Below are 72089 nucleotides of genomic sequence, written 5' to 3' on the forward strand. Positions count from 1 at the left end.
GTTTTCGGTAGGGTTTATGCTGTAGTTTTTGTTTGGTTGAAGTGTCTTGTTCGATTTTAAGTAATGAACCTAAATTTCTCTAACTTATTATTTGTGTGAGATGTTGCATCCAACGAGAATTGGTGTGGCAGAATATTGTGTTTACCAGTGTTATCATAACCAGTTTGAACTAGGTGTTGTGTACCATTAAATTTGTCTCGTCTACCAAAGTTTTTGCCTATGCTAGGAAATAAATTCCGTTGGAGTTCCAACATACTCCAATAAGCTTATCTTTGCTTTTTTGTTTATTTAGTTTGAAATTAGAAGCAGCCGCCAATTTTCCCATGTGTCCTGCATGTGTATTTACCTTATCTTGCTAAGTTTTATGTTGCTAAGTTAGTCACTCATCGTTTACTTGATTTCCAATATTTTTGGCCTTATCACACCATTACAACCCCTCATCCTAAAGAAAACCATGTTACTCCAAATTTAATCATTTCTGCAGATTCTGCAAAAAGTATTTCCAATACCTAATTAGGATGTTACCACTGCCACACCCTCATCCATGTAGCCACAGAAAAACAACAATCAAGTCTTCCACATGAAAAAGCCTTTGTTACCAAATTTTCTTATAAATAATGACTGGAATAAAAAAATTCTTGTCATGGTAGACTTGTGTGACAGTTGATAAAAATAAACCAATAGATTATGCGGTATATACATTAACAAAATAACGATTTCCAACACGATAATTTACATTCAGAAAATCAAAGTTATTAGACAGAATACTAATCAAAGATGTCCACAAAAGTAAATATGTACATATAGACATGGCTACCGAAACACTATTACAAAACATTAGTGCACCATTAAAAACTTAAACAAATAAATTTGTCATGTTCTGTCCTACGATGATGGTGTTCTCTGGTTCACAGACGAGTCGGAAGAGTCAGACGGCGAATTTCTTCGATACCTCCTACTAGGTCCTGCCACTGCCCTCCTACTAGGTCCTGCCACTGCACCTCCCCCTGTTGATGGCGGTTGAACCTGCAATAATTTTGGAAAATTTATTATACATTAATGAATATAAAAAAGACTGTAAATTTACTTTCCTAAGTAAACGAGTTATTGTTACCTTGACTCCTGAGAACGCGGTGGTGAACCTTGTTGCCTCCGATGCTGCCGGCGTAATAACCTTTCGGTCTCGAACGCAGCCAGTTGTGCTTCTTTGTTGAAGTGTACCTTGCATCTGTCCGCCAGCCACTGTTTGATTTGGTCAGACAACACGTTGGAGGCATATATCTCATCAACGGCTCTGGGCTTTTCTTCCGAATGAGTATTGTCCCATGCAAGCATGTAGAAGATACCCCAACCTACGTAACTGAGTTCCACAATAAGCCGTGGAGTTGGTCGATAGAGAGATCTTCTGGAAGAACGAAAAGTTCCATACAATGTACTGTGGAAACCGTACATCTTCCTATAGTCACAGAAATAAAATTACATGTTAAACAGATGTTGAAAAAAATTAGATACATAAACGAAAAAAGAAGTAACGTCTGTAGCGTAGGACATAAACTTACATCTGTTGCGAATAGGTTTAAGACGAAAGTCTAGTCAGGGCATCTTCTTACGTTCCTTAAAGCATTCACGTAACTAGCCACCCCGAACCAAAAATTGAAAAGTTAGCAATGTTAAAAATAAGAAACCATGCAAGGACAGAACCGAAAATTGAGAAGTCATCAATGTTAAAAAGAACAAACCATGCAAAGATAGACAGTCGTGTGTGTGGAAAAAAAGTTGAACAAAAAGCAGATAATAGTTAGATGCTTACCGGAATTCTGGCTCCATCTTTGTTTGCTAAGATTAGTGACTAGTTACTGTAGTTGATAGGCGCGATGAGTGAATTAGAAAAGGGTTTAAAATGTTGTTGTCAAATGATTTTTTGGAGGAAGTCAAGTTTTACTTTTAAAGAGGGTAAAACTAAATGTCACACCGGTTGGAAATGAAGTTGAAGGGATATCTTGAAGCCATCCATTAGGATTCAAACCTCATCAGTAATCAAACCTTTTCGAAAATGTAAACTGAATAATAAATACATATAATAAACTCTCTTTGAATTGTATTACTCTTGTTTGGAAAAGGTAAATGTAGTTTAATAACCCTTCCTTGGTCTACGTATCACTAAATGAATAAACATAACGAAGGTTACACAAAATAAAATAAAAAATTATAATAAGTATAATCTTGTGTTTATATTTAGGTAAATTATTGAAATTATTTTTAGTTAATTGATTTACAAAATATCGAAAATAATTCAAACCATTTTTTATTAACATAACAAAATGCGGTGTTCTATTCAAAAATGGACTAAAATAGCCCATTAATTAAATATAAATACCAGAATCTCAGCTAAAAAACTTTTTTTTTATAAGAGGTTCGTGCCAACTAGTTCGATTTTGTTATAACCTAGTAGTTTTTTCTCAATTAATAAGTGCAACACAAAACATAAATCGAAAATTAATGTAAACTACTTCAACTAACATAATCATAATAAGTTATTGAAAACATTAAAGTATTAAAAGTCTAAGCAATGGACACAATTATTTGAATGTCTTAAGTATAAATAACTCAGAGCATATTTCCTATTCCCTTAACCAATCGCTCTTCCTTTTTAGCTATTTCGTTGTAGTATGTCTTTGCTGCCTCAAGGACTTCCTGGAATTTCAAATTGAACGGATTCATGACCAGATCAATAGCCAGCCGTAATCATGTGCTTTCATTTACCTAAGCGCAAAAAAATTCAGACGTCAGCATACGTTAGATTAACATTTTTAGATAATATAGGAAACCATGAAAGAAATTTTATTTTATAATTACCTTAATATTGTAGTTACTCCTCCATTGGCACTCCCTCATCCAGGTTGTCACCCAAACTCCACAATCATTTCTTGCATATTAAAAAAAGTTTATTGAAGTCTATAACCAACTTAATTTCTAAGGGTACATGATCATAGTAGATGGAATGAGACTGTAAAAAATATTATCTTCCTTAACCAAGGCTGGCAGGAAAAGCAGTGTATAGCACAATAACAACATCAATAAATATGTTAGCGGTCTCCTTTAGTTGTGCAAAAGGAAAAATTTTTCATCACACGTTAGCAAAATCATTGATGTCTCTCAGTAATTCAGAATTCAACAAGCAACGAAAACTTATACGGTTTCTTACGAGTCATCGTTTTGCTCGCCAATCTCTGCATGGTGTATTATAGGATATTCCGAAATTACTGGTCTGTGTGTTGTTTGGTTAGAATAGAAGGTCGAGTCATCAAGCATCTCCTCAATAAACAGTGCCTGTAATCAAAGTAAAATTTATTTCATGTGTCAAGTCTGCTGCATGTTCAAGCAATTTAGAAGTTATTTCCGCCTATTAGAAATTTTGAAATACTACTATTAGCTTGGCACAACGACGGCGCCTGGTTTTGCCTGAGACGCATGGTTTAGAATCTAGTAATATAAGGTGTCTTTTTTCAATGTCAATTACAAGTAGGTACCAGTGCATGTTATCCTCATTCATTGGAACAAAAATCTAACAAAAAAATACACAAATAAGTTATATTGGAATAAGCATTATTTACTGACATTAACATATATTGTGATACTTAAAGTAGAAACTTACCTTGCATAACGATTCAAACTCTCCCATGTATTTCTCAGCGTAATAACGTTTTAAAGTCTTTACGGAATGAGTCCAATTAAGGGCAAATTGTTGAAATTTGATTTTACGAGAACATGTATAAGATCAATGGAAACCATGAGATGGACAATCTGTTAATGGTTTTCACTCACCGAAAATGTAGTGGGTAAAAACCACAAGCAGGGAAAACTGGTGTCCTTGCGTGCATCACACATGAGCATGCTTGATGTGAGGTTTATGATCTGCTTTATCGTTCGTTGTTTGACGGCCAATAAGAACAAATATAAACATATATTCCCTTATTAAAAGTATTTTATATGTTTGGAATTTCATTTATGAAATTAACAAATGCTAATGACTGAAAAATTCATACCTCGTCCACCAATTGTTTGTTTGGCAGTAGAGTATACATGACTTTCTTATTAGCGTGCCATAAGTTTGTCTGTGAGATTATCTCCGAATTCAATTCTTCATCCTCCAGATCTGAACCAAAGACGTAGGTCACGACTGAAACTTCGTCCTTGCACAATGCCATATCAGCTGGGGGACTGAACAGAACAGGCCTTCCACTGATAAAACGAAAACTAACCTGTTAGTTATTAATAGTTAATTAGAACAACAAATCTTTAACACTTTCTTAATAGGAGATAACCCACCATAGGTATCTTTGCGGATTCCTTCGCTAGTGGCAACTTTCTGTCAGTCGGGTTGAAGTAGCTAACATATACAGCCTTGTCTAAGCTAGTCGGTATAACTAGTTTTGTATCTGTCTTCTTTCCAGTGCCATCATCTCTGAACAAACTGCGGCGAATAACATAATCATCTGGCAGTGTTTGTTCCTAATTCGGAGACATTGAACAACACTTTGTAGCTATATGCGATATTGAATCTGCGGCTTGATGAATGCTGGACATGTTGGATGTAATCTTCTTGGATGAATCTAGATTCCTCTCAAGAGTACCGGATGGCATGCTGAATCCGCTCATGATCACAGGCATTACTGTAGGGTTGAAGTTATCGGGCGGACCATTTCGAAGATTAATCGTTTGTGGCATTGTTCCAAACACAGGATAACACGGCTTGGTCTGGGAAGCAATCAGGTTTGAAAGTGTATTCATCATCGTCGACATTTGCGTTACCACTACTTTTAGGGAACCTTCTAGGACTGTAGTTTTACCGAAGTCCTCGCCAATCTTTTTGCCGGCTCCACCATTAAAATTTACATGTAGTCGCTGGTCATGCATGGTGCTTCCTCGGAGACTATGAAAAACAAAACTAAAAATATGAATACTTTATATTCGGAATCGGTTTAAAAGGACACTTACAGTTTGTCGAAGTATAATTTAATTCTAACCTGGATGACAGTTCTATCACTTCCTTGTCGACTACTTTTCTAGAGATTTTTCTACTTTGTTCCTTTTTGTCTTTGTCGTCTCTCTTTTCTATTTTTTGTGTTGAGCGTCACTTCCCTCTGGCAGCCATTGGGTGTTTAAGCTGTTTAAATTTTTTTAAAACAAAAAACATGAAAAATATTGCAACATGTACAGTTAATGAGTTGCACTCCACTAGCAAGCACAATTTTTTAAAAGAATAACAAACATGGTAGGTTGTCCCTACTATTCAAAGGAGTTTTGACAGCTAATTGATATTTGGTTGTAGACCTCTAATATAAGAGGCAGTTTTCGTATCCAGTTTATATTCCTAATGTTTTGCAAAAAATTAATTTACATAAAACTCTATTTTCTTATTGGTAAAAGAGAAGGCTCCAACCTCTTTTTTTTTTTACTCGAAGTCTCCATCTTTTGGAACTAATTGAAGTTATTCAACTCAATACATTTGTTTATTTACATTGTTGTAGTCAAAGCTAATAAAAAATTTCTTGTAACTGTCTATTTTTTTCATAAACAAATAGGTTACTTGAAGATTTATTTTAATTTTCGTAATGAATGCTTGTCTCCATGAAGTTTAATCAATTAATTCTTATAAAGTACTATGCTCATATAACAAAATTGTGTTTGTTGTTATCTCTCATTATCACACACCCGGTCAAAGATTTGGTCCACAACAAAATTTAATGCGATGGCTAAACACTCAAAAAGGTTAGTATGAAAATCATACACGTATTAGGTCAACAGCTCGAGAAAAGGGAATTTTTTTTTCCATTTCCTATGAGTTATATTCCTTTTCATTAACTATGTGTATTACATTACCTGTCTCCCACACACTTCTTTGATTTTTCGTTTGTCATGGACACTCATCGCAAAGCACTTCCTTCCCCGAAAGAAAATAATGAAACTTACAATTAACTATTAGTAATATGTTTGGAATTTTTTTAGTATAATTGGTAGTAGGATAACATTGAATCACTTTTGTAAATGTTAGGGATACAAACCATAAACCAGAAACCATAGGTACGAAACAATAAACCATAGGTACGAAACTAAACACTCTAAAACCAAATCACATAACCGAAATACGTAAACCCTATCCCGTATAACCTTGAACCTAAACGCCGGTCCGAGAACACTAAATCCTAGGCCGTAAACATGAAACAATATATTGTAAACCATGAACGCCAAAAAGAGTAAAACGGGAACCATTCACTCGAAGACCTTAGACCTAGTCACTAAACCATACACATTGAACCGTACGCATTGAACAGGAAATCGCCAAACCATAAACCATAAGCACGAAACCATTCAATCTAAAACCTAGTAACTAGTCCGTGAACACTAATCCGTACACATTGAACCGGAAACCGCCAAACCATAAACCATACGCACGAAACCATACACTCTAAGAACTAGTCACTAAACCGCGAACCGTAAACCACACATTGAACTGGAAACCACCAAACCATAAAGAATACATACGAAAGTATACACTCTAAGACTTAGTAACTAAACCGTGAACCCCAAACCGTATGCATTGAACTGGAAACCGCCAAACCATAAATCATATGCACGAAACCATTCACTCTAAGACCTACCGACCAAACCGTGAACCCTAAACCATACACATTGAACCGGAAACCACCAAACCATAAACCATAGGCACGAAACCATTCACTCTAAAACCTAGTCACTAAACTGTACACATTGAACCGGACGCATTGAACCAGAAACCGCCAAACCATAAACCATACACACGAAACCATTCACTCTAAGACCTAGTGACCAAACCGTGAACCCTAAACCATATACATCGAACTGAAACCGCCAAACCATAAACCATAGGCACGAAACCATTCACTCTAGGACCTAGTCACTAAACCGTACACATTGAACCGTACGTATTGAACCAGAAACTGCCAAACCATAAACCATACGAACGAAACCATTCACTCTAAGACCTAGAGACCAAACCGTGAGCCCTAAATCGTACACATTGAACCGGAAACCACCAAACCAAAAAACATATGCACGAAACCATTCACTCTAAAACCTAGTCACTAAACCGTACACATTCAACCGTACGCATTGAACCGGAAACGGCCAAACCATAATTCATACGCACGAAACCATTCACTCTAAGACCTAGCGACCAAATCGTGAACCCTAAACCGTACACATTGAACCAAAAACCGCCAAACCACAAACCATAGGCACGAAACCATTCACTCTAAGACCTAGTCACTAAACCGTACACATTGAATCGGAGACCGCCAAACCATAAACCATACGCACAGAACCATTCACTCTAAAGCCTAGCGACCAAACCGTGAACCCTAAACCGTACACATTGAACCAGAAACCGCCAAACCAAAAACCATATGCACAAAACCATTCACTCTAAAACCTAGTCACTAAACTATACACATTGAATAGTACGCATTGAATTGGAAACCGCCAAACCATAAACCATACGCACGAAACCATTCACTCTAAGGCCTAGCAACCAAACCGTGAACCCTAAACCGTACACATTGAACCAGAAACCGCCAAACCAAAAACCATAGGCACAAAACCATTCACTCTAAGACCTAGTCACTAAACTGTACCAATTGAACCGTACACATTGAACCGAAAACTGCCAAACCATAAACCATACGCACGAAACTATTCACTCTAAGGCCTAGCGACCGAACCGTGAACCCTAAAGCGTACACATTGAACCGGAAACCACCAAACCAAAAACCATATGCACGAAACCATTCACTCTAAGACCTAGTCACTAAACAATACACATTCAACCGGAAACCGCCAAACCATAAACCATACGCACGAAACGATTCACTCTAAGACCTAGCGACCAAACCGTGAACCCTAAACCATACACATTGAACCGAAAACCGCCAAACCAAAAACCATATGCGCGAAACCATTCACTCAAAAACCTAGTCACTAAACCGTACACATTGAACCGTACGCATTGAACCGAAAACCGCCAAACCATAAACCATACGCACGAAACCTTTCGCTCTAAGACCTAGCGACCAAACCGTGAACCCTAAACCGTACACATCAAACCGGAAACTACCAAACCATAGACAATATGCACGAAACCGTTTACTCTAAAACCTAGTCACTAAACCGTACACATTGAACCATACGCATTGAACCGGAAACCGCCAAACCATAAACCATACGCATAAAACCATTCACTCTAAAGCCAAGCCACCAAACCGTGAACACTAAACCGTAAATATTGAACCGTACGCATTGAATTAAAAACCGCCAAACCATAAACCATACGAACGAAACCATTCACTCTAAGGCCTAGCGACTAAACCGTGAACCCTATACTGTACACATTGAATCGAAAACCACCAAACAAAAACCATATGCACGAAATCATTCACTCTAAGACCGAGTCACTAAACCGTACACATTCATCAGGAAACCGCCAAACCATAAACTATACACACGAAACCATTCACTCTAAGACCTAGCAACCAAACCGTGAACCCTAAACTGTACACATTGAACCGAAAATTGCCAAACCAAAAATCATATGCACGAAACAATTCACTCTAAATCCTAGTCCCTAAACCGTACACATTGAACCGTACGCATTGAACCGAAAACCGCCAAATCATAAACCATACGCACAAAACCATTCACTCTAAGGACTAGCGACCAAACTGAGAACCCTAATCCGTACACATTGAACCGGAAACCGGCAAACCAAAAACCATATGCACAAAACCATTCACTCTAAAACCTAGTCACTAAACCGTACACATTGAACCGTACGTATTGAATCGGAAACTGCCAAACCATAAACCATACGCACGAAACCATTCACTCTAACACCTAGCGACCAAACCGTAAACCCTAAACGGTACACATTGAACTGGAAATCACCAAACCAAAAACCATCTGCACGAAACCATTCACTCTAAGATCTAATGACCAAACCGTGAATCCTAAACCATACACATTAAACCAGAAACCGCCAAACCAAAAACCATATGCACGAAACCATTCACTCTAAAACCTAATCACTAAACCATACACATTGAACCAGAAACTGCCAAACCAAAAACCATATGCACGAAACCATTCACTCTAAAACATAGTCACTAAACCGTACACATTGAATCGTACGTATTGAACCAAAAACTGCCAAACCATAAACCATACGCACAAAACCATTCACTCTAAAGCCGAGCAACCAAACCGTGAATCCTAAATCGTACACATTGAACCAGAAACCGCCAAACCAAAAACCATATGCAGGAAACCATTCACTCTAAAACCTAGTCACTAGACCGTATATATTGAACCGTACACATTAAACTGAAAACCTCCAAACCATAAATAATACGCACAAAACCATTCACTCTAAGACCTAGCGACCAAACCGTAAACCCTAAACCGTACACGTTGAACCAAAAACCGCTAAACCAAAAACCATATTCACGAAACCATTCACTTTAAAACATAGTCAATAAACCGTACACATTGAACCGGAAACCACCAAACCAAAAACTATATGCACGAAACCATTCACTCTAAAACCTAGTAACTAAATCGTACACCTTGAACCGTACGTATTGAACCGAAAACTGCCAAACCATAAACCATACGCACGAAACCATTCATTCTAAGACCTAGCGACCAAACTGTGAACCCTAAATCGTACACATTGAACCGGAAACTACCAAACCAAAAACCATAGGCACAAAACCATTCACTCTAAGACCTAGTCACTAAACCGTACACAGTGAACTTTACGCATTGAACCGAAAACCGCCAAACCATAAACCATACGTACAAAACCATTCACTCTAAGACCTAAAGACCAAACCATGAATCCTAAACTGTACACATTGAACCGAAAACCGCCAAACCAAAAATCATATACACGAAACCATTCACTCTAAAACCTAGTCACTAAATCGTACACATTGAACCGTACGCATTGAATCGGAAACCACCAAACTATAAACCATATGCACAAAACCATTTACTATGAGACCTAACGAGCAAACCATGAATCCTAAACCGTACACATTGAACCGGGAACCACCAAACCAAAAAACATATGCACCAACACATTGAATCGTACACATTGAACCATGAACCTTAAATCAAACACATCGATAACACTAAAACTCAGTGTTGGTATAAAGTTGCTTAAGCTAAATAACTTGGCATGATTCATAAAATACGGGAAGGTTTACCCAATTTAACTTCAATTTCTCCATATTTGATAAAGGTATCGCATGTTCTATTTCAAGAAGAAACTATAAACCGCACCTAGTGGTATCCATAATACCATATACCAGTATACCATGTAATTAAGGCCATTAATTAATATTCCAATATGTAGGTGATGATTAGTCTAGGACTACGAGCAATAATATGGTGCAATAAAGTGGAGACCATGCTGCATGCGTACAAGAAGGAGGCTACGAGTGGGTGGACTACGCATAAAAACTACAAACTATATGCTTACAAATTCTTCCCCATACAACATGGATTCCAGAAGGAAGCCCTCAAGCATGGCAGTCGAATGTTTGGAAATGTTCCATGGAATCGATCGAACTGCATTCAGGATGCTGACACAAGTCCTTCACCGTGAAGTTACATAGTCCTTGATGGTCATCGCATTTCTACTGTCAATGGAGACCATGGGACTGAGCGGTACTGTACAAATTGCCATAAAAAGGACGGCTGGTTTATGAACAGTCTTACCAAGGATTATGTCATCTGTTTGCAATGCCTACTATCTCCCGAGTTCTCAGGGGTTATGGATAAATCCAGAAAACTCGAAACCCTCGAACACACGTTGAAAACTGAGCTCACCTTATACCAGGTTCATAGGATGAGATCCATCCTCCTAACGATAATTTCCGATACCCTCTCAAACTTTTGCTCTAGAATTCTAGGTGACATAACAATGGATGGCGTGTGGTTGGAGTATCAGAGGAATCCTGTAAGACTATTGGGTTTCAACACACAAGACCAGTGCATATCAGTTGCACCAGAAGAATTGAGTAGACATAACAATGGCCGATGAATGCATATGCAACAAAGAGGAAGGCAAACTGAGCAAGAAAAGGGAAAGTAGAAGTACGTTTGCAAGGAGCTGGACGACGCGGAACGTCCAAAGACACTGACCGTATGCTTCGGTCGAGAGTCTATGCCCACTGTGGATGGCATTGCTGAGTTTTTCTGCAACTTGTTTGGTGATGTGGTTCAAAGGGTGACAGTCATGCCTCGGAGGGATAAAGACTCCGGTGATTTTACTTTCGTTCTTTTCAACGACGCATCAATCCCGCGCATTTTCATGGGGACAAAAATATTGTTCATCATACCATACAAGGCATGAAAAGTTGGATCAGATGGTGGACAAGAACATATTATCGCTGTGTGGATTAGTCTACAATACACGATCAAGGTTAGTGTCATTTTTTCAAATTAATTTAGTTACACCAAAATGTTTACTTGTTAAGGGAGCTGATTTATACGTTAGATAAAATTAAAACACCATGCGATATACCCCGAAAGCACAAATGTTCATTTTTTATATCCAATTTAAACTATTGTTCCATTATATTTTACCGGATTTTGTTCATAAAATCTTGATCAAACTGGTTCCTTATTCAACTGTGGTCATGAAGTTTAAATTGGAAATTAGAAACCCTATGATCAGTTATTAAGTTCATGTCGTTTAGAGTCCTTCACCATCCACCTCCTAAAGATAAGATATTATGATGTAGTTGAGCTTCTTGGGACTAACGTAGAGGACATACCAGGAATGTTTTTTGGAACTACACACGTTGAATATCACCTTTTTTAGTTTGACATTTTGAAATCGGCCTGGTGTATGTGGCTGCCTGGTTGTGTATAAATTTTTACTTTTTTTCACGGGCCCTAAAGCTAGCAAAAAAATAGAATCTTTCTGGACCATAAAGGGTTATACACTATGCCCAAAAATTCCAATTGAAATTTAAATGGGCCAGGGACAGTGTACTTGTTCGGAATTCCAATAAGTTTCATTTTTTAAAACCCAAAACTGGCAGAGTGCCCCAATTAACAAATAACAAAGTGAAGAAATCAAATAAACCCAATATTCATGAGGGTTACAATATTGTGACAATGATGTTGTTACGGCCACAAACAATTCTTGTACAAGAAAAACAACTAAACCTTTAAAATTCTTGTCATGGCCAAACTTATTGTTTAACAGTTAACATGTCATTCTTTTTTGTTAAATAAATAACCTAATCGAATATATTCCCGATAGATTATTGTTCACGTATGATATTTGCATTCAGTAGCATTGCATTTGCATTCAATAGCAGTCACTCTTAGGTCGATACACTACCTATAACTAAAATATAATCGTAATAAAATATAATGGAGGATATATGTACCATATATACAAACCAAAAAATATCACAAATATTCACCAAATGTCAAACACAGCACATCACAGACAAAATAACACATTCAGAATAACATTTTGATTAATTATACTAGACATAAACTTTTAAAGGTCTGCATAAATCTACTAGGTTGACCCCTGGTTGACGGACGAGTCAGGGGATGTTGTGGGTCGCTGCCGCTTACTAGGACTTGCCCCAGCCCCCCCACCTTGTGGGATGTTCACCCTGACTGCTGAGTATCCACATCATGCTGTTGTTGGCTCCGGCGGTGATTTCTAAGGAACATCTCGGTGTGGTAGACTCTTAGTTGGGCTTTTTTGTTGAAGTATAAACTGCACACCGATGACAAGCGTTGTATAATTTGTTCAGAAAAAACATTCGACGCTTACAGTTCGTCAATGACACATGGAGGTTCTTCTTTCCAATTAATGTCCCTGACGATCATGTAGAATACTCCCCAGCCAACATTCCTAAGCTCCACACTCAGCAAAGAATATCGTCTATACATGCGTCGTATCCTTCCTAAATCATCTCCCTTAATCCAGAACCTGTCACCGTCTCTCTTGGGTGTGATATGTAGGCAATTGTCTTGATCCGTCGTACTATACCACTTGAATAGACTCACGATATTAGGTGGAAATTCGATATCATCCTGTGGTGGAACAAGACAAAACCATGGCAAGTTAGTGTTCCAAAGGTTTTTTAACAGAAGCATAACAAAGAAACAAGGAAAAGTTGTGGATTAATCTACATCTGTTGCAAAGAGCCCGAAGACATAAAACTGGTTGTTCGATTGTTGTATGTTCCTTAATGCATTAACATACCTAACCGGCATGAAAAAACAATGTCAAATGAAAAACAGGGGAGTGAAACCTAAAAGAAGGGATGATTTATAGCCAAACATTTCGTGACTCTTTATTTACTGGTTCTCTGTATGCAGTTATGTAAACATGCTCGGTTTAATTCTTTACAAATACAGCTGTTAGCAAAGGAGGTAGTAGAAGATTGAAGAAGATGCTTACCGGAATCTAGGTTCCATTCTCATTTAATTACTGTGAAGATGGCTGTGGTTGATGGGAGGGAGATGCCAAGGAAGTGTTACAGACAAAGAATAGTTTATTAATGGGTGTTACTTTTTTCTTTTTTGCTTTGTTACTATGTTAGTTTAGAATTTGTTAAACTTTTTAATGTGAAATTAATCCAAACGTCGAATCAGTGGTAGTGGGTAGTTATTATTAGCCAATTCTTTATGTTATCCTAATGTTTGGAAAACGTAAAGTCCCCTTTAATTGATTATCAAAATATTTTAAAAATATCTCGTTTATAAATGTGCAGAGATCCCCTTTAATTGAGTCACAAATGTTTTCAAAATTGTTATCCCTTGCTAATACACGTTGTTGATAAGGAAAATGTTATAACTTATTTATTTTTAAATATGAATTGAATTGCAAACTAGTTTAATTGTTATACACTATTAGATATCAAGAAAGCAAGTTATCAAATGATTTCAAAATTTTACTTTACCCAGTAAAGTGTGTTTCAACCAAGAAAGATTTTTTAGTTTTAATTATGTTAATAACTAACATTGAAGAATTTAAATTTAAACACTAAATAGTTATCAAAATACGTAGTGATAGTCATAAAAAATTAATAAAAGATACCTAGTAATCAAATGATTTCAAAATTTTAATTTAAATATTAAAAAATAAAAAAGTTTGTTTCAACATTCAACCGGTTATATTTTAATTTAGCATTAATTGCACTAGTAACAAATAGGGAAGAATTTAATTTTAAAAGGAAATACTATTAGTTACGTAGAAACCCATTAATCACATTAATTCAAAATTTTTATTTAAGTAATAAAATGTGCTTCAACAACTTTGCTAACATTAATTGGGTTAATAGCAAACACTGAATTATTTAATTTTTCTAGGAATTTATTTTTTTTGTAAGGCATATTTAAATTTTTTTTTTAGGTTTTCATAAACCAGAGGCATTGATGGAGGGAGATTTACGGGGAGTTATTGGAAATAGAACGGAATATTTGTTGAAGATTATCCAAAAATGCCACGTTTTAATAGCTCATTTAAAATTTCAATTTTTTTTAAAACGCTGCGTTTTAATACCTCATTTTAAATTTAATTTTTTTCCTTCAAAAGCGTGCAACTTACGTATCCTTCACTTTTCACTTTCCATCTTTCTTTATAAAACACTCCTCCTTGTAACCCCAAACTAACACACTTTGCTGCTGAAGGTTTCAACTCCAAGAGCTTCTTCTCCGCGAAAATCTCGACCAAGGTAAAATTCTATCCTAACTCTTCTCCTGATAGCAATCGGTTATTATCATCATCTTCACGCAATGTCCATGTAATAAAAATTTAATCGTAGTAAAATCAATATTAGCCAGTTAAGGTATTTTAAATGAATGGGTGGCTGATTTGGATTTCTCATTTGTTCATCTAAAAAGGATTTTATGCATTTAGGTTTGATTAAGATTTTTCTGTTAAAGATTCAATAGTTCACGACATTCACCTTTTTCAACAAAATGAAGAAACACTATTTGTGAAAAAATTGAACCACTTTCTTTCTAATACCAAAAAACATGCATGTTTGTAGATTTTGAATCGTAAGTGTCACTTGTATGAGTTTTTTTACATGAAGTCTGATTTAGTTTGTTTTTCAACATGAACTCTGTGTTACACTTGCCATAGATGACGTCTTCGAAGGACAAGGGTAAGAGAAAGCTACCGATGGATCAGGGTACCACACAGAACTACAAGTTGAGATTTCTGAAGCCAGTAATAAGGCCATCAATGTTTAAACTGGTAAATCACCTCCATTGACTAAAGACCTTTGAATTTTCTAGTTTGTGCGATGCTATCAATGTTTTGACCCAACTTAACCTATGTGTAACAGTCATTACCTATAACTCCGGATGAGCTCCCAAACCGTATCCCGTACCTGGACCTGGTTGTGCCTGACGGAAGGAATAACCCCTTTCGGTGCTTTTGGTCGCCAGTCCAAAGTGGCAAAATTGTATTGACTCGTGGCTGGCAGGAGTTCTACCAGACATACAAAATCAATATGGACTCCATGCTCTATTTCACACACAAAGGAAACTCCAATTTCCAAGTCCGGATATTTGATTTTGGTGGCATTGAGAATTCATACCAACTCTGTGATCCTGAAGAACCACCATATGTAAGGACTGTTGACTATCAAATTGCAAAGTGTATCAACATCCCTCCTTCAACCAATGCTAAAGCCGTTGCTGCTAAGGTAAAAACCAAGTGGCCCTTTGTTGTGATGGACCTAACTGCTCGCATGATGTCGTCGCGATTTTTGGTAAGCGTTAACTTGTTGCAACCTGTTGTTTAAAATATTTTTTACTGAAGAAACATTAAATTAGCTTATACTTACTGAAATATCTTGTGTTTAAATCAGCCTAATGTCCTTCATCTCAGTCACTTCACTGGTCAGAGACACCCTATCATCCTTACACACGGCCACATAGAGGTCAAAGTTACATATACAAGGTACAGTGGAAAAAGTAACGGTAGCTTCGGCGTTATTTCTGGAGGATGGGAGAACTTTGCTTCATTGTACAACTTCAAGCCAGGTGGTATGGGGATCTTCGAGGTGATATCCACTGAGCCAGTGACGATCATCAAGGTTCGATGCAGATAGGATGCCTTAGGATGAGGAACAGATACGTAAATAATGAAGGTGTTTGACATGTTTGTCCATATATGATGATAAAATTTTTCCTGTAGTTTTAGGAATTATGAAACTAAATTTTATATTTCTTGGTTGTTGAACAGTTATATTGCCTTTTTTGTGTGTGATGAATTTGAAAACAAACTGGGTATTAACTAAATTAGAATCGCATTCGCAAATAATGTAGGTTTCTGTATGTTTTTAATTAAGTTTGTCATTTTAACTTGATGAGAAATTTTTTTTTCAAGTTCAAATGGCAGAATGACCTTTTTTGTGGAAATAATACCAGAATGAATTTATTCCTTTGGGGAAGAAACAATTTTTTTGTTTGTTGGTCTTTGACATACATTCAACTAATTTTTTTATATCAAAAATGTATTAACTATTCTTCGTTGGAAAACTAGTGTTTTTACCGAAATTTGGTTAACATGAGAATTTTTTTTGTAATTGCACAAACTTTTAAAAAAATATGGCCCAATCAGTGAGAAAGACAAGAGAACCGCGTGTTTTTGTTAATATAATTTTTTTTAGCTTAGTTTAATGAAAAATGTTTTTCTTTTTTGGTACTTGAACATAAGATTAAAAAATTAATCCGGCCCAATCAATCAATAAAATAGCCCAACCGCAGTTTTTTTTCTTAAGGTCCTTAAGCACATGTAATCAGAGGGTGATCCATAATCATAAACAAAGTAGGTTACCGCATACTTTTATATCATCATCCTATCTCCTCAGCCCTATCATGTTCGTGGTGGTGAGTACCTTTTGGGCGTTCAAGTGCATATCTTCATCGTAAGGTATAAGGATTAACATGTTTGACTTTGTACATTATAAGGTATAAGGATCTGTGGGTTTCTCATTTGCTTGATTTTTTTAATCAATTTGAAATCAGATGAACATCAGTTGAAATATTGGAAACACCACGGAGTAGGTTGTGTCCACTGGGAAAAGAAATTGATGAAGAACCTAAAACCCAAAGGCAACAGGGTAAGTAGCAGTTTGGTGGATCCTTTTTTTTAGGTTTACTGAATTAATTGATTTTTTGCTTCATCGATTGTGAATAGTTGTCGTGCTAAGTTTTCTAAATTGTTGTTTGTGCAATCATGATGCTACTGGGATCAAAGATCAGGCCAGGGGCTATTCGAAAAAATAAATACGGATGACTTAGCATAGAGAATAATAGTGACGATGACGGTTAATAACCTTTGGTGGTGCACGAAGAATCTATGAAGACCCATACTGGAACACAGGTAAGTTTAAGCAGCAGTTAATTTACATTATGCTATATTAATTTTGTTCATTAACTTGTTTGATGGAGCATATTATTAAACTCAAATTCATTGGTATTACCAACCGGAAATGAAATAAACGCAAAATATAGTAAGAAAGAAGAGGTTAGTGTTTGGTTGAATGAAGGTTTGGTATAGAGTTCTTGAGTTACAGAGCTTAAAGTCTGTGTATTTTGTGGTTTGTACATGTTACGGTAAATCCTAGTTTAAATTCGTTGTGATCCATTAGGGTGACTTTGAGGTTGATTATTCGAGTTTGAGAAGTTTTCATGACGATCACTGCTGTGTGGGAAATGATTTTCCGATTCGGACAATGGCAATCGTTACGAAAATTTCTCAAACTTGAATAATCAATCTCTGAAGTACTGATGAGCGGATAATTTATACGCTTTTTGGCATTGTTTTTAGGTAGTTTTTAGTAAGTTCAAGCTACTTTTAGGGATGTTTTCATTAGCTTTTATGCTAAATTCACATTTCTGGACTTTACTATGAGTTTGTGTGTTTTTCTGTGATTTCAGGTAAATTCTGACTGAAATTGAGGGACTTGAGCAAAACTCTGAAAAAGGCTGACAAAAGGACTGCTGATGCTGTTGGAATCTGACCTCCCTGCACTCGAAATGGATTTTCTAGAGCTACAGAACTCCAATTGGCGCGCTCTCAACGGCGTTGGAAAGTAGACATCCAGGGCTTTCCAGCAATATATAATAGTCCATACTTTATTCGGGAATTGATGACGTAACTTGGCGTTGAACACCAAGTTCATGCTGCTGTCTGGAGTTAAACGCTAGAAAAACGTCATGATCCGGAGTTGAACGCCCAAAACACGTCATAACTCGGAGTTCAACTCCAAGAGAAGCCTCATATCGTGGATAGATCAAGCTCAGCCCAAACATACACCAAGTGGGCCCCGGAAGTGGATTTATGCATCAAATGCTTACTCATGTAAACCCTAGTAGCTAGTCTAGTATAAATAGGATAAGTTACTATTGTATTAGACATCTTTGGTCTCAGTTTTGTTTTATTTTTCATCTTAGGAGACTATTGATCACATTCAGGGGGGCTGGCCATTCGGCCATGCCTGAACCTTTTACTTATGTATTTTCAACGGTGGAGTTTCTGCACACCATAGATTAAGGGTGTGGAGCTCTGCTGTACCTCAAGTATTAATGCAATTCTATTTTCTTTTATTCAAATTTCTCTTATTCTTATTCAAAGATATTCATTCGTACCCAAGAACATGATGAATGTGATGATTATGTGACGCTCATTATCATTCTCACTTATGAACGCACGTGATTGACAACCACTTCCGTTCTACATGCAACAGAGCTTGAATGTGTATCTCTTAGATTCCCCAACAGAATCTTCGTGGTATAAGCTAGATAGATGGTGACATTTATGAGGATCCGGAAAGTCTCATCTTGTCTGTGGTATTCCGAGTAGGATCCTGGGAATCCGGAAAGTCTAACCTTGTCTGTGGTATTCCGAGTAGGATTCCGGTAATGAATGACTGTGACGTGCTTCAGACTCGCAAGTGCTGGGCGTTAGTGACAGACGCAAAAGAATCAAGGGATTCTATTCCAGTAGGAGCGGGAACCAACCAGTGATTAGCCGTGCTGTGACAGAGCGCGTGAGCGTAGTTTTCACTGCGAGGATGGAATGTAGCCTTCGGCCAGGTGATGCCTCCAAACGATTAGTCATGCGAGTGACAGCCGCAGAGAATCATTTTCCCGAGAGGATTAAAAGTAGCCATCATCGAACGGTGAACCCCTATACATAGCTTGCCATGGAAAGGAATAAGAAGGATTGAGTTGAAGCAGTAGGAGAGCAGGCGTCCTTGAGCCATACAGTATCTCCATATGCTTGTCTGAAATTCCCACCAATGAATCTGCATAAGTATTCTATCCCTTTTATTTTCTTTTTATTATTAATATTCGAAAACCCATAAACCACTTTAATCTGCCTAACTGAGATTTACAAGGTGACTATAGCTTGCTTCATACCAACAATCTCTGTGGGATCGACCCTTACTCGCGTAAGGTTTATTACTTGGACGACCCAGTACACTTGCTGGTTAGTTGAACGGAGTTGTGATCACTCGTGCCAATTTCAAATTCCATAATTTTACAAGGAGCACAACTTAAAGAATATGGATCACAATTTCGTCCACCAAGTACTCGAACGAATCACCATGAATTTGAATTTGGATTAACTGCTACGCTTAGAAACCACAAAATATCCACGCTTTAATCTTAGCAACTCATCAATTCTGTGCCAACCTTCATTCAGCCAAACACTGATATCTTCTTTCATGCTCTATTTTCCTTTTATTTTATTTTCGGTTGGTAGTTCCAACGATATCGGATTTAACGGTTGTCCATGACCTTTGTTATAAATTAAAAAATAGAAACTAATTTTGTTATACTGCTAGTAGCTTAATATTAATTAACACAGAATGTCTTACTGGTAATTATTCTAACACATTTTCAACTACATTCATGAGGAGGAGCCGGAGTTGGACCAAACGCGTGTCTGATTGATGCTGCGACGCCTTCTCAAAAATCAGTTTGTATCGGAATGGATAAATTTTACGTATGTAGTTTATATCCACAAACGAATAATGGTTGGGTTTTCAAAATCGATAACAAACTTGTTAATATAAATTAAAACACTAGGTTGTTGTTGTAGTGTCCTTGTTAATTGACAGTATCTGATGCTTGTATAAGTGCTATATGAGATTCGTATGCTTAATATAAAATGATCACGACTTTAATTTTTTTTGCAAGATGCGATTGTGGGTTTTGGCCTTTCCTCCTCCTACATGTGTGAGTTGCATATTCAAATGACTGGATGAATCATGTAATTATAATCTTGCAGTCATGCTTTCTTGAACTATTTTCACATATACTTTTGTTACAGTGATTGTTTATTAATTTTTAATATCAGGTAATAATACTCTACAATCTTACGGATGCCAGATGAACACATTATGGAAACGTTGAGGCGGAAATCCAACAAAGCAAAACACTACCTATTAAAGTCTTGCTGTAGTCAAATAGCTGAAAGCAGAGAAAGATTCGCTAAGGCACAAGGAAATGTCCTTTGTGGTTTCAAACTGTTTTTGTTCCTAATGTTAAATTCTGTCAATATCTAACATCAACAACTTCAAAATGTTATTGTGCCTAATAATTGAAACTATGATATGGTCAAATATAAATGTGTGTATGTTTAAGTTTTTCGCTTTATATATAATAGATATCACATAACGAATCCCGTAAAAAGGTACAAGAAAAACTCGTTATATTTGAAACTGCTTTCATACCCAGGGAGCCATTTCTCCTCGAAAATATTTTCTATGACAATAGAAAATTCAAATTAACAAACGAGACTCACAACCTGAAAGTAACAAAAGAGAATAACAATAATCAATGAACAATTAAACCCTGGAGACTACGAAGTTAACCATTCAATCTAATAATTTGGTTGGTAAAATAAAATGCACTAAGTAGGAAAAAAAATCCATTAACACATGTGTAATTGATTGCATAATCACAAAAGTAGGAACTCCTCACCCCAAATTCAACCACAATTAACTGGAACTAAAATACAGCAGTCTAAGCAAAACACATACATATTATTGAACATAATTATCATCCTAATGGACATATTCACAGTTAACGTAAATATCTACAAATTAAAACTCCTCAATACCAAGCAACGGCAAATACATTGCGGTCATTTAATATGGATAAATCATGCTTATAGAACGAAATATTTGCAATGGAATAATTTCAGAAGACTAATTCTTCTAATTGTTCAAAGTGTCCTATGCATCGACGCAAACAATGCCATGTACGATCCTTGTTTGTTTCCACAATCCATTGAAGAGGAAAACGAATCTCGGACATCGTTCTGTACATGTGGTGTGTCACATTTTTCATCGATGACATCATTATAGCATTCATAGTTTGTGAGTGAATGTCCCATGTCATGCTTTGATTCCTTCACCTGGTTATCACATGATTATCTCCAATCAGAACCCATAATCATGAATAAAACGATAATGGTCATTCATCACAGAGTGGTTAAAAGGAGTTTTAGGCATCGCACCTGTGTTAACGAGTAGGTATTTTTGTTGAAAAATCCATTCATGGACGCGATATCAATGGATTCGCTGCTTTCATGAAGGCTCCGCTGTTTTATAATTTTTTTTTAAACAAGAAGAAGAACAGCTGCATTAATTTACCCAGTTCATGTCTTGGAAATTAGAGGTTTACAGTCACAAAAATAACCACATCAAACGTGTTGTCATTACCCTTTCGGTTCCTCATACCCGTCGTTGTAAATTTCCTTGTTCCACCCTTTTTAAAAGGTTGCGCAAGCAGAGCAATACATGCACATAGTTTAGTTGTTTTTAAAGGGACACCCACCGAAGAAATTTTCACAGCATGAACTTAGTACGAATAAAAAATTCGTACCTTGGTCTTAGGTCCTGAATGGTGTTCGAACTTAACTGAGAATGACCTCGAAGAATTAGGAAACCTTTCTAGACTAAAAGCTGAGTCCTTGGCTGATGCATTGGTCTCTGATCGATCGCAAGGGTTACCTTGCACACTATGCTACGTTAGATCTGGACAGCGCTTGTAGTAATGACCGTACTTGTGGCAATTAGAGCATGCTCTCTTCTTCCTCCAAGAAGACCTCTTCGAAGGGGCACCTTTGCTTTTGACAACAAAGGGATCGTTGATGCCTTCCACGTTAACATTAGGAGTTGACTTGCCTTGTTTGCATGACTGCAAGTGGATAACTAACTTCACAAGTTCAGACTGGACTTCATAAAAGTCTGCAAGATCCTTGCAAGCAATATCACATAGCTTGTTGTAATTTGATGCTAATGCACCAACTCGAAACTTTAACACCCTTTCGACGTCATCATTCACGGGCATTTCTGTGCTAATAAATTCGTTCTTTGCATTCTTTGTCCACCTTTTATAGATCAACGAATCTGGAAATTCAAGTATGTTTTCGAACTTTATGGCATAGAAAACATGACTACAGGGAATACCACGTGATTCAAACAGCTTGCACGAGCACGAGAACAGATTCTTACTTCTATCGACTTCCACCCGTCGATCTTTGGCCGGGTCTCCGAGAGCAGTCACACTGAACTCTATCTTGTCCAAGGTTGTGCTTAGTACCTTGATGTTCAAAGCCCTTGCCCTCTGAATCTCATTACGAATTTCCTTAAAAATGTTTCGAGTGAAATAACATGAGGCAGATCTTTCATATACCTCCAACGAGGTAATCATCACTGGCTCTGAGCACTGAGACTTAAATTCAGCTATTAATTCGTTGTTTCTATACTTCTTTAAGGCCCTATCCAGGTTGTGCATGAATTCAATGAGGGTGTTCTTGCGATTAACATAAAACCTGATGAGAGAATTTATACCTTCGTACTGTGACGTCATCCTTATGTAGTCGAAAAACTTATCCCGGAGGAAACAATGGGACCACATCGCACGAGTTTCGTATGTCTTTTCCATCCAAGTACTCCCAACAAGGTTGTATTTATCCAAAATTGCTACCCATCTCCGATCAAAGTCTCTGTGGTCGTTGTTGTCGTATATAAGACCCTTAAAATCGCGCAGGAAATTCGGATTCTTTATATTTTCACATGCATTTCTCTGCAGATGCCATCCGCATAACTGATGGGTCGCATCAGGAAGAACATTATTGATTGCATCTCGCATGCCAAGGTCTCCATCCATTACTACTGCTTTAGGACTTTTTCCACCCATCGCTTCAACAAAGGTTTCCAACAACCATTTATACGTCTCTGTGGTTTCGTCGGATAGTAGGCCAGAGCCGAAGATAACAGTCTACCCGTGATAATTGCATCCGGAGAAAATGACCAAAGGCTTGTTGTATTTATTCTTCTTGTAGGTTGAATCAAAAGCAACAATATCTCCAAAACAGTGATAATCGATAATTGACTGCCTATCTGCCCAAATAATATGTTCGAGCCTTTCGTCACTAGTGAACGTATACTTTCCAAAGAACAGCGGATCGTTGTTTGACTTGCCAATCAAATAGTTTATTGCCGCATTGGCATCCCCGTTTTTAAGTTTTGACCGACGATAACGATCAATGTGGTTGTACAAATCTTTGCGTGTGAAGCCAGTATTACGATATCCACCCTTCTGGAACGCAATATACCCCATAATATGGCAGGTCTTGACATCAAAATTATGAAGATTTTCCACTTGGACTTTATCAGTGACAGTGAGACGACGATTGGCCAGAACCAGATGTGCAAATTGTGGTGGCGTCAGATCGTGGTTGTGAGATTCCACAAAACATGATACCTTCCACTACCGCAGCCGTAGTCAAGCTTTACCCTAAGCCGAGCTGGACACTTGGTTCGCATTCGTGACCTTGCCTTCCTTGATCTATCATCCATATCAAGATACCTCATATTCCTCCAGCCCTCTTTGTTGCAAACAAGTTGCCTGCTAATGATTCTACCTTGATTATCCCTAACCGCATCGTCCTTCCTCATTACAAATCCATGCCAACAAGAATAAACGTTATAAAATTGGCAAGCTTCATCCTCTGTCCTAAATTCCAAGTTCTAAATATCCTCTACCATTAAATCCGCTATTCTTTTTACACCACAAACTTCTTTACTCTTGCTAGTAGAATCCAGCGAATCCACATCGTCTTCTTCAGCATCATCTTCTGCATTCGGTTGATAATCGAAATCATCACCCAAATCATTATCAGAATCATTCTTCACTTCATCCTCATTTCTTGACATAATTTTACCCCTGCCAAAATCCAGGTTGGTGAACCAAAATGTGAATAAACAGAACCAATGGCAGCAACTGCATAAAGCTAACTTAAACTCTTTAAAAAAACTACAATCACCGGAACCAAGGCTCTTAAGCTAAGCCAACTGTTTAAGAGTCCAGTATAACGTTTTAATTTCAATGCCCTAAACCTAGGCACATCATACAACTGGAAAATGTGAATTAAAATCCTAATTCCAGAACCAAACCCAACACCATAAACAAAGCAATGTTTAAAAGACAGATACTTCCATTAAAATTAAAATTAAACTAACCTCCATTATTAAAAAAATTGAAATGGAGATACCTTGATGACAACCAAAGTTTGAAATCCAATGAGTAAAGAACTGAACTTCTGGAGGGAGACAATGTTAATTAAGCACCCGTACGTGATTTGTAGCCGGCTGAGAAATGGGGATGGTAAACTCCTTCCACCTGCAACAGCTTGTTCGCGATCAGATATAAACCTACTAGGTACACAAAATTCACAACATGCAAGCACACAGAGGTCATCCTTCAGCGTCACCTAAGTCGACGCCGGAGCCCAGTCGATGAAAACAAGTTCCAATGATGGCTCCCGCAACCATAGATAACAGAATGAAACTGTGGTTGAAGTGAATAATAGAAAACGAAGAGGGTTGGGTCAATGGTTGTGTGCCTAGGTCCTGGGGTTGAATAACGTGTTGGAGAGTATAGAACGAAGGCCAAAAAATGAGGATTGTGTGACTAATGACTGTGTGTCTTCTTTTTCTCAGAAATACATGTTGAACTTGAGGAACAAAAGAAGGGTTTGAGAAACAAAAGAAGGATTTTTAGTATTAAAAAGTCAATTTAGATTGTAAAAATTTTAATTGAAAATTTCTCCCAATACATTATACAATATTAATATATAACAACTACTCATACATTACAATGTAGTATATTCATGCTATACATTTATTATGAGCTTTGACTTTTACAGTACATCAATTAATGAACCTTTAAAAAAAATTTTTGATCAATGGTTGTAATGATGACACATAAGCAAGGGTAACTTACCCACAAAATTAGCATGGGTTTAGAAGAAATCACCAAAGCTTAATTAGGATAATGATGATCAGATATATCATGATGTAGGCTAGTCAAATGATTATCTTTCTTAGCTTTTTATCCTTTTTTAAGGATACTTAATTAACAGAAATATTTAGTAACAAAAAAATTAATCAAAAATAACTATAATTTATCTTATTTAATATTCATTAATTGTTATGATAATTAATAAATATTAAATAAGACAAGTTCTGACTGTTTTTTTTGTCTCCCTAACATTATTACTTAATTAATTAGTCACTTGTTAACTCTTCTTTACATTGAAAGCCATTTACCAAAAATCTTATTATATTAGTAGTTGTTCTTGCCTGTGGAATAAGTTGACTCTCGTGACAGACAATTGCCGAGCTATCTCCTTGGAAACTGGATGATCTACCCTTCGAATCCGAGCTTTTCCTTTTGGTGAGACATGAGAGCAATGAACAAAGGGTAGTGTACCTGCAAAGGCACTCCAATGCTTAAGTCAGTATTGTGTATTTTGAACTTTCTGAAGAAAATACTTTACCTTACTTTTATATGGTGAACTTCTCGTCAGTTATGGTTTTAGCATTTACGTTGGCTTAGAGAGAATTGATAACGTATCTGATCATTGTATCGTTTGCTCAGCGGTTACAATTTGAAATGTTAATCGGCCGAGTTATAGCTCATAAAAGCTGAGTTGTAACATGCGATACCGAATTATAGACGAGCTGTAACATACGATCCGAATTATAAGTCATATTTGTAACTGCCATATCAGTAGTCATTAATCATTATTCCTCAATAAAAAAAAAAGTCTAGGGGCTAGCAGTTTTATTGAATTTTGGTTAACATGTAACCAGCAAAGAAATGTGAGCCATTGGATAAAATTTCACACCAATCTCACACCATCAAATCATCATTGATAGCTAGTTGATGGCTAACAATCACAAAAATTGCTACCCCTAACATTGCTCATAAAAAAATAAATAGTGATATCTATTATATTGTTGGCACAACAGCTATTAGTTGCGTGCAATTAGCGACAACTAACTGTGTCTAATCCCAATTCAATTAGGTATGAAAAGTTGGAATGCATGGTCTAATAAAGTTCGATTTAAATGACTATATTAGTCCTTTAATTCTGTAGAGAAATAATCTGTTGATCAGACTAGAACAAAAGTTTCATACGCAAATTGGTGACCCGAGAAGCCCAGAAAAATAAGATATACGAATTTTGATCCTAAAAGCAAAAGGGAAAAAACCCTAAGGAAAAAAAAGTATGACAAAAAAACAACAATAGGAAATACCTAGTGGGTGTTAAGTGCTTAATGGAATTGGGCCAGTGAGGTCCTTGTATAATCCTAAAAATTAGAGTTACATCACGACCAAAAAATAAATAAATAAATCGAGATACATCATACATTCCCATTTATTAAATTTAATTAAGGCCTAAAGAAAGATTCCCTCTCTAATATTCTAGACTTGGGTAGGTCTTGGTCTTTTTATTATTTTTTCCTATCAAAGGAACTCTCTTAACTAATTCTGTAGTTAAATCCTCGTTGCAAGATCTTTCAATCAAAGCTCAAGATTGAGTACATGTGACTCGTTTGAACTCTTGTATTATTAATTACTTAATTGCGTGTAATTAAGAACTAACTATTAAAAAATTAATTCCACTAGACAAGAATTTAGTCAACAACAATTTGACAAGTATTTTTAAACTATATTTTATATTAATTAATTATTATTAATTAGTAATTATTTAAATGTTATCTTTTAAAAAATACAAAATTAATAATTATTAATTACAATTATTTATCTATAATTTTTCTAAAAAATTTCGGCACTTGAGTGAATAAATCCCTTAATTAAATCCCTTTGATTTAGCTTAGATTTGAAAACTATAAATAAAGTACTACTAACTATGATTTGTGCAAAACCATTCTCTTACATCTACATCTTGCATGCAAATTGGTAACTAACAAGTAGCCGTTTATTGGGGATTGCGCACTCTAATTAATGATGCTTAGCTTTGACCTACAATTTATTATTTCTTTCACCATTTTTCATGCATCATATAGTTCCTCCATGTCGCTAATAGACTTATGCAAGTGTGCAACTTTAGATTTTAGTGTCGGCAATTCCCTGTATTAAGCGATACAAAGTTTGTATTATTTCCTGTTTTTTTTTTTTTTTCAAATAGCATAGTAAACTTTAATTAATGATGATAATGATACTTATATAGCTTCTTGTGCACTAAATAATGATACTTTTATTCATAACCTTGTTTATTGAAAAACCTCGTTGCTATGTGTCAAACTATGTTCACCTCCTGAGGAAACATATTTTTGAAATTAATATTTTTGGAGACTTTTTAATTTGCAATAAAATAATATTATATGTTGCATACCTAACATAGATTAGTGTTCCTTAGTAGTAAAGAATAATGGGTGCATCAAAATTGAAGAACCACGGCGTTCTCCGCTCCCCACGGGTCTGGCCACTAGCCGGCACAAGTGCATTTATTTAATTTCTTTATTATTGTTGCACTCAAAATTAATATATACTAGACCCTTTTCCTTTTCAACAAAATGAAAGACAATAATAAGTAAAAAAGATTAAAGAGCACGCTTTCTTAATAATAGTATGGGGCTGCTACACATACAAGCAAAAATTCTCTACAAGCGTTACAAGTTGGCCCATCCCAATAATGCTACACGCGCACTCATTCCCATTGAATAGAGCGTCAATGTCACGCGCGTCACTCAACCGTTACGCATCGCAAAAAAGCGCTCGTTATGGTGCACTCTTCCACTTCTCTTTCGAAGAAAACACAAACCGTCAACCTTCGAGCAACATTCCAAACTGAAGAGATAGAAATCGTCGCGAAGATTAGCAGAAACCATCAACAAAAGATAGAACTCTCCATCAACAATTTTCAAAAAAATGAAGAAATATTTCTCAAGGTACGTTACTATTTTAGTCATCTTGTAGATTTTTCACATTTTGAAATTGAAGAATTAGGTTTTACTGTTCTTCTAGGTTTTACTGTTGTTCTTGTTCTATCTCTCATTTTACTATTTTTAATATTCTTCTTGTTCTACGTTTTACTGTTCTTCTTGGTTCTAGATTTTACTGTTCTTCTTAGTTATCCTAGGTTTTACTGTTCTTCTTGTTCTAGTTCTTCTCGTAACTGATTTTTAGGAGTATATTGCATAATTTGTTGGGTGTATATGGCATAATTTGTTGGATGTAAATTTTTGAACTGATATAGTGTAATATAATCAACTGTTGCAACTATTCTAATATTGCTTGCCCTTGTAATATTGATTGTCTTTGGGTGTATATGGCATAATTTAGTGGGTGTATATGGAGTAATTTGTTAGGTGTATATGGCACTATCTGAATCATAACTATGGGTGTATAATACTGATATATATGGGTGTATTTGAATCATATCTATGGGTGTATCCTACTGATATCTATGGTTGTATCTGACTTATATCTATGGGTGTATCTTACTGATATCTATGGGTGTATTTTTCATTTCAGAAAAAATGGCAGTGAGAAACCAAGCTGAAAAAAATTTAAGAACAAATATATGTCTTAGATGAAATCAGTTGTATATAATAGAAATATATCTGACTATAATTTTATTTTTGTTTACAGCAAACCAAATACCTTAAGTGTGCAACACATTTATTAAGTGAGAAATTCAGAAACATGAGTGAGGAGAAGAAAACAATTATGAGGGGTTTGGGATTCGGTGGCTTGATGTACATCCCGCCACTAAGGGTGAATCACCAAGTATTAAGGGAGTTGGCTAACAACTTCAAATTAGGGGAGCACAGACTGAAAATCGGATACGGTTCTTTTAAAATAAGTCCAAAAATAATAGGTGATGCACTTGGCATCAACGCATCAAGTAACTCACTAAAAATTATAGGTGTATATTAACTGATTCTTGAGTGTATTTAAGTTTATGCTTGGGTGTATTTGAACTGATTTTCATACTATGTTGTTTTCCTTTTTGTAAGGGATCTATTTTCTCAGAAAGTCAATTATAAGAAACTTTTTGAGGATGATAAAAATTTTTTTAGAAGATTCCAGGGTAAGACCCTCAAAAATCTTACATATGAAATGATGGATATTAGTGTTGGTAACGAACAGGATCGCCTAATTTTCAAGAGGATTTTCATCCTCTATATACAGATGGCATTCCTTTTACCAACGACAATAAACAAAATCTCACCTGTGCACCTGGCCCCAATTTTTTAGATGGACACCATAACAGAGCGAAACTGGGGAGGGCATGTTTTGAGTTTTATAATCAAGGGCATAACCGATTACAAGGAGAAAAATAAAAAGGCAATTGATGGCTGCCTCTTTGCCCTGATGATAATTTACTTTCAATTTTCTAAAAATAAGGACAAGAAGATGGCAGAAAGACCTCCAAAATCCTGGATTGCAAACTGGAGTAAGGAGCAGTTAGTCGAAAGAATGAGGGTGGAAATAGAGGAAAATATAGTAAGTGAACATAATATGTTGGGTGTATTTTATTTACCTGAATGCTGCTAACTAAAATTTCTAATATTTCAGGAGATTGTAAAGATGGCTGAAACAAGAAAGAAAATGAAAAAAATAGAGAAAAAAAAACAAGAAAAAAAAAGGAAGGCAAGTTCAACATCGTCTTCGGGGACAGAAAAAACTGATAGTGACAGTTCTACCTCTGAGTCTGAGACTCAAGAAGACTTAGAGGATTCACCAAGAAAACAACCCAGCAAAAAGGGGAAAAGGTAAGTACCATACTTGGGTGTATTTTCTTTATCAAGTTGGGTGTATTTTGTTGAACCATTTGGGTGTATTTTGTTTATCAAGTTGGGTGTATGTTGTTTATTAAAATGGGTGTATTTTGTTTATTGTGTTGGGTGTATATTGTGCATTCATTTGGGTGTATCTTGTGCATTCATTTGGGTATATTTTATATCTTTACTATGTTTTAAATAATGATTGTTTGCCTTCCAGAATCGACTCCAAAAAAAGAAAGAAGAGTCAAGAAGATTCTGATGCAGAATCTGAATCAACTGATGAGTAATGTTCTGAAATTATTACTCCTCTTTTTTGGCTTTATTATCAAGATTTTATGTATTAACAGAAGTGTCTCTTAATAACTTATAGAAGCGAAGAATCATCACCGGTGAAGAAGCAAAAAAAAAGAAAAAGACACAAAGAACACCAAAAAAAGTAAGCACTTCTTTGGATAATATTTTGTGGTAAAATTAATTTTTTATTTCTGATTCATACTTGTTTTTTCTACCCAGAACACAATTCAAAAAGAAAAAGGTTGTTGTTGAGCATTCATCTCCTGAAGAAGATCAATCCTATCATGGGTACAGTACTTTGTAAGCTATATTACCGTCTATCATCATGATTATTTTTGTTAACATGTTCTTTTATGAATGTATTGACAGATTTGAAATAGGAAGTGAAGATCTAGATGAATTCTTAAGGGAAAACAATGAAAATTCTACTGCACAGGGGTATGTCTTGTTGGGGTGTATATTTCAGATTTTAGCGTGTTTTCTTTGTTAATAACTGTTTCTTGTTTCGCAGGGAGAAGGAAGCTGACATGCGATCGACGGAAGGTCACTATGTCTCCTCTGAAACGTAAGAAGCTTTATTTAATAAAATCTTGTTATCATGATTTAACTGTATGATATTTTGTCTGAATAACATGAACTCTGTTTAGAATACCGGACGTAAACTTGGGAAGTGATGATCCTTCCTCTCAAGGACACACAACACAAAGTAGCGTAAACAAACTAGCAGACAGTATGTAATTTATCTTTCAAATAACCATGAATTTTGTTCTTTTATTACCTTCTACTTCTAATTCTATATATTTTTTTAGAAAAAAAGCCCTTTATTATTTTATTCGAGAAAAAAAAAGGCAGGAAAAAAAACCAAAAACTGCAATTAAGTAAGTTCTTAAAAAACAAAGCCTGTCTTTCTTTTGAATTGTTCGGGTGTATTTTTGACTTTCTTTGGGTGTATTTTAGAATGAGTCTGGTTGAAGAGTCACACAGTGAGCCGGCTGATTTGAATATGATGGTTATGAGAAAAGAGACATCGTTCGAAGCTCTTGCAATGTGAGTTTTTCAAGAATATTTCACTCTTATAACCTTTTTATTTTCAAAGGTATTGTTAACCTTTTATTTTTCTTCTTGTTTAGAGTTCCTATTCAAGTTTGTCTACCAGTGTCCCAAACAACTGCTGTGCCGGAATTTGAAGAAATACCTGAGACAAAATATGAACCAACCTCTCTACTACAAATTGAAGGAACTACAAAAACGTAAGAAATATTATTGGGTGTATATTGGGTTACAGTTTGGGTGTATATTGGGTTACAATTTGGGTGTATATTGCCCCTGAATAGTTTTATTTACATCATGATTAATTTTATGTGCCGTACAGCACTCCTGAACCCCCCCAAAACTTGAAGAAATCACACCCACACTTCCCCCAGCTCTATCTAAAATGTAAGTTTATTACAGTAAAATCAATGTTTTGGTTATCATCCGTATATTCTTATTGTTATAATATGTTATAAATGATCACGCAGTAATCCAGCTCCAGAAGACACTGCTGCGTTGATGATGATGGCACGGACATCATCGTACGTTCCTAAAAAAGATTCATTGCCATCATTCAGCCTTGGCTTCACTGATTCGAGCCAAGAAGAAACAACAACGCAGGAAGGGGCGTCAACGCAAGATGAACACGTGGCAAAAACTCCAGAAACCCCAACACTGCTAGAACAATTAGAGAATTTGGTACATAAAATTGCAAGTGGTGGGGTGACAAAAGAAGAAAAAAGTCCACAGATTCCAAAGGAGAGTGCGGCAGAGAGTTTCGAGAAGTTTGAAACTCCTGTCAGGCCTAATTTAGATACTACTGACATGAAACAGAAATGCTACCACTGGGCTATACGAGTGAAATCCTACTTAAATGAGCGAACTAATGAGTTTGACGACATTGGCAAACTCCAAGCCGGAGATATATACACTCTGTCAAAATTCCACCTTGCATCACTTGCGCCTAAAATGCATATAGAAGCTGAGGTAATATCACAACAATATTAATTTTTTTATCACCAAAATTAAGTACAGTTCTGATTGATGTGTATTCTGTTTTTCTAGATTGTCTCTACCATGTGCTTCATCTTAAACCAATAAAATATTCAAAGGTTTCAAGAAGAAGTATACTGTCTCCTCCTGATATTGTGGTAAGGGTTGTTTCAACGAATTTTGGGTGTATTTTCTGTATTCCTTAGGATATATTGTTTTTCTTACATTGGGTGTATTCTGTTTATTCATTTGGGTGTATTTTCTATGTTCAATTGGGTGGGAGTTGTTTATTTATTTAGGTGTATTTTCTGGATTCATTTGGTTGTTCTCAATTTTTGCAGAACATGGCGATTGTAAATCATCCAAAGGGGGTATTCTTAAACGCTAAAACTAATAGGCCATTCAGGGTGGAAGACTACCTAATGTTTATACCCTTCTTGAACCTTAAAAAATTAGCATCACATCGTTATGTAAGTTTTCATTTCAAAAACTTCTTATTACAATTTTTTACTTATGTGCTAAATAAATTAAAACAGTGTTCAATCTGAACATATTTTAGATTTTTGCACCTGTCGTTTAGACCATTGGTGGTTATGGATCGCTGATACAAGAAAGAAGAAATTTTATATAGTCGACCCAGTACACAACAAATCTCCTACCGAAGAGAGAACTGTGCTGAATACATTTGTTGTAAGTTGGTTCTGTGTTCTGTATATATATAGTTGGGTGTATTTCTGTTTAATATAAGGGGTAACTATTAACTCCTTTGGGTGTATCCTTTTATTGAAATTATTCATTTATTACTCATTTGTTTTATGTTTTAAGGGATACGTAATATCATAAAAAAGTATATGCTGGGGGGCACCTCTGAATTCAAAGGACAAGGACAGGGAAATTGTAGCACCATACCTTCACATCTCGGGTCAAAAGATAAAGTATAAATCTTTCACTCTGAAAATTAAACTTTTCTATCTGTAATTTATAATTTATTTTTCTGTTTTCAGCTATGACTGTGCTATCTACGTAATGAAGTGGCTTGAGATATTTGAGCCCGCAAACATTAAGAGGCGAAAGTATGAGTGGGACAATTGGACTCAGGTAAATATATTTAAAACTAAATAACTCTGTATTATATTACTCAATTAACATGGTTGATTAAATAGAATATTATTTTTTACTGTAGGACGAGGTGGACCACTTTAGAGTAGAATATGCTTTTCGGATTCTATTCCATGACTTGAATCTAGACAAACATGAAGCCATTAGGGGAAGTAATGCAATAAGAGTGTCCAAGCCATCCTCGTTGTTATTGAGTCCATATTGTCAGATAGATTCTGAGGATGTTGAACTGCTTAATGTAATAGATTCTTAGGATGTTGGCACTGCTTAATGTAAATCTTATATAGTCTTGTAACAAATAGAAGACATGTTGTAAATATTTGACAATTATAATGCATTTTATTGTGAAATTTTTTTCAATTATTAAATTCTGTGTGCTTTGTGCAAAATGTATGAATTACAGGTACTATAATATGAAGGAAAATATCGAATCAAATATACACCCATAACTTGCCATTTTTTACACCCAAAGAAAGTTGAATATACACCCTTAAATCTATCCCCCCTGATGCTTTGTACCTAAAACCCTAAACCCTAAACACTTAAAACCTAAACCCTTACCCCCTAACCTGTAAACCCTAAAACCCTAAACCCTAATACCTAAAACCATTAAACTATTGTAAAAAAAAACAAACAGAAGATTCTGAAGTATATATATGTATTTATATGTAAAATGTAAATCACAATAAAATTCACAAAAATACACCCAAAATAACATTGATTTTACACCCATATTATGTAACTATACACCCAAAGAGTTGTCCCCTACTGCTGGTACCCTGAACTGATAATTCATAACATGTCCTTGATATTGGCTGGAATTTAAATGCACCACTGATGCAGCATCAAATAGGTTTATCTGAATATAACAAACTCACATATATTAGCTAAACTATTAACGAGAAAAATAAACTCAATCACCACAAATTTAAAAAAACATCACTTTTACCTCGCTTAAAACTTTCATTTTCTTCTTCTTTGTGGCATTTGCAATCTGTTTGTCCAACTTCGAACCTAGCCTATTTTTTGGACGTCCTCTTGTTCGAATCCTTGGGGGGCTTTGAAGCTCGTTAACGGATTCCAAGTTGGCGTCTTCGTGAGATAAAGAAGATGTGCCCTTTCTTTTGGCTTTCAATGATTCCATCTCAGTCATGACGTTATCGTATGCACGGTGCAGAATTGCAGTCAGCTCCTCCGATTCGGATGCAAATTCGCAAATATTTTGCGAACGAAAAACCAATTGGTCAAACCTCTTGCTTCTTGGCTCCAACAGTGACTTGTCCTGTCTGCTCTTGATGTGTGTGTGTCGCCTCTTTACCTTCTTCCTCCATCGTTTCAGTATATATCTAGGTGACACTTGGCTTACTTGTTCAAAGCTTAACACGCTTAGTGTGTGACGACACAGTATCCCTCTCGACTCGAATAATAAGCATTGGCATTTTATCTCGGCTGCAACTGAGTCGTAAGTAACCACAAACTTGTTGAATATTGAGCTGGAAACTTGTTCTCCAACCTTATATACTGAATAGCCTAGAGCAGAATTCGTTAATCTAGTGATGCAATTCACCTTTCCTCGGAATTGCGCTTGGACTTTCCTAAACTTTTAATGAGTGTACACATCTTGAAACTGAGCTTCAATGGAGGATTTGGTTGCACACGGTATGACCGTATAAAAATCTGCAGCATCTGATTCTCTATCTGCTTGCTCCTTGCTTCCGAGGCAATTATCGTATTGTTTGGCGAATTGAATAAGCGAGCAGTTCTGGGTAATACACTTGTTAAAAAGTGAAAGCATGCTCTCGCTCCTTTGTGTGCTTCTCATCCCTGCCCAGAAGTGGTGATCCAGATAGATTGGTACCCATATATGACGGTCTGCATAGAGATCTGCATAATACATCCAAACACTGACTATAAATACACCGGATAAAGATTAAATTTACACCTCTGCTGCAGATTTTAACCCAACACTACCTGAAAGCCACTTGTTGTCCACAAGACCAAAATTTAGTAGAAAATCATTCCAATTCCTATCAAATGAGTCTTTGCTACGAGAGTTCCAAACAACTTCGCTCATTTGTTGTTCAATATCTGCATGTCCCTTGTACCCATTTAATTTGCTTGGAATCTTCTTCATGATGTGCCAAATACACCAACGGTGAATTGTTGTTGGCATACAGGCCTCTAAAGCCCTTTTCATTGATGCGCATTGATCGGTGAGAAACCCTTTCGGAGCATTTTCTCCCATGAAACGAAGCCAACATTGAAACAACCATTTGAATAATTCAATTTCTTCGTTTTTCATCAAAGAGCATCTGAGAAGTGTTGACTGACCGTGGCGATTCACCCCGACAAAAGAACCACAAACCAAATTATATCTGAAACAAATTACCATAGTGCAGAATGGAAAATCAATACGTACACCCAAAAAATGCTTTGTATACACCCGAAAAATGCCTAAATATACACCTCTGCAGCAGATTCATAAAACACATTAATTTAGAATCATAAAAAGGATAGTTTGTTACCTGTTTATATTGTATGTGGTGTCAAATGAAATAACATCTCCGAAATACTCAAAGGCAGCTGTACTTCTTGCATCTGCCCAAAAAGCAAACTTAATCGATTGATCCTCCTCGAGTTCAAGCTCAAAAAAGAAATTCTGATTCTTCTCTTTCATTCTTAACAAATATTTTCCGAATTCCTTTGCATATTCTTGTTCGGAAACATTCCGCACTTCCCTGGTAATGTAATTCCTCACATCCTTTTTAATAAAATTTAACTCACGGTGACCCCCGGCAGCCGCAACAAATGATTGGTAAGTTTTGCTTGGTCTGATAACCAGTCTCCTCGTTATTCTCTATTGTACGACGAATGGACATGCTTAGTTTCCTGTGCTGTTTGAGCATCTCTGCTTTACTTGGACAGCAAGGGTGTGAATGATCCAGCACAACCTTTGAAATGATCCAAGCACCAACATCCTTCAATGTGTGTATATAAATTCTTGCAGGACAATTTAAACCGGCTGTCGGATTCATCTTCTCGGTCGGAGATAATTTAGATTTCCATTTCCCTCTCTGCAAGATGTAATCAATTGATTCTTAATCTTGTTTCCCTTCCTATTTGTGCTCCGAACTCTTGTAGAAAAACCTGCAGCCTTAGCATAGTTCCTGTAAAAATTTTCAGCATCTTCAAGGGTGGTAAAGGTCATTCCAACCTTCGGAACAAACTGGTCATCAAAAACAGAGAGAGGCTGCATAATACACCATGTCAAAAACTATAAATACACCTAATCATTGCTAATATAATACACCCGAACGGCACCAACTCAACTAAAATGACAATAAAAGCCATAAACTGTAAACACACATGCTGCAGAATACACCATCACAAAAACTAAAAACACACCCAATCATGTCTGATATAATACACCGGAACGACAACAACTCAGCTAAAATAACAGAAAAAGCCATAACTGTAAATACACTCATACTACCGAAACAAATACACAAAAAAAAGTTCTGATCTACATCCGAGCGTCTGCTATAAATTTCACATAATCAATCAAAACTAATACATTACATTCAATCCACAGATTTATGTTGATGCGTTAGTCTCACAGTCAATGTTGACGAATTATTCAGCTACACAATGCTATACAAATTACTGCAACAAAATTCAGAGTAATCGTATGTAAATCAAACCTTAGGAACTTCGTTAGATTCAAATTTATAATCCACTTCGTCCTGGTTCAGCTGAGAATCTGAGGTTGAATCATCCATTATCTTTAAAATGAGTTCAAACTTTGATTTCAGAAAACAAAAAATCGATAGAAAACGAAACTGGAGTTACAAAGAGAGAAAAACGAGAAGAAGAACGAAGAAGAAAACAAATCTAGAAATAAAGAGAACAAAGAAGGAAACAAATCTTTTAAATTTGATAGTTATATATACGCAGAATCTTTATATATTGCGTATATTCAACGTAGACCTTGCAACGCGTTTTGCAAGTTTATTCGTTAAAGAAATTGTAAAGCATATGTAGAACTTTTCCCTAATAGTATTTAGTGTCACATTTGTAACTTGATGTCGGTGAAGGTTTGTCGTTAACTGGAAGAATATGAAAACTAAGTTCGTTTGGAAAGCATACAAATAGCAGTGTTTATGATAAAATAATTTTAATTAATTAATTATTAATTACTACTTAAGTACCTAGTAGTAGCGGTATATAAAAGGCCCTTTGCATGCATATATGTAGCACCACCACATCCACACTTCCAATTAACATCGCAACACACCAACACTAAGAATATGCAAACACATAACAGAAATTACCATTTTATCCTCCTGCTCATCTTGTTTGTGTCGTCGTTCTCGGCGACGGCGCAAGATCTGCTCCGTTCATCGTGCAGCCACGCAAGGTACCCCGCGCTCTGCATCAAAACCCTATCTCCATACGCCACTGGTTCCGCCACCCCCATGGATCTGGCTCAAGCCGCTGTTAGGGTTAGCCTGGCTCGCTCTCGCTCACTCTCCACATATGTTACCACTCTTCAGTCTCAGATGCAGCAACAGGCGCCGCCTTCCACCGACCGAGCCGCTCTCAAGGACTGCGTGCTTCAGATCGCCGACTCCGTGGATGAGTTGACTCGGACGCTGAGCGAGTTGAAGAACATGCGGGTGGGCACGGCGTCGTTCCAGTGGCACCTCAGTAACGCGCGGACGTGGACTAGCACGTCCTTGACCAACTGTTACTCTTGCGTCAGCGGATTTGGCGGCAGCGACGGCAAGGTTGGGTTGGACGTGAAGCAGAGAGTGAACAGCGTAGGAATGCTCACCAGCAACGCGCTTTACCTCATCACGCGAATCGGTGGTGCTGATAATGGCGTTGGTGGAGGAAACTGATGATCATCAACATTTCTTTTTTCGCATCCATGCATGTGCAATCCTTGTGACCATTAGCTAGTGCGATTGATTAGTGCGTAAAAGTTTTTCTACTAATCAAGGTCTAAGTTTTTTTTTTTCTTATTCTCGTTAATTAAACTTTGTAATGATGATGGTTTTTCCTACATAATATAGTGTAATATAAACTTTCTTATTCAACGTTTCGCAAGAATTATATTATTAATAATTAGTATGATTAATTTCTTCGTTTAACTTAATTGCTTCTAAATCGACAAATTAATAGTATGTATGGTTTGGCAACCAATAATTTGGTCCTGAAAATTCATGTAATATATATCAATTTAGTTTTTGAAATTTGTGTGTGATATATTCATATATTGTAATGATGCATGGATGGTGGATTTTGATCTTCTAAATTTTGAATTTTATTTTAGAGAATAAAGTATGATTTTTCACAATTTATTTTATAAGTGGTGGATTTTAATCTTCTAAATTTTGAATTTTATTTTAGAGAATAAAATATGATTTTTCACAATTTATTTTATAAGTAGAATTAAAAAAATATGAGAAAAAAATATTTAAAAATAAGAAATTACACTTTATTTTAGCTTTTAAAGTGAAAATTTAAAATTTAAAAGATTTAAATTCATAAATGGTTAGACTTTTGTTGGAAAAAGTAATAAAATATAACGAGAAATGGTTAGATTTTTAAAGGAAACAATAATAAAATATAGGTTAAAGTATTAAATTGGTCCATACGTTTGGGTGTAATTCTATTTTGGTCCTTAAAATTTAAAGTGTCCTATTTGAATCTAAAAAAGTTTCATTTAGATTTAATTTAGTCCCACTCGAGGTCAAAGATAAATAATTAACGAAATATCCTACATGACAGCAGTATAAGAACAAGGTTGATAATCTGGAGAATAAGTACAAGCTCCAGAAGTACAAAATCAACCGTGGATGCATCAATATATTTATTTATCATTTTTCTTATAATTAAAATGAAATGTTTTATATAAAACTAAGAAAAATGTTAAATACATGTATTGATGCATCCACGGTTGATTTTGTGCATCTAGAGCTTGAACTTATTCTCCAAATTATCGACCTTATTCTTATACTGTTGTCATGTAGGATATTTCATTAATTATTTATCTTTGACCTCACATTGGAACTAAATTGAAGTTAAATAAAACTTTTTTGGATTCAAATAGAACACTTTAAACTTAAGGATCAAAACAGGATTATGTCCAAACGTATGGGACTAATTTAGTACTCTACTCTAAAATATAACAATAGGTGGTTGGGGTTTTGAAAGGAAACTTAATAAAATATAAAGATAGATGATTGGTTTTTTTTAAGGGAAAGTAATAATTTATTAGTAATAATATTAAATCATTAAATGTATTATTAAAAATAATTATTAGTATAAAATATAAATTATATATTAAAATTAAATTAAATAATATATATTTATATATAAATATATAATAATTAATTTTAATATATAAATAATATTTTTATTTATCAATATAATTAATTAAGCCACACTCTCTTTCAGAAACCCAATCATCTAGTTATGAGATAAGCCTCAATGTAGTCTCTGAAGTTGCACTCGAGCCTCATAGTAGTCCCTGAACTTAAAAGTTCCTCAGAGTCATCCCCGAACTTGCACTCCGGGACTCAAAGTGGTCCTTCCGGCAATTTCAGCATACGTGGCGCAACCGGAAAGCTTAGCTGGCAGCGTTGGTGACACGTGGGACTCACAACGGCTAACTGATGTGACAGAGTAAACTCTTCCAACTCAATTTGGTCCATCGGGTGAAGTTAAAACCCTAATCCCCTTTTTTGAAGGCCACATTGTTCACTCTGCTGTCTCCTCGTCGGTGCTGTATTCTTCTGTTCTCCCTCTCTAAAACCCGAAGGTTATGGCTAGCACGAGCAATGCAGCTGAGAGCTCGAATAACCTACGATCGTTTGGAAGCATCATGAGGAGAATGAATAGAAACAGAGAAGCTCGTTTTCCAGAATGGTGTGTCTGCGGGTCGGAACCGGTGCTGCGGTGGTCAAGGACGGATTCTAATCCAGGGAGACCGTTCTTGGGTTGCCCGAACTACAATGTAAGTATTATTATTGTTGATTGCTGTATTTATGGATATAAATTTTGCTGATTAAATTTTCTTTGATGTGCAGACTGTGGGTAAGAAATGGTGTGGATTGTTTATGTGGGTTGATAAAGTTTTAGAAGATGCCATGCCATGTGATGATAGAACAAGACATTCAGTTGATGATGAAGAATGGAAGATGAAGATGGCTTGAAAATTTGATAAATTAGAAGCTGAAATTAGGGTTTTAAAAATGGGAAAAATTTTGATGTTTGTGTTCATGCTGCTGATTATAATTGGTGTTCTTGTATTAAAGCTGGATAGACAGCAGGGTCAACTGTATCTAGCAAAAAACAAATGACATGCATGTTATATGCATTCCTTGTTCATGTACTTATTCCTATCCTTTTGTTTGAAAGAAATGGAAATTAAAGTGTTTGATTATATGCATACTTTTGTTCTTGGACTTCTTTTCAATGAAATAGAAATGGACAGGATTTGAACTACTCTTAAGTCTGTAACAGAGGATAAGATATAAACAAAAGGTTGAGAAAACTCAATTCAATAAAATCATAATTCATAATTCATATTGGTAATGTTTGATTCAAAAAAGATATTATAGAGGCAAAACACCAAGTATATCAAAGTTGTTGACATATTGACCTGATAAAATTCAAATACTAAAATCCCCAACACTAGGACAATATTTTAGGCATTGTAAACAACATCAGCAAAATAGATAAAAAAAAGCAGCCTGCTTTTCCTAAACATAATAATCCTAATCTTCATTTTTTGTGTCTGGGTGCCTTGAATCCAGAGTTGGGCACAAACTTCATGAAATTTGCAAGCCTTGTAGCAGTTCCTTGTGTTGCACCTTGCATAGGACCACTTGTTCAAATACTCCCAGGCTTCCTTATTAACCCTTTCAATCTTTTTGATGATATCAAGGAAGCCATCTTGGCTAGTACACCTTGCACAATTCCAAAGTAGCCCTCTAAGCTGGAGATCCTTCCATTGCTTATTGAAGTTCTTCCACAGAATCTGTGATGGACATCTGGAAAAATCTCCTTAACTGCATTTATAAGGCTCTGTTTCAGATACTAAAGAAGGGGTCAGATAGTTATTTTCGGGCAGCAAAACTGTCTCTACAGTTATATAAGTGACATCAAAATAGTCCATAGACTTGTTCAAGTGGCATCAAATTAGTCCCTAAACTTATGTAAGTGACATCAAACTAGTCCCTACACAGCACTGTTACAGAACATTATGCAGAATAGGATAAATGAGTAATAATAGATTGACAGAACATTATGTAACATATAATCAGTCCAGGATTAATTCTGCATATATAGACAGCAGCCCAGTGTATTAACATCATATAATCAGTCCAGGATTAATTCAGCATATATAATCAGCAATATGTGCCTTAAATCAAACTGGCAAATAAATTACAAAGACATGCACCAAATTTTACTTTCCGTGTAGTTCCCCACAAAACCCAAGACCAAGACCCTTCTTCTTTCTTTTGCAAATGAGGAAATATATATATATATATATATATATATATATATATATATATATATATATATATATATATATATATATATATATATATATATATATATATATATATATAAAACTACAACTTACTACCAACAAAAAAAGACACACAGAAATAAAGAAAATTTGCTAAATTTGGAGCTAAAGTAATCACTAACTAGAGAGGTAATAATATACAACACTGAAGGTGGAGATCAAACAAGAAAAACCATCTAGAAATAGTAATGGTAAATAGTAATTAATGAAAGCTCATTAAATGGCATTTGTTATCTTCTTCATATCATAGCATTGATTCAGTCCTAATCTTCTTCTACCATTTTCATCATCATCACTCTCACTCTCTCATTTTCATTACTTGACAGTTGGCAACAAAAGCACCACTTCCTTGTTTTTCTACTTCTCCTTCTCCCTCTAATATTTCACTGTGCTATATTATCACTATATTCAAATTAACAATATAAGTTAAGTCTTCTATTATTTTGTGGTTTTCTTTTTCAAAATTTTTATTAGAAAAGGTTATTGTGGACCGGAGTATTGAATAGAGTGTCTAACTTTGTTAGTTGTTAACTGTTAAATTATATGATATTTCACCTTTATTTTGATCATGTTGCTAATGATTTGTGTCATGTGAACATAAGAAAGTGTGAAATCAAGAACATTATTTTGGTGTAACTAAGGATAGCAGTTCTCTAGACACTAACTTCAATCTTGGTGGATCAAACCATTCAAATTTACATACCCTTTCCCACAACTAATCCACTAGTCCAGACCAAATTCATCAAACAATTTGACTATTCCAATAGCTAAGTTAACTTCATTAGCAATTGCAAAACTTACTTTATATTACTCTAATTTATGTATGCAAGAATCATTTATGATCACACACTCAGTTTAACTAAACAGCATTACATATTACATTCAGTTTAACTAAACCAACCCAATACAAAGAAAGGCAATTAGGTAAATCAGTCAAATTCAGAATCTATTATCAGAGTTACAAAAAAATTCAACTCCCAAAAGATCTTTACTTCTACTGTGATTATGCAAACTCCGTTTAACAAATTCATTGATCAGAGTCATTGTCTTGAAACGCATTAACAGTTTGGAAACTCCTCCACCAAGAGCAGTAAACCCTAACACATAAAGAACACGTTTTCATATTATCAAAACACAAGAAACACTCATACTCTACAATTTTCTTGGCCAAACCACTACGAAAGCCAGTAGTGATCAAACCCTAGCACAGAGAACAGAACAGAGGCGTTCATACCCACCAATTACAATCGAAAAAAAGGCCTGAACTTTTGTGAATATTAGATTAACAACAATATAAAAAAACAGAGGAACCATATTTTTTTTTCATTTTTGGCTTACCTCTTTCAGAGAAATCAGCCTTCCCATGATTTTTTTTTCATTTTTGGCAAACGAGCTTCTCTGTTTCTATTCATTCTCCTCATGATGCTTCCAAACGATCGTGGGTTGTTCGAGCTCTCAACTGCATTGCTCGTGCTAGTTATAACCTTCGGGCTTCAGAGAGGGAGAACAGAAGAACACAGCACCGACGAGGAGACAGCAGAGTGAACAATGTGGCCTTCAAAAAAGGGATTAGGGTTTTAACTTCACCTGAGGGACCAAATTGAGTCGGAAGAGTTTACTATGCCACATTAGCTAGCCGTTGTGAGTTCCACGTGTCACCAACGCTGCCAGCTAAGTTTTCCGGTTGCGCCACGTGTGTTGAAATTGTCGGAAGGACTACTTTGAGTCCCAGAGTGCAAGTTCGGAGATGATTCTGAGAAACTTTTAAGTTTAAGGACTACTATAAGACTCAAGTGTAATTTTAGGAACTACGTTGAGGCTTATCTCTCTAGTTACATTATATTTACTACGTACTTTTCTTTTTTAAAAAAGCTAACCATGTATTATTACATATATCTTTCGGAGATTTAAAAGATCAGAATAACACTTTTGCTTAGGTTTTTTAGAGGCTAATAAGCATATGTATGAGTTGCAAGTTTTTTTACGAACTAGTTGATATATACTATAACTTTACAGTAGTGACTAAATTGCTCATATTACACGCATAGTGTACTATTTATAGATTATTAGATATCTAGTTTGGTTTAAATATTGAAATTTATGTGTGTTTCGTCGAAAAGCATCTAGCTATCTAGTATAGTAACAACTCAATAACAAATAATTCAGTTTCAGAATCCTTTTGGGGGAATTAGGATATTTTATTAGCTTAAATAAACTCGATCAGTAGTTTTAAAATTAATAACATGTGGAAAGGCCTGTATCAAAAAATTAAATCAAATGAGAAGCATAAATTCAGTCACATGACTCGTGATGACTCCTATTGAGTGTTGACTAATAAATATCATAAGAAAGGAAAAGTATAGGTGAACAATGAAAATATTAAACAATGTAAACAATAGATATATCGGATGTTCATTTTACTAGTGTACGGATGGTTATTTTAATATTAAAATTTAGAAGGTTAATTTGGAAGTGTAGTGTATTTTTATTTGATTGGTGTTCAATAAAATCATTGTCCCCCTAGCATTCCCCATAAGAAATATTCAAGTAGCTTCTTATGTGTGCTGTGCCGACCCAAGTTGGAACACGTGTTTTTGCTACTATATTTATACCAGTACCTGCTACCTTGTAATCCGGAAGGATATGCACAACTTGGAAGATATAATTGAAATATGAAATTAATTCCAATATACCATTCATGTAAAATTTTCTGTATTATCGATTATTTGTATTTGATAAATTAAGTTTTTCTGAAGCAAATCAAACAAATATTTTCAAGATACACCGTGAAAATTTGTATAAATGCATCTCATATGAAACTTTTTATATTAAATTTACTTTTGAAAAGTTTCACCCAATTTATATTCTCAACCAAATATACTATGGATCAATTTTGTTCTCTCTAAATCGAAATCAAGATATCTACCACCAGTTCACATGGAGCGGTTTTTTTGGACATTTATATGGAGCCTTTTTAGGTCTGTGGCCCGAAGGTTAATAAAAAATTGAACATTTCATTGTTGATTTTTGATAGACTGGGCCGAAAGGCCCAATGTTTCCCGCGAATCCATAACGCACCGTTAGTTAGCCGCCATTATGAAGAAGAGCAAAAAAAATAACGCATAGCAATAAGTCGTACGGCCCAAAAGGGGTTCTAATTTATTAACCTCTCACTTCACTTGCATCTCCTCGTTGAGTGCTTAAACCTCTGCTGCTGACGGAGCTAGGGTTTTACTGCACTTTCCGGTGATTAATCCGATTACATCATCCTCCATGGACGACTTCGAGATGGACGCACCATCCATCTTCGGGGAAGGTTTGAACGATGATTTCTGCGACTCAATCCTCTCTCGCTTATCCGGCTCCACCAAGGAAAGCCACTTGCATCTCTGCGCCGTAGTCGGTGCCATGTCTCAGGAGCTCAAGGACCAAAAACTCCCCTCCTCCCCTGTCGCTTATTTTGGCGCTGCATGCTCCTCCCTGGACCGCATATCAGTGGAACCCGACCCTCCCAGCCACGTCATCGGTGCCCTCCTCACCGTTATATCCCTCCTCATTCCGAGAGTGCCCGCTGCGGTGCTGAAGAAGCAGAGGGAATTCTTGTCGGGCCTGGTGGAGCGAGTTCTTCGGTCGTTGGTGGCATCAGAGATTGTCATGGTTTCAGGATTGAAGTGCCTATCACATTTGTTGATTAGAAGGGACAGTGTGGATTGGTCGGATGTGTCTCGGTTGTTCAATGAGTTGTTGAGGTTCCTTACTGATTCACAACCTAAGGTATACTAGCTTTTCTGTAAAAACAAAATCCGAATTTGCAGTTTGTAAAAATCAATGGATATGGGGGCGATAGGGATACCATGATAAAGCTTTCACAGTAATGAGGGTATTGTTTTGTGCTATGTCCCCAAGTTCTTACAACTTTTATACTTAGTTGATCCTGTTCTAATAAGAATGGTACATTACCTATGGTTGGGTCTTGCATATAGCTTCTGTCCCGCTTTAAGATTTCTGCCTCTCTTCTTGATTATAAGGATACTGAATGCTTGCTAAACTGCGGTGCATATTCGAATCTTGTGTGTGCTAACTAAATCTTTTAACAGGTTAGAAGGCAATCTCATTTGTGTCTTCGTGACGTTTTGCTGAACTTCCAAAATTCTTCTCTCTTGGCCTCCGCAAGTGAGGGAGTCAGAAAACTTCTGCAAAGGTCTATTCTGCTGGCTGGTGGAGGAGATGCTAATGCCAGCGAAGGAACTTTTGGAGCCCAGCAGGTTCTGTATATTCTTGATGCTTTGAAAGAAAGTCTTCCCTTCTTGTCACTGAATGACAAGACCACCATTCTCCAGCACTACAAAAAACTCTTGGATTTGCATCAACCTCTAGTCACAAGGCGCATAACAGATGGCTTGAGTTTTCTTTGTCTCTACCCAACATCAGAAGTTTCGCCCGACCCATTACTCGAGTTGTTATGCTCGTTGGCTCATTCTATCTCATCAAATGAGACTTCCGGAGATGGAATGACATTTACATCTACTGCTCGCTTGCTCGCTACTGGAATGAATAAAGTTTATTTGAGCAACAGGGATATATGTGTGGTTAAGCTCCCTCTTGTCTTTAATGCTCTCAAAGGTAAGATATCATACCCCCTTTTCCTTTTTGAATGATTTAATTATGTTGCGCTTCTTAATGCTCTCTATGTGCACATGTTCAAATGTGCTTACCTGTTTCCAAGGTACTTCCTCAAGTATTGTTTTTTCCTTTGAATATGCAGATATTTTGGCATCTGAACATGAAGAGGCAATATATGCAGCCACTGATGCCTTTAAGAGCATGATTAACTCTTGTATTGATGCAAGGTTGATTATGCAGGGAGTGGATCAGATCTCTTGCAGTAATGACAGAGAACCGAGGAAGTCAGGACCAACCATTATTGAAAAATGCTGTGCAACTATTGAGAGCTTACTTGATTACCACTATACTGCTGTCTGGGACAGAGTATTACAAGTTGTTTCAGCTATGTTTAATAAATTAGGTACTTTGTTTGCTGTCAGATCTCACTCTTCGTTTTTGCACTGATAACCTTTTGCTTGGTGGTGATTAGACTAAGAGAGGCCAACTAGTATTATTTCTAATATAAGAATTATGCTTATGGTTTAATTTGTCTAAACCATGGATGGTGTGTTTAATTTGCCGATATTTGTTTCACCTCTGTTTTTGAGTCGCCTTTTGTAATCTTGTTCTTTAAAATGTATATACTGCAAATTACTTATGTTTGGGACTTTGCTATCATCAATACAGGAAACAGTTCTCCTTATTTTATGAGAGGAATACTCAAAAACCTGGTAGATGTGCAAAAGCTACATGATGAAGATTTTCCCTTTAAGAAACAGGTCTGTTATTTTCCTATTGAAAATTATGTTTTGTCTTAGTTTGAATGGTTTTCCATTAGAGTTGACTAGGAAAAAGTTGGATATATTTTGTATTCTATTATAATATTGAAGGTTTGAAACTTTAAAGTGACTGGGTTGGTTTTAGCAACCATTTTGTTTCTAGGTTACAAATCTTCGATTTGCTCATGTAATTAGTATTGATAGGGACATTTGGTGCTGTCAATGCTGCTGATTGCGTGCTTAGCAAATAACAGAATAGCTGCTCTGTGCTGCAAACTTCTGTTGTTTTTTATATTTATTATGATTTTTCAAGAATTGGGAGCAAACCTCTGGAACTATTTTTTATGTTATAGTTTTCTTTGGGCAACTGATTACTTATGTATGGTACATTCTACATCTTGTAGCTGCATGAATGCTTTGGATCAGCTCTTGCTGCAATGGGACCTGAACGATTGTTGTCCTTTATACCTCTGAATTTGGAAGCTGAAGACTTGTCAGATGCAAATATCTGGCTGTTTCCAATCCTAAAACAGTATATTATTGGTGCCCGTTTAAATTATTTTAAAGATGAAATCTTACCTATGATTGAGCGTATAAGGGAGAAGGCTCGAAAGGTGGGAAACAATTTATTATTTATTTATGAGTTGCAGTATTAGCCTCCCGCAGAGATTTTCGTTACTTACTTTCTCTGTTTTGCAGCTTGAGAAGCAAGGTTTCAAGGTTTCATCAAGGAATGCAGATGCTCTTGCTTACTCTTTGTGGTCTTTGCTGCCTTCATTTTGCAACTATCCTGTGGACACTGCTGAATGTTTTGTGAATCTACAAGGACATTTATGCAGAGAGATAAAAGAGGAACCTGACGTTCGTGGAATAATTTGCAATAGCTTGCAGCTTCTGATTCAGCAGAATAAGAATGCTGAGGAAGCAAATAACACAGATTTTAATGGGCAAGATATGGACAAACAAGGTCTTGTCTGTTATTCTCAACAGGTTGCCAAGGACAATTTGAACGTGCTGAAGTCATCTGCAAAGCACTTACTAGTTGCTCTGGCAGATGTATTCCTGAAGCCCTCAAAAGATGATGGTGGTTGTTTGCAGGTACTAAACTTTGTAAATTGGGAATTGTCTCTTTAGTGTTCAGCAGTGGTGCAGTAATTATGCATCCCTAAATGACTAGTGTATTGCAACATAGAAGATAATTTATAATAAGATGTTAGACATTCTGTTTATGTGGTGGGTCTGTGATAGTTCCCTCTACTTTGTTGGCTACATGTGATATTCATCATTATCATAATTTATCTGTTCTAGAATATTCATATACTTTGTTTGCCATGTAATGCTCATAGGGAATCCTTATTTTGTGTAACTTGGTTGCGGCATTTATGTTTTTCTGTACAATCACTTTGATAGGAGTGATAGAGACTGTATGTTTATTGGAGAAATATTTGGGCTATTCAAAAGCATTAGTTAACACTGTATGTTTAGTAAAAGCAGCAAGTTCATGTGCTATCAATTTAAAAAAATTAGGGGTTCTGTTGAAAGGATTTATGATAGAATACAAAATAAGGAATATCTGGATACATTCTAACTCTTTATTATATTTGTGTCTATTGAAGTCATCTAAAATTTTAAAGCAATTTTTACCAAGTACTATTATTATAGCTTGTACTTATTGAAGAATACTTCTATTTTGTTTTACCAAATATATTTGCTACAACTTTTGAAAAGCCATATTTGAAAAAACAAGAAAAATAAGCAACTTTAAAGCAAAAACTTTACCAAACCCATCTTATGTCAGTGGCAAAGGATCTCCCTCCACCAGTGTGAAAATGAAGCATGTTTTTTGCATACTGTTATTTAATTGTTTAGTCTTTCTATAGACAAGTTGTTGGTATATGAATATTTCATGGTATGCTGTATCCATTTAGTGATTTTACTAACTGGACTTGTCTTTAGATTCTTCATTGTCTTTGAATTGAATGGATAATTTCTTTGTTACATTTGGCTGGTGCAACAAGTTTATAGAGATGGTTTTGGTCCATTTACAGCGAACTATTGGTGATATTGCTTCCATAGCAGATAACACAGTTGTGGGGAATTTACTCATCCGCAGAATGAGAGAGATGGGAAAACGCCTTAAAGATGCTGGCAGAGTAGACAATTCCCAGAATTTCAGTTCTATGCAGATTGATGAAGCATCAAAAGAAATTTCTTCATTAGTTATCAAGTATCCATAGTCATCTATTTCGTGAATTGTGTATATATGGATTTACTTCATAAAGTTGTGACATATTTCTTTCTATCCCAGGGCACAGTACGTTGATTTTGCAGTTTCCCTGTTGCCTGGTTTAACGGCTGAAGGGATTGATGCATTATATGATGTAATAAAGCCAGCATTAAAGGTCTGACTAAGTATAAGTGTATTTAACTTCGTTCTATTATAGTAGTTCCCCCAACCCCCTTTCACATTTGAAATTAGAAGTATTATAGTTTTAACTAATTGCAGGACGCCGAAGGTGTCATGCAGAAGAAGGCATACAAAGCACTTTCAATCATTCTCAAGGTAGTCTATACAACATTTGATTTGGTTTTCTGGTCAACCAAAAAGTCTGGGTTGATGTGGTTAAAGCATATTCCTAAAAAAGTATTGATGCTGTATGAACTGTAGCTACAATGCTTCAATTTGTGCTGTTATTTGATGGGGATGCATAATATTGTTGAAAGATTGGTTACCTGTCCAATGGTTAAGTTGAAGTTATTCTAAATATTTCACCACTATATGTTTTCTTTCTTGGATCACTAAAAACTATCTTTAATTGGTGTTTTTACTGCTGAGCTATATTTCATGTTGTGAATATATTTTCTTTGATAGTGTTTACTATTTTGGCTTAAACATTCTGATTTGTGTTTTTCTTGACAGAGTTCAGATAGTTTTGTTTCTTCAAAGTTGAAGGAACTTTTTGAGTTGATGGTTGAAATTCTTCATTCATGCCATTTTTCTGCCAAACGTCACAGGCTTGATTGCCTTTACTTCTTAATAATTCATGCTTCAAAGTCAGAGGTATTAAAAAATGTGTTTTTGCTTCTTTGTTTGTTACCTTGAGTTATTTTTGTAATGATACATCTGATAAGCTGTAGAGTTTGTTGCATCACCTAGTGTTACTGTGTGAACGTAAATAATGTGAAAGCATGCATTGCCTACAGGATAGTTTGGAGGACTTGTGGAGAAAAGATGTTGAAGTTTTCCTTGTCGAAATAATAATTGCTGTTAAAGAGGTAATGTGTTAATTGTGGAATGTTCCAAAATGAGTCGGCATGCAATGTCTTCAACTGGTATTTTCCCCTCTAGTTTATGTATGTATAAGCAACATTTTTCAAATGTGTGGTGTTTTATTTGAATACTAAATGTCTAAATTTGAGCCATCGTTGCAACAGTGCATTGATAAATATTATTGCTCAATTTATATTGGGTTTTTTCTATCATTACAAATGTTGTGGACTTTGTTTTTCTTGTGTTATTGACGCTGATTTTGAATAAAATCTTGTTCTGTTAATGTATTTATTTCTTCATTTTGGTCTTGGCACCCGTCAAATTCAATACTACCTAGTCGGTCCTTTTTTTAAAATAGTATGTTGTGGCTGTTCTTGGTGATCATGTCAATGAACAGTGGGTGATCATTCTTCAATGTGTTTTTCAATATGGAGCACTTGGGAATGTTGTTTGGCAAGGACATCAGATTCACCTGAAAATAGTTTCTTAATTCACCTTCATAAGGCTGCTGTGGTGCTAAATTTGGAAGAGTATCTTTGCAGGTTAATAAAAAAACTAGGAACAGGGCTTATGATATACTTGTCCAAATTGGCCATGTACTTGGAGATGAGGAGAGAAATGGGAACAGAGAAAAATTGCTGGAGTATTTTGACAAGGTAATATCTCACTTGTGCTTTTACATCTTCATTAGTTTCTTAATAATCAATATCACCTGCACATCCTCTATTTGATGTGATGTACAGTATTCTACTCATCAATCTTTAGTCTTGAACACGTCATTTATATTTCTCCCTCATTGGGTAATGATTTTGTGAGATCTTCATGAGCTCAGATTGCTGGGGGTCTGGGCGGAAAAACTTCACATATGATAAGTGCAGCTGCAAAAAGTTTAGCTCGCTTGTCATACGAATTCACTGATCTTGTTATACCTGCTTTCGACTGGCTCCAATCGACATATCTCCAACTCCCAACAGAAAATAGAGAGATAATTAAGGTCTGTCCTTCTCTATTTGATTGATTAATGATGATTGAAGGAAATGATATTTTGCCAAACTTCAGGACAATGTGTGTTTTTCATGTCATGCTGCAGGCGAATTTGGGTTTATTGAAGGTATTAGTAGTCAAATTAGAAGCAGAATGTTTAAAAGGGCAGCACCTACGGAGCATGGTGGAAGGTTTGTTGAAGTGGCAAAACAGTACCAAAAATCATTTTAAAGCAAAGGTTGCTTGTTATTTTACGTGTTTTTGTGGAAAACTGCAATTTCATTGATCTGTTATCATGGATGACTGTTGTTTTGTAGATAATGGTGCTTGTTCATGCTGTAAACTGCTAAGTGCTAACACATTCAAATTCTTTGCAGGTTAAACTTCTCTTGGGAATGCTTGTCGCAAAGTGTGGACTGGGTGCTGTTAAAGATGTCATACCTAAAGAACATATGAAACTTCTTACCAACATACGCAAGGTAATTTGGACAAGCATTATAGTGTATTTTTTTTTCCCTTCCTTTGGAAGAGTTTTTCTGAGATTTTCAATCAATTTCGTAACAGATCCAAGAACGGAAAGAGAGAAAACGGGGTGCTAAATCTGAGGAAACTAAATCACATTTCTCCAAAGCAACCAAGTCCAGGTAATGGTCAAAGTATTTGGTTGCATTATTAGGGACAGAGAAAATAGTTTCAGCACCAGAAACCTATGTGACTCTTGAATTTCTACCCAATTTCACATTTGATGTAGTATTGTTTTGCAAGTGTGTATGATTGTTGCGTATATGAAAGCAAAGTGAATGTTACTATAGTGACTAACTAGAAAAGCTACATCCAGTATGGTGCACCAAATGCCATTTTAAAACATGTTTGTGCATTAATTTGGCATTGAAGCTGTGATTTTTGTTATTATGCACGATTCTTTTATGCACTGACAAATATATGTAAGCTTATTTTCAGGCAAAGTATGTGGAATCATACAAAAATCTTTTCAGATTTTGATGAAGAAAGTGGCGGGAGTGATGTGGACTATCTAAATGCCAAGACAATCTCTGGAAGGGGCAAATCAGCAGCAACTTCATTGAGGTAAGATGTATCTTCTGACTTGCCCATTCTTATTACTGGCTGGATTCTTTTGCTGATTTTATTATTATTTTTAAGATGTAATGAGTAAATTGTCATAGGTCAAACATTTTGTAAGATCTGGCTTAATACTGCAAAATTTATTTTGGTTTGTTCTAGAACTTAAAAATGGACTGTTCCCAATTGTTGGTTGTTTCTGTAGGTCCAACATCAGGCTAAAGAAGAATTTGCCTGAGCACTTGTCTGACGAATCAGATGATGAACCGCTTGATCTGCTTGATCGCAAGAAAACATGGTCTGCTCTGAGATCATCTGAGCATCTCAAAAGAAAATCAAGGTCCGAAGATGATGAGATGGAGCTAGATCCCCAAGGACGTTTAGTTATCCGCGAGGAAGGGAAACAGAGGAAGGAAAAGCCTGCCGAACCTGAGTACGATGCTAGGAGTGAGCCTGATAGTCACTTGTCTGGGAAGTCTGGGACTAAAGCCCAGAAGCGAAGGAAAACATCAGACTCCGGGTGGGCTTACACGGGGAAGGAATATGCTAGCAAGAAAGCCAGGGGAGATGTGAAGAGGAAAGACAAGCTCGAACCATACGCATACTGGCCACTTGATAGAAAAATGATGAGTCGCCGACCGGAGCAGCGTGCTGCAGCGAGAAAGGGTATGTCAAGTGTTGTTAAGATGACCAAAAAGTTTGAAGGTAAGAGCGCTTCTGGTGTGTTGTCGATGAAGAGCTTGAAACTAAAGAAGAAAGGCAGCAAAAAGAAAATGTGAATAAGGTCAATGTATATTTGTTTATCATTGATGAGGTAGATAACCATCCGGCAGTTTTCTTTATTTATGAAATCGATTTTAATGTTCTCTTTTGTTTTGTCCTCCGCCCAATGTGTACATCACAAAAATTGATTCTAAAGTAGGTCAGAGCCATTTTGAGTAGGTTTCTTGTTTGTTCTCCAGCAAATGTAATAACTTTCGGATGTACATTTACTGCTACTCGATTTTGTTTTGCATTTACTCCAATCCGAAGAAAAAGTACCTTTGCATCAAGGATGGATTGCTTTTGGTTAATTTCTCGCATTAAACATGAGCAATATCTCAAGGTTTTTCTGATTCTGATGAGCAATTGTCAAGTTTTGAAACTGACCTTTAATAGAAAGGCGGCAAATAAATCTCAATTTGATGCTGTTAAGGAAAAACCAAAGATATTGTATGATGGAAGATAATATCTAACATCAATTGGAATATAAATTGAGATCTATTTTAAAGAAAACGTTATTTGTCTTTGATATTTAGAGCACAAGAAAAAAGAATAAGAGTATTATTTTCCAATAATAATAATAAAACTAAAGAGGGCATTTCCTGAGAGATTAAAATCATCCCCTTTTCCCTAAATGGTCTGGTTTAAGGGCAATAGAACAAGGCAGCGAAAAAATAAATTGCAATTTGTTATTGCACAAACTATTTGGGTACATAGGGAATAAATAAAACAGAAGAGCTTATATATACTGCCAAGTGGATTTGTTTAAGAGTCACATCAAAGTGGGTCAAGTCCTACTCTATAAAGGCAATAGCAGCCATTCATGTTCTTCATCGGTGGATAGAACCGGCTCCACCATGTATCTCGGCCAGACAATCTAAACCACGAAACCATCTCTTAACAATGTCCTCAAGAGTTTCTGCTCCAACCATTTCCACATATATTTTCATCCAATTCATGACTTTGATCATGCGTGTAACAATTGCCTGGCTACCTTAGTAACTTAACATAAAAACAACACACAATTTAATACATGTTCAAGGAACATCCACAGTCATCCAAATTAAATGTTTCTCGTACTAGGACGATATATTTAGAGACATACCTTCTGTATAATGGTAGGGAAGGTATTATTCTGAAACATGTATTCATTCACTTATACGGAGCAAATATGATTGAAGAATTGTGGCCCCCAAAACCAAATGAATTGGATAGGGCAGCCTTGATATCTAGTCTCTCTTTCTTTGATCCCACAAGCACTTTGGCATCCTGAATTTTTCTCATCAATTTGGACATGTTAGATTAAAAGATTAAAATTAAAATTTTGAAATGAAGGATGGAATGATGCAACAAGAAACATTACCACTCCTTGATCTGGGTTTTCCAGGTTGATATTGGGATGCACCCACCCTGTCCTAATTGCCTGTATAAAGAGAGAGCAAACCTCAGGACCATTTTAGTCACAAAACGCGGGGTACCGAACTAAGTGATCCATTGGGTTTTACCTGGACTGTTGCTACAGCTTCCACGCCACCAGCTGCTCCTAGTAGATGACCAATCATAGATTTTGTAGAATTCACTCTTAGCTGAAAAAACAAGAGACAATAGTATGGATGACCATATCAGAAGTACCAGTGTTTTACTCAACATGAACTCCAGAAGAACAAGAGATCATGTTTGCCATAGAATTGATCACCAAGATAACAATGTTAATAGTGGTGTAACTTAAAAAGATAGATGTACCTCAGGATTTTGACCAAAACAATGAAGCAGAGCCTGGAACTCCTTAAGATCACCAGCAGGCGTGGATGTGGCATGTGCATTTATGTAGTTCACATCCTCTTTTGATACTCCAGACTGAGCTAATGCCTTTTCAATGCAAAGTATAACGCCAGCTCCTATTTAAGATGGAGTAAAGAAACATGAATGCAAGTTCCGCAGGGAGATACAAATCATTCCTTGTCAAGTCATAGAATACTCAAAGAAGAGTCCGAATGGAATCATAAAGGAAATGTGGTAAAGTACAAGCAGATACTAATTATGACTAGGATTACTAGGTCCACTAATATATGCATATTATTAAATCCCAGGTCCATATTGTCGAGACAAGTCATGATCGCAACATGCAGTTTCAAATTCCATAACGATCTCTGAAGAAGAAATTCCAGTGCCAAACAAGAAAAATGCAACATATAGTATATTTCTAAATACTTAACCCTAACCATCAGCAAATTGCACACATAATTCTAAATATATAAGAATACCCTTGTCACATTATTTTGCCTTGTTCTCTTCGGATTTTAAGCATGGTAATCATAGCATGCATATAAATGCTTTAAATTTTGCTAGTAAAGGATTTGATATTTTACCATCGGGACGTGGCTCTGTCACATGATATGCATCACAGGTGAAGCTTCCACCAAGGAATTCAGCATATATGGTTGCACCTCTTTTCTGCAATGTAAAAGAGATGCATTTGATTCAGTTGCAAGACAAATGTCAAGCGCAGATTTGATGTGAGAAGTAACAGGTGAATTTTTATGACAAGCAGCAGCCTGAAAATCAATCCTAATTCAAGAGAGAACAGATGTATGAAGTCCTTTAATACTGTTTGAAGGAACTGAAGGATGCACTAAACGAAATAAATTACATGCACGAGTCTGCAGTAATAATATCAAAAGATGCACTGTCATTTCATAAGGGATGTTCTGTTCTAAAATTATTAGATCAGATTTCATGTACCTTTGCATGCTCCAAGTCCTCCAAAAGTAAAACTCCAGCTCCTTCCCCCATGACAAATCCATCTCGGTTCTGGAATATCATAAACAGCCTAATTAGAAAAACTGAATTTGCCATAGCTCATATCCATAGAAGACAGCATTTTTGTGATCAAAAGGAAAAGTTGTATCTGTGACCATTGTAACGTTAGTTTTTAATAAACTATGCTGTTCAGATTACAAGAAAGGATACAAGACTTGGTCATCAAATTTCATTATAATTATAGTCGTATTATTTCAAAAATAAAAAATGATGAAAGCCTCAGCAATACAAAACATGGTGAGTAGCAGAAAGAATGAGCAGGTGTTGTATTACAATGTCCCAAGGGCGTGAAGCTTTGGTAGGGTCTGTATTCCTCTGTGATAGGGCTCTGCATGCCACAAAACCTCCCAAACCTGTACCAATGATTAGTGGATTCATATCAGCTAGATTTATGGCACGATAACCGTATGCAGGTGAAAAAGAATCAATGGTGAGATCATACCAATGGGTATAATAGCAGCATCTGAGCCACCACAAAGCATCACATCCTGCATGAATATTTTCATATTAAATTTATCAATACATTTTGATGCAATGACCATATCATTACACCAAACTGTCTCAGGAAAAAAAAGTTAAATAAATAAATAAATAGAAGGTATAATATTGGATACGAAAAATTCACCATCATGAGAGTAATATCAAAGCATGAATACTTACAGCTTCACCTCTTATGATGTGGTTTGCTGCATTCAATATACAAAAGTTACTTGTAGCACAAGCTGTAGAGATTGAATAATTAGGGCCCATCCATCCCTGTAATCCATAAAAGATAACAATGTTTGTTAGACTCTGAAGACAACATAGCCAAAATAAAAGCTTGGTACGAAACAAAACACCAATTTATGGTGTCCATGCAACAACAGACCAGATCCATCGCAAGTATGGCAGATCCCATATTTGTTGTGGCAAAAGGTACACAAAAAGGATTCATCTTCTTATATGATACTCTTAAAGCTTCAATGGCATCATTAAAAACCTGCTCAATAGAAAAAGCACCAAAAATCATAGTCAATAAAACAAGGGCACAAGGTTGAAAATATAGCACACTCTTCTGCTCCATTTGGATTGCAGTGGCATTAAATTCAGTCCACAACACCAGCTGGTTTTACAAGATTTGTATCTCAACATGAAAGTAAGACAAGGTTACCTTCATGCCACCCATTGCTGAGCCAATCAAAACCCCACATTTTTCCTTATTCAACTCATCCATTACATCTTCAGTAATTCCACCATCAACTAAGGCCTTCTTACCGGCTGTTAGCAAATAGAGCATAAATTTATCCATTCTCTTCGAAAGTTTTGGTGCAACCCAGCCATCGGTGGAGAACGACTTGATCTCACCAGCAATCCTCTGGAAACATAGAATATTCAGACCAAAAGCTACAACAGACAACAAAAAATACAATTTCAATTATATATAACTTGCCGTTGGATATTCAGCACAATCAAATGTCTCGATCTCACTAATGCCGCTAACACCATCAAGTAAATTGTTGTAGTAAACATCTGGTTCGTGACCAAGAGGTGTAACAACGCCCAACCCGGTCACAACTACTCGCCTTTGTTTTGTAGGAGGTTTTTTCGTTGTTGTGACTTCATGTGCAGGTTCCACAGCTACAGCCATTGTTTTACCTTATAGTTATGCAATTCAGAGGAATAAGTCAGCAATAATAAAAATTGCATGCAACTGCCTATCATTCAAGAAATTCGTATCAGAAGCATACAAAGAAAGAGCGGCCCACAGCTTATAGTTCAACATGATGCATGTGTAGTTTCCAATGATCATGATAAGGATATGTTCTTTTGGGAAGTAGAAATGGGGTGAAATTTTTACAATAAGTTCTATGAGTGAAATTACACATGGGCCACATCCATTGTAAATTCCCAACCCATTTTTAACCCCTAACAGAACATACCCTTGGTGCACATTAATGTTGAGCAGGAAATGCAACCCCAGCCATTAACAAAAATATGCTTAGGTTTATCCAAGGTAGTAATTCTAAGACTATGGTAACAAAAATGCTATGAAACCTCGAAAAATTCATCAGACCCAACTTATATCCCTTGCTTTAAATCAAAACACTCAAGACCACTGAATACTAGAACCCATCAGGCAGGGACATGCATGCAGCAGTAGTAGACTTGTCCAGTGTGTTAAAAACATACTAAAGAACTAGGAGCAAAAATAACTTGTGGATAGTTTGTGCCAGAATCATCTATTTTACATGATAATTTAAAAAAAAAATTGAGGGAAAAAAAAAAAAGGAGCCTCTGACTTGCTTATGTGTGCTTATGACAAAGGCATAACTTACCTCCATTATTTTACATAGAGAAACAAAAAACGAGAGAGAGAGGGAGAGAGAGGTAATCCCACGTGGGGGCGATATTTACATAGTAGTTAACTTCAGAACACTTCAGTGTGATTATTATTTTCATGAAGAAAAGCAAAAAAAAAATAAAAATAAAAGTCAAAAGAAATTTATTTTTGTTTGAGTTGATTCTGTGAATATGCTGAACTACCTCAACGAGATTGCAAGAAATTCAAAGTGATGATGCGAACATTAACCAATATTTAATGGGAACTTTATGTAGATACCTGAGTGTACGATAAATACAAGGAAATGAAGTAGGAATGGGAAATGAAAGCAAAAAGCATGGGCAATGGCATAGTGTTGTAGCAACATGTCCTAATTAAGTGACACAGGTGCACCATCAACCTCAGCAAAGAAAGAACAACAACTACCCCCATACTCCTAATATTATAAACCGTACCCTCAAAACAGTTAAACAGAGCAGGTAGAACAACCCTCCATACTAAACCACCAAGCAACCCCATTTATTAGGATGACCAACCAAAAGACAAAGATCCAAGCTAACACTTGTGCATTTTAAGTAATTCAGAAAAAAAGGGAAAAAAGCCACACATACACACACACATCCTTCAGAAGACCAGAAAATCAGAACCCAGATTTCATAACCATAATAAAAAAACTATTATTATTATTATATTAATATAAGAAAATTAAATAAATGAATCAAATTGAAATACCCAGTACGGGGTACAGATTAAAATTGCAAAAAGCACCAGAAATATCTTAACTTGAGGTGATTTAAGTGGGGAAAATTAAAAAAAAAAAAAAAGTTTACCAGAGTGAGCAAGTTTATTGAGACGGGTGTGTCTGCGATTGGGAGTTGTGGATCGAAAGAGAGAAGAGAAGGCATTGTGAGTGTTGCAGTAGTCATCGCAGGGCTCGAAGGAGCTTATGAGTCCCTGAATGCTGGATCCGTAGAGCGAAGAAATCAATCTCATGTTCAATTGGGAGGTGTTTGGTGGCAGCGCCTTCGTCCTCCTTGACCTCTTGGATGAGCGAAGCGCTGCCTTTGGAGTCCCGGCGCGGTCAGCGTGGCACGTGACTGACATGCAAGCTGCCACCAGCCACGTGCAGAGGGGTGAGGCCATGGATGAAGCAGCGGAATGTATCATGTTGTCTAAAGCAGAAGCTCGCAAGAGAATCGAGGACGTTTCAGTGAAGATACATGTACATGTATGTATGTATGTATGTATATACAAAGAAGAAGAAGAAGAAAAAGAAAGTGAGTTGTGGGGGTTTTGAAGAAGGTTGAGAGTTGAGAGAGTGAGAAAGAGAATCGATCTGAGAGAAGAAGGAAAAGGGAGGCGTTGTGAAGTCTCAGAGTCTCAAAGTCTCTGCTTTTTCTGCAATCTGACTCTCACTCTCTCCTTCGCTTCTCATTTCATTTGCTTTCCCTATTAATTTTATTTTATTTAATTTTCTACTAACCTCTCTTCTTTTTCTTCGCTATTCATCATTATTTATGCAATATTTTCTACTTATATTGTATATTTTTTTTCATCATTAGTGTAAAACGTGACATAGCATTTATTTTATTCTTGCTTTCAGATTTTCTTTAGTCAAAATAATACTTTATTCTCAGTAAGACTTTTTTTTACGAAAATTTGAAAGTAAATACCAAAATTAGTTAATAATTAAGAGATAAAGATCAGTTTAAATTGATTTTTAAAAAAATATTTAGTTTTTATTTTTTTAAATAAGATTTTTAAAAAATTTAAATATTAAAAACGTTTTTTGTTTCTATTTTTTTAAAAGTAAAATATTGTTAACTTTTAAAAAAGTAAATTGTTTAATTTTTTAATAAATTAAAAAATATATCTAAATAAATTTAGAATTGAATAAAAAATATTTTAATTTTTTTTTTAAAAAAAAATATTTTTCACTCGAAAAAACTAATCCAAATCAACACTAAAACCTAATTTGCTCATAAATTTTCATCTAATAATTAGTTGGGCTTTTAAATTTTAAACAAAAGCTATTTTTAACCGTAAATCAAATTAATTTTTTTAATAATCAATCTAATTAATAAAATGCTTAAAATACTTATGAGATGCTCATTTAGTTAAATGTCATGTAAACAAGTTGAGAGACATTACTATCTGCAAGCCACTGATGAGCTGTTAATACTTAATAGTTATCTGCACACATAAGTATCCATGTAATACAGTAATAGAATGGGTGACAAAATGACTTGATTGAATTATAGTTATAAAACTCATTATCAAATTAAGTATGTTTAAAATTTATATTAATTATCAGATCAAATTCATGAATCAAAATTTATCTTATCTCTAATTATATGATAAATAAAAATATTTAAATTTTATCTCTTGATGATTATTAAAAAGTCCCATATATGTAAACTAGTAGTTGAATATGATACAAAAGAAATTGAAATTAATCCGTATATATTATCATATATATTCTAAAAAATAAAGACCACAAAAGAAAAGGAAAAGAAAAATGCTGGTGCATACCAGTGTCTCCTTTTGCTGGCTACGTGACCTGAAATAATGTAACAGAGATGCAAATTGAAAATTAATATTACTTTTTTTTGGTAAGAGAATGGAAGGCTAATTTTTTTTATATTGGTTAAATATGTGTGTAATATATTGTTATTGGAAGATTAGGTATTTTTTTTATGGTGTTTTATTTAAATCGGACGGTCCGATTTGTTTGAAGAAAAAATGAACTACAAATCAGAGAGTCCAATTTGTTTAAAAAAACTACAAATCGCATGGTCTGTTTTATATTTTTTATTTTTTTATTTTTTAATAAAAATCAGACAGTTCGATTTTAACATTAAAATTTTTTTATTTTCGAAATCACAGATTGAACCGTTCGATTTGTGATTGTTTGGAAAAAAATAAAACAAATCTGTGCCTCTGATTTATAGCTTCTATAACAAAATTAAACACTTCTCTTTTCATATAGTTGGGAGATACACTCTTCTCTTTCCCATAAAAAAGAAAAAGTGAGAATGGAAAGCACTCCTGAATGCTATGAACCTTTTTCTATTGCGGCGTGCAAGTGTCACACATCCAACATTGTATCACATTACTCAAATTTCAATATCAAATTGATTCAAATTCACCAAAAAAAAATTTTTGAAACATGAATATTGGTTGACCTGTCGAATATGACACTCAATGGATACTATTTTGTTACATGTGTTTCATATATATTTGAAAGAGCCTAGCAGCGGAAACGACAACAATGTCCAACACAAGAACAATATGGAAGCACTCACAACACAATATGGCAGCAACTATAACAAGCAAATATAGCAAGTAAAGCAATAACAAGAACACACCGAGATTTTAACGTGGAAAACCCCCTCAACGTGAGAGGTAAAAACCACGGGTCGTCCAGACCAATGAAATAACTCCACTATAATCAAATGAGGTACAAGAGAGTCTCAAACAAAGCACAAAAAAATGTGCAAATAACCAGCCAAAACATCAATGCACCAAAGCTCACAAATAATAGGCAAGAAGATGAAATATACCCAAAAAACAGAGCTGATGTCGAAGCCAATTTCTCCCTCTGAAGACCTCCAATTAAAATCTTCACCGTTCAGAATGAAGAACAAGATGTGAAGAATCTACAGTCCAAATTTCACGTCGATCCAACGGTGAAAGAATGAGAAACTGCCGTTCCAAAATTGCTGCTCTGTGTAAAACCGGGAAACCTAATTTCTCTCTTGCGAAACCAATTTATCCTACTGCAAACCTCCAATCAACATCTTCACCGATCAGAATGAAGAACAAGATGATAAGAACACGCAGTTTAAATTTCAAGCCGATCCAACGGTGAACAACTGAGAAACTGCCATTTGAAATTTACTGCTTTGGGCAAAAATGGGAATTCTGTTTTTCCCTCTTCTCTCTCACTTGGTGGCTATTCTCTCTCTCTCAAAAAACCTCAAAAAACTAAATTAGGGTTGTGACACTAGGGTGAAAGAATACACCCCCAAAATGTTGGGCTTGGGCCTCACAAAGGAGAGAAAAACCCAACAAATCTCCCCCTTCTCGACTAGGTGGAGGCCTTCGCCATTCCGGCGATCAAACAACATGTTTCAAACTTTTCTCTTGACAATGCTTTTGTCATCATATCAGCACCATTGTCATCAGTGTGAACTTTCTCAAGTTCCAACAACTTAGAATCTAACACATCCCGTATCCAGTGATACCTAACATCGATATGTTTAGATCTTGGATGAAAAGTAGAATTCTTGGCAAGATGAATAGCACTTTGGCTATCACACAACAAGACATAACGGTCTTGCTTAAAACCAAGTGCTGCAAGAAACTTCTTCATCCACAACAACTCTTTACATGCTTCAGTTGCTGCAATAAACTCTGCCTCTGTGGTAGAAAGTGCAACACACTTTTGTAGCCTTGACTGCCATGAAATAGCTCCCCCTGCAAACTTGACCAAATAACCTGAAGTAGACTTTCGAGAATCAATATCTCCTGCCATGTCTGCATCAGTAAAGCCAACTAGCAAAGGTTTCTCACCACCAAAACTCAAACTCAAGTTAGTTGTACCTTTGAGATATCTCATAATCCATTTAACAGCATTCCAATGTTCTTTACCTGGATTAGAGAGAAAACGACTCACTGTACCAACCGCATGAGCAATGTCTGGTCTAGTACACACCATAGCATACATCAAGCTTCCAACAGCTGAGGCATAAGGAATTTCATCCATTGCTTGTTTTTCCTCATCAGTGGTTGGACACTGCTTGGTACTCAACTTAAAATGAGGAGCAAAAGAACTAGCAACACATTTGGCATCATTCATGCCAAACCTTTGAAGCACCTTCTTTATGTACTTCTCCTGTGACAAATAAAGCTTCTTGGAATCTCTATAACGAGTAATAGTCATGCCCAAAATCTGTTTGGCAGGACCCAAGTCCTTCATAGCAAAGAACCTGCTCAACTGTTTCTTCAACTCATTAATCCTCAAAGCATTCTTGCCCACAATCAAAATATCATCCACATAAAGCAAAAGAATGATAAAATCATCATCAGAAAATTTTTGCACAAATACACAATGATCTGAAGTTGTCTTACGGTAACCATGCTTTCCCATAACAGATTCAAACTTCTTGTACCACTGTCTTGGAGCTTGCTTCAACCCATAAAGACTCTTCTTAAGCTTGCACACAAAATCTTCCTTTCCTTTAACAAGAAAGCCCTCCGGTTGCTCCATGTAGATCTCCTTATCTAAATCACCATGAAGAAAAGCTGTCTTCACATCCATTTGCTCAATCTCCAAATCAAGAGATGCTGCTAATCCAAGCACAGCACGAATGGATGACATCCTCACAACAGGAGAAAAGATCTCCTCATAATCAACACCTTTTCTCTGGCTAAAACCTCTAACAACCAATCTAGCCTTATACCGAGGCATAGAATTGTGTTCTTCATTCTTGATTCTGAATACCCATTTGTTCTTCAAAACTCGCATACCCTTCGGTAGCTTCACCAACTCATAGGTATCATTCTCAAGCAAGGACTTCATTTCTTCTTGCATAGCTTTAAGCCATTGAGCTTTGCTTTCATCTTCAACAGCCTCTTCAAAGCATTCAGGTTCTCCCCCATCAGTCAACAAAACAAACTCATGTGGAGAATACCTTGATGAAGGCTTCCTCTCTCTTGTAGACCTTCTGAGTGCATTTGCAGGAATTTCCAAAGCTGGTTCTTCATCTTGATCATCATCACCAACTTCATCAAGTATCGGATCAACTGTTCCATCTTCACCTGCACTTGTATCATGCTCATTATTTTGAGCTTCAACTCTACCATCTTCTACCATAGGCATAGAGGGAGTAATATCCAGCTCAGAAAAATCATCACTAGGCTGAACCATTGGCTTCTCCGCATGATCAACATCCTTCAATGTTTGGTCTTCAACAAAGACAACATCTCTACTTCGAATCACCTTCTTGTTAACAGGATCATAAAACCTGTAACCAAACTCATCCATGCCATAGCCAATAAAAATACACTGCCTAGTCTTTACATCAAGTTTAGATCTCTCATCTTTAGGAATATGAACAAAAGCTTTACATCCAAAGACTCTTAAATGATCATAAGAAACATCATTACCTGACCATACCTTCTCTGGCACTTCAAATTGCAAGGGAACACATGGTGTCCGGTTCAAGACATGAACAACAGTGCTCAAAGCTTCACCCCAAAAGGATTTTGCCAATCCAGATTGTGACAACAAGCACCTAACTCTTTCAACCAGTGTTCTATTCATCCTTTCAGCCAAGCCATTCAACTGAGGAGTCTTTGGAGGAGTCTTCTGATGTCTTATACCATGCTCTTTACAATAAGCATCAAATGGACCTGAGTACTCACCACCATTGTCAGTACGAATGCATTTCAACTTCTTCCCAGTTTCTCTTTCAACAGAAGCTTGAAATTGCTTGAACACATTCAAAACTTGATCTTTGGTCTTCAAAGTGTAAACCCATAATTTTCTAGAATAATCATCAATAAAGGTTACAAAATAGATAGACCCTCCAAGTGTTCTTGTCTTCATCGGCCCACATACATCAGAATGCACCAAGTCAAGTATCTCCGGCTTCCTTGAAGGTGGATGGCTCTTAAAAGAGACCCTGTTTTGTTTTCCAGCAAAACAATGATTGCACTTTTGCAAAGCAACCTTACAACCAGATAAAAGATTCCTCTTGGATAACATATTCATGCCTTTCTCACTCATATGACATAATCTCTTATGCCATAAATCAGTTTCATCAACAAACTCAGCAGCATTAACAACATCTTTCACAATCTTTGCTTGAGTTAAATAAAGAGTAGAGTGTCTTGTACCTCTAGCAACAACCATGGAACCCTTGGTGAGCTTCCAGCTATCACGAGAAAATGAGCTATCCAAGTCTTCATCACACAACTTACCAACAGAAAGTAAGTTCAACCGAATATCCGGAACATGCTTCACACGCTTCAAAGTCAATTTGGTACCGTTGGAGGTTTCTAAACAAACCTGTCCAACACCAGCACATTTTGCAATACCTTGATGAGCCATTTTCACATCACCAAAATCACCAGGAGTATAGGACGTAAACAAATCCCTCCTAGATGTAACATGAATAGAAGCACCGCTATCAATCACCCAACTAGTGCTATTATCAACAAGGTTAACAGATTCAAACTCCTCAACAACAAGAAAATCATCATGAGTTACATTAACCTTGTCTTCCTTGTTACCATCATCTTTATTTGTGCTCTTGTCTTTACTTGCCTTGGCTTTCTCCTTCTTTAGCTGCCAACAAAATCTCTTCACATGTCCCTTTTGACCACAATGATGACACTCAATATTCTTATACTTTTCTCGAGACTTGCTTCTGCTTTGATCTCTACCTTTAGGACCTCGACTTTTGCTTCTCCCCCTAGACTCAGAAACAAGAACATCTGAATGTGTAGTCGATGTACCTTGTGACTTTCTTCTCATCTCTTCATTCAAAACACTACTCTTGGCAAGATCCATAGAGATTACACCATCAGGAGCAGAATTGGACAATGACATTCTGAGAATTTCCCACGAGTCTGGTAAGGAGCCAAGAAGTAACAATCCTTGAACCTCTTCATCAAACTTGATGCCCATGGAAGATAACTGATTCATAATTCCTTGGAAATTATTCAAGTGATCTGTCATTGATGTCCCATCTGTATACTTCAAAGCCAACAACTGCTTGATCAAAAACATCTTGTTATTCCCAGTTTTCCGAGCATACAACTGTTCAAGCTTAATCCAAAGGGTCCGAGCATGTGTCTCTCCAATAATATGGTTCAACACATTATCGTCAACCCACTGCCTAATATATCCACAGACTTGTCTATGCAACAAAATCCAATCATCATCAGACTTATCATTAGGCTTCTCTGTACCAAAAACTGGTTGATGAAAATTTTTGACATAAAGCAAATCTTCCATCTTTGACTTCCACAAATCATAATTAGGACCATTAAGAGTGATCATCCTACTAGTATTAGTATTAGCTTCCATTGTTCACAGAATCACAAGCCCAGAAAAATACCAACAAGCTCTGATGCCAGTATGAAAGAGCCTAGCAGCGGAAACGACAACAATGTCCAACACAAGAACAATATGGAAGCACTCACAACACAATATGGCAGCAACTATAACAAGCAAATATAGCAAGTAAAGCAATAACAAGAACACACCGAGATTTTAACGTGGAAAACCCCCTCAACGTGAGAGGTAAAAACCACGGGTCGTCCAGACCAATGAAATAACTCCACTATAATCAAATGAGGTACAAGAGAGTCTCAAACAAAGCACAAAAAAATGTGCAAATAACCAGCCAAAACATCAATGCACCAAAGCTCACAAATAATAGGCAAGAAGATGAAATATACCCAAAAAACAGAGCTGATGTCGAAGCCAATTTCTCCCTCTGCAGACCTCCAATTAAAATCTTCACCGTTCAGAATGAAGAACAAGATGTGAAGAATCTACAGTCCAAATTTCACGTCGATCCAACGGTGAAAGAATGAGAAACTGCCGTTCCAAAATTGCTGCTCTGTGTAAAACCGGGAAACCTAATTTCTCTCTTGCGAAACCAATTTCTCCTACTGCAAACCTCCAATCAACATCTTCACCGATCAGAATGAAGAACAAGATGATAAGAACACGCAGTTTAAATTTCAAGCCGATCCAACGGTGAACAACTGAGAAACTGCCATTTGAAATTTACTGCTTTGGGCAAAAATGGGAATTCTGTTTTTCCCTCTTCTCTCTCACTTGGTGGCTATTCTCTCTCTCTCAAAAAACCTCAAAAAACTAAATTAGGGTTGTGACACTAGGGTGAAAGAATACACCCCCAAAATGTTGGGCTTGGGCCTCACAAAGGAGAGAAAAACCCAACAATATTAAGTATGTGTATTAATAGAACATAAAAAATACTTTTTAAGTTTTTCAACTATGGCACACAAAAAAAATGAATGAGTTTCTAAGTTTTTCAAATATAGCTCGCGAGAAAAAATTAATGAGAAAGAGATTGATGGAAAGTGGAGATAGCCGAACTTGATTTATGCTGATTTGCTCAGAAAACAACATGCAACCACTGATTCTAGATTCTACCCACGAAATTCGAAATGCTGGCTCAACTAATGTTACGAGTTGTTGTTTGTTACAAAGTAGTTGCTTTAAATTACTAGTTCCCCAAATATTGTGTAGGCTATATAGATAAAAATTATTACTATTATACTAAAATTAATTACTAATATATTTATATATAAATACATATATAATTTAATTTATTTTTAATATATATTTATATTTTAATATATATTTTATATTAATAACTAATTTTAATAATTAAATTTGGCGTGTGTATATATATATATATATATATATATAGAAAATCGATTTTGTTTCTAGTTATTGCAAATGAAGGAAGGACAATCATCCATACATACGAGTCCAAACCCAAGGAATGACAATTCACAAATATATGATTCTTTTCTCCAAATAAACGCATATTTTCACCTAACATGTGCTATCTCTATACATAAAACACTAGAGTGCTTATCGATGGACAATTGATTTTTTAAATAATGTGAATAATAAATTTTAAAATTGATTCAATAAAATAAAAATATACTACATTCTTACTGAAATTACGAAAATTACAAGTGAAAAAAAGAGATTACTGTATCCATAATTATATTATTCACTAAATTCATTATCCATCTATACTTTTTTATCGATATATATTATATTTATATCAAAATAAGACTTTGAGTGCCACTATAGAAATTAAATCATATTACAATCTAATAATAGTAATACTTCAAATTTAAAAACTTGTTTTAACATATTTGATATAGAATTTGATTTAACATAAAAAAATTAATTGAAAAGTTTTATGTTGTCTATTAAAATTTCGTTAAGCACTACTTTGTTAAGTTTTGTTGAAAAAACGTTTGAATACTACATTTTATAGTGCATTTATCGTTAGAATTTTTGTTATAGCAAAATCTTATTAATAATGAAGTCCAATGTGAGAATTGAGTGAGTTATTTATGTTTCGATTATATAGGAAAAAAGTAAAATTCCTTAGGAAAAAAGGATAAAATTCTTGTGAATATGATAGGAAAAGGTACCATCTTTGTATTGTGCACAAAATATTCAATTTTTGTCCCAGTTAGTGAGAGGCAGATAATATCATTTATTATCTTTGTTGTTACTTGTACTTATTTGGGCCTGTGAGGATAATATCATCCTTCAAATGTTACTATAATTTTGACCAACCAAAATTAAAAAAACAATAAAGACCCCTGAACTATAATCAGGCTAGTACAATGCAGTAAATATTTTTTGAAAAAATTAGGTCGGACAACTTTATGCTCACTAGTCCGCTTAAGCAAGTGTCGGGGGTTCGAATCCCGCCTTGTGCATGCAGTAACCCATTGGCCAGCGGCAAATCCTTAAATGAAGCTCAGTACCACGACGGATTAGTCCTTGATCTGTCAGGTTGGAGGATACCGTAGGAAACAAAATATATATATATATATATATATATATATATATATATATTATACACACAATATTAAGAATTTTCATGTATTATTAGTCATAGTCAAATTTCCAATCCAAATATATCTATTACAATTTACAAGATACAAGATAAGAAATTTTACCGCTAAAAGTAAGATTTTAAGTGCGTACAATGCAATAATTAAATGAGGTAGCTCAGGCTGTGGAATGAACGAAACCTATAATACTGCAATTCTGCAAATAAAGTGCTTTTAATTTAAGCCTATCAAGTATTAACTCTTGCGGTGGGTCAAATCCTAACATTGATTAAGGGTTTGTTGCTTAATGAATGTTAATTATATTCATTAATTCTCAAAATTTGTGTTATTTAATATATGTTTGGTTTACCTAACTATTGTTGTTATGTTTTATTTTTGGAATTGATTAACTTGTGTTCTTAAAACACATTTTTAAAATGTAATAATAAGATTTTTTCATTATTTTTAATATATTCAATGTATTAATTAGAAATATAAAAACTTTTTTTGGTAGCAATTTTTATAAAATATTTTTTATGGTATTTTTTACCTATGTTTTTAGAGTACAAATTAGTAAAATTCTTAATTATTTTTGTGACTAAATTAACTCTAAATGGTTTAACTTTTAAAGATGCATATTAAAATTCTTGTCCATAGAAATTATTAAATTTTTTTATTTCAATAATACATAAAAATTTTCGATAATTTTGTTTTCAAGTAATAATTTTAACATTATTCTAAGAATACATAATAACTAAACTCTTCTGTAAATAATACTTTAAAAAATTCCACAAAATCATTTGATTGCTCACTTAAATAGCATTACATTATAATAACTCAACTATCTGCATTCTTAAATGCATTCTTTCATTTCTTTTTCTTTTTTTTTCCTTGCAGCATATGATAAATGAAACCAAGAAGAAGTAAATAATGTCAAGGCCCTATTTAGATTTTGATGGAAAGTTTTATACTTTTATTAGCATTATTCTTGTTGAAATTTTTAAAGGTTAATTTCCTCCAAGAAAAAAAATAGAGATAGAAGCAGTAATTAGGTGGGCTAAATATATCTTAAAATAATACAATATTTAATTAAGAATAGTAAGTGAGTGTAATTAATTTTCTTAATCTGTGTCTTCAAATCCTTGTTTTTCTGGGATGTAACGCTCGTCTGGTAATCAATAATAATCAATGTGCTAGATTGGAACTAGGTTGATCTACATTAGAAATTTGTACTCCATCCTTGTAATATAAGCAAGGTTATGGAATAAAGTCATAGCTTTAATTAATTTAATTTGTGCTAACTCCTAAGGTTATGTAATTAAGTGGCTGCTGAGAAAAAGATTTGGCTTAGGAGGTTGGTACGAGGGAGCCAAACTTTTCACGTGCAGTGTGTTTTTCATGACACTAACGCTATCACATCTTAATTATTTGAAATTATTTTTCTAATTTGTGGGGTGCAAGTGCAACGTATACTACTTAATAATTTATCCTATTACCATGAAACAAAAATCATAACAATCTGGAAGCTCAAATTATTCAAAGTGCATTAATATGGTCCCCTATCTCAGTTTTGTTTGTTTTTTAGCAACTTACACGTACCATGTCCTTATTAATTTTTTTTTTCCCCACGTATTCATAGATGAAGATAATGTTATCAATTTTTTGCATGAACCTAATTAAAGGGTTGGATAATGCGATACGCTTCTACAAATGTTATCACAGAGCGACCAATGAAATTACTTTAGTCACTCTCTCTCTTTCCCTTTTTAGGCTTAGATGATTTTCAAGCACTCCGATCCATGCTTTACTTAATTAAACGAACTAAATGGGTCTCATCTAACGGTCGAAAGCAACAGATTGTGATCACAACAAGAAGATTTGTTTTACTAGCTATAAACCACTCTAAATCTCTGGAGTTTAGACTTGTTTGCTTAAATTTTAGAATACACAATAAATTAAACCTGTATGAAACTTATTAATTATATGGGTTCATGCACTCACTTCTCCTCCCGTAAAAGTGGATTATTTGATGAGAAGACAATATAAAAGGTGAAGAGCAAGTTGTGTGTGAGCCTAAATATAAAGACGTAAGTGTGTTTCTTTGTTTAAGGATTTTGTGGACAAATTATGAGCATATTAGAACTCAAACTTCATTTAAAAGGGCTGTTTCCCCTTTTTTCCTTGCTATATTTCCGAATCAAATGGAATGGTTCTTTCATGGGATCCAATCTGTTTTTACTTTTTCAGAAATTTTGGATCCAAAGTGTCAAATTACCATTTGAATGATTTTTTGAGTAAATAATTAAATTCATTCCTAAAAGAATATTTGTTCTTTAAATTGGTCTAGAATATATTTTTTTTAATTAAATTCGTCTTTACAAATTTTTAAGTTAATCATATAGTCCGTCGTCCATCAATGTTGGCGTTATAATTTAGTGATATGGCATGTTAAGTAATATAAATGTACACACCTAGTTTTAATTACCTACTAATATAATAAATTTATAAAATTAGATCAAATTAACTCTGAATTGAGATATTTTAATGTCTTAAAATTTTTTCAATTTAGAGTTGA

General features: G+C 35.5%; 4 protein-coding genes across 4 annotated transcripts; 2 read left to right on the forward strand and 2 right to left on the reverse strand.

The window, feature by feature from the left end:
• Positions 1-22134: 22134 nt before the first annotated feature.
• LOC112747554 (protein FAR1-RELATED SEQUENCE 5-like) lies at positions 22135-23313 on the reverse strand. The gene has a single exon (XM_025795661.1). The coding sequence runs from the start codon at positions 23311-23313 to the stop codon at positions 22135-22137; it is 1179 nt and encodes a 392-aa protein (XP_025651446.1).
• A 14821-nt stretch (positions 23314-38134) lies between these two features.
• Positions 38135-38560, forward strand: LOC112696332 (pectinesterase inhibitor 3). The gene has a single exon (XM_025749059.2). The coding sequence runs from the start codon at positions 38135-38137 to the stop codon at positions 38558-38560; it is 426 nt and encodes a 141-aa protein (XP_025604844.2).
• A 6851-nt stretch (positions 38561-45411) lies between these two features.
• On the forward strand, positions 45412-54032 carry LOC112696340 (uncharacterized). Its single transcript, XM_025749072.3, has 18 exons — positions 45412-46035; positions 46359-46884; positions 47027-47287; positions 47554-47645; positions 48050-48259; positions 48345-48743; positions 49694-49872; positions 49954-50047; positions 50152-50208; positions 50566-50706; positions 50850-50921; positions 51459-51572; positions 51749-51910; positions 52007-52138; positions 52278-52379; positions 52465-52544; positions 52861-52986; positions 53186-54032. Exons 1-18 carry the CDS (start codon positions 45535-45537, stop codon positions 53757-53759), a joined length of 3822 nt encoding a protein of 1273 aa, XP_025604857.1. The 5' UTR covers positions 45412-45534; the 3' UTR covers positions 53760-54032.
• Positions 54033-54411: 379 nt separating this feature from the next.
• LOC112696350 (3-oxoacyl-[acyl-carrier-protein] synthase II, chloroplastic) lies at positions 54412-60392 on the reverse strand. The gene is made up of 14 exons (XM_025749083.3): positions 59713-60392; positions 57992-58197; positions 57713-57916; positions 57431-57541; positions 57223-57318; positions 57005-57050; positions 56836-56915; positions 56485-56553; positions 56112-56196; positions 55486-55640; positions 55248-55328; positions 55106-55165; positions 54848-55011; positions 54412-54744 (listed from the first exon to the last, which is right to left on the reverse strand). The coding sequence occupies exons 1-13, from the start codon at positions 60047-60049 to the stop codon at positions 54895-54897; spliced, it is 1647 nt and encodes a 548-aa protein (XP_025604868.1). The 5' UTR covers positions 60050-60392; the 3' UTR covers positions 54412-54744; positions 54848-54894.
• Between the last annotated feature and the right edge of the window lie 11697 nt (positions 60393-72089).

Source organism: Arachis hypogaea, chromosome 1 (genome assembly GCF_003086295.3).
Source record: "Arachis hypogaea cultivar Tifrunner chromosome 1, arahy.Tifrunner.gnm2.J5K5, whole genome shotgun sequence".
Taxonomy (NCBI): Eukaryota; Viridiplantae; Streptophyta; class Magnoliopsida; order Fabales; family Fabaceae; genus Arachis; species Arachis hypogaea.

Coding starts and splice junctions, on each gene's coding strand:
- LOC112747554 (XM_025795661.1), bottom strand. CDS start 23,313: ATGGGTGGAAAAAGTCCTAAAGCAGTAGTAATGGATGGAGACCTTGGC.
- LOC112696350 (XM_025749083.3), bottom strand. CDS start 60,049: ATGATACATTCCGCTGCTTCATCCATGGCCTCACCCCTCTGCACGTGG. Junction 56,197..56,484: donor AGGACTTGGAGCATGCAAAG/GTACATGAAATC, acceptor TTTACATTGCAG/AAAAGAGGTGCAACCATATA. Junction 55,012..55,105: donor AAAACCCAGATCAAGGAGTG/GTAATGTTTCTT, acceptor AGAAAAATTCAG/GATGCCAAAGTGCTTGTGGG.
- LOC112696340 (XM_025749072.3), top strand. CDS start 45,535: ATGGACGACTTCGAGATGGACGCACCATCCATCTTCGGGGAAGGTTTG. Junction 50,048..50,151: donor TAATAAAGCCAGCATTAAAG/GTCTGACTAAGT, acceptor AACTAATTGCAG/GACGCCGAAGGTGTCATGCA. Junction 52,545..52,860: donor TCCAAAGCAACCAAGTCCAG/GTAATGGTCAAA, acceptor GCTTATTTTCAG/GCAAAGTATGTGGAATCATA.
- LOC112696332 (XM_025749059.2), top strand. CDS start 38,135: ATGGATCTGGCTCAAGCCGCTGTTAGGGTTAGCCTGGCTCGCTCTCGC.